This window comes from Microcebus murinus, unplaced genomic scaffold, assembly GCF_040939455.1.
Source record: "Microcebus murinus isolate Inina unplaced genomic scaffold, M.murinus_Inina_mat1.0 scaf022_hap2_Mmur4.0, whole genome shotgun sequence".
Taxonomy (NCBI): Eukaryota; Metazoa; Chordata; class Mammalia; order Primates; family Cheirogaleidae; genus Microcebus; species Microcebus murinus.
Genome location: NW_027438968.1, coordinates 148,525 through 206,146, shown reverse-complemented (window position 1 = coordinate 206,146; position 57,622 = coordinate 148,525). Strand labels below are relative to the sequence as shown.

Below are 57,622 nucleotides of genomic sequence, written 5' to 3'. Positions count from 1 at the left end.
GAGCGAGTGTATGGGGCGTCTCTCTCTCTCTCTCTCTCCGGATGTGTCCCATGGGTGGGGTGGGGTGGCGTGGTTTGTGGGGCGCTGAAGAAATCAGTCCCCTCCATCTCCTCCCTCTGGAAAACACCCAAGCCCTTGGAGAACTGCCCGCACCGCTACCGTGGGGGCCGGGACCCTCCTCTGTGTCCTCCTGTGGCCCAGTCCAAGGGGCCTGGGCCTGGCCGGGGCTGCATTGGACCCCAACCACCCTGGCGTGTGGACTCGCTAAAAATCGGCGATTAGATATTGGATTCCAGCGTCATTGAGGTCATTTCACTAATGAGTGCACCGCAAAGAGTTTCCTAATCCATCTGTGAGGGTGGCAACCGAAGGGAATTTGAAAGCTGACAGAATAGGCGAGGAAAGGCATAGGAGATTTCCACACCCAGTAAGGAAGCCTTTCCCGAAATGGAAGAAAGAAACGAGCAAACAGAGACACCGGTAGCCCGCCCGGATGAGAGTCTGCCCCTGAGAGAAAGTACCCTGACCAGGTTCTCCCGTGGGTGGGTGGCGAGCTAGCGGCATTCAGAAGAGCGAGGCCCGCAGTCTGTGCGGAAGACACCTGCACTCGGGTGTGTGTGGCGGCACAATTCACAAGCAGCTCCAGATGTTAATCCAAGGAGAAGCCAGGGAGTTCCCAACGCCCCAGGTGTCCTCAGCCCACGACTGGCTGCTGTGGGAATGCGAAGCCCGGCTCCTTGTCTCAGAGCGGGGCAACCAGGAGGTGTGATGTCCACCCCGGGGTTCCCAGGAGGATCAGGCTGAAGCTGGGACTTGGCCTGAAAGTGTCCTCTCGCATGGCCACCCCCTTCCCCTTCCTGCTCCTCTACTCCTGGTGCCCCTCCATCCAGGGGCCAGACCTTAAAGAGTCACCCGCAAGAGAATCCTGGTCCCAAAGGAGCCTTCTGGGGGACCTGTGCTGAGAGAGGTTGTGGGCATGGCCCGCTGGGGCTCTGCCCGACCCAGGGCTGAGAGATGCAACCTCCCAGCTCTGGGTCCCTGCAGGAAGTGTTGGCAAGCACAGGGCCAGTCCTCCAAAGTCCCAGGTGCAGGGAGCCCAGGCCAAGCAGCCTGTGGAAGAAGCCACATGCTGTGCCACCCCGGGGAACACGACTGCAGGCCATGGCCCTTCCCACCTCCTCCTCCTCCTCCTCCTCCTCCCACCCCGCCCCCGCCCCCGCCCCCACATGGCACAGGGCCCAGAGACACCTCAGACACTTGCTACCCAAAGTGCAAAGGGCATCAGTTGCTCCTCCAAACCCCCCCCCACAGCCCAGCAGACCGCGTTGTCCAGCCAGCCCCCGGGCCTCCCTGGGGTGCCCAGCACAAAAGTGCAGACACCCACCGGACCCTCAATCTCAGTTTTCGGATGTTTTTGCCACTCTAAGGACCCGCAGGCCAGCTGGGCCTTCTGGCAGGACAGAGAGCCCCGGAATCCGACGTGGAGAGCTGGGTGTACGTCCCCATGAGGAGGCGGTCCCCACCTCCGCGGCTATCCCCTTGCGGGGAGCGGCAGCCGCGGGGCCTCAGAGAAGACACCAGGCTGGGCCCCCACGGCACAGCGGGAGCAAGTCCCCCGCAGGCCACTTAGCGACGGCGGCCAGCCGGCGGACGGTTGGGTTGCGCGAGAGACGCTGCGGCCGCCCTGCTACCGGGTTCCTGGGAGGGCGTCCTGGAACCAGCGTCCACACCAAGCCCTTGGAAGGCCCAGGCGACGGAGGAGCCCCGTCAGGCAGGGGCCGAGGACGGTGACGGCCCGGGCGGGGAGGAGCGTGTCAGGCAGGGGCAGAGGACGGTGACAGGTGACAGGCCGGGCGGGAAGGAGTCAGTCAGGCAGGGGCCGTGGAGGAGACGGGCTGGGTAAGGGTTAGGGTTAGAGTCAGGGCACAAGTCACAATCGCAAAGACCTGGAAGCCACCCGAGTGCCCATCGACCCACGAGTGGGTAAATAAAATGTGGCGCGTGGACACCACGGAGTGCTATTCGGCTATGAGGAGCAGCGGTGAGGGGGCACCTCTCGTGGTTCTCCTGGCCAGAGCTGGAACCCGTTCCAGTAAGCCAAGTATCCCAAGAATGGACACACGAGCACCACGTGCTCGCGCTCACCAGCAAATGGGTACGAACCGATGGATACCTAAGTGGACACAGAGGAATCACCTTCATCGGGTGGGTGTCGGGCGGGTGGGGGGAGGGGATGGGCATACACATCCATTAGGAATGGGGTGGGTGCGCACCGACTGGGGGATGGGCGCACTTGAAGCTCTGACCCGAGGGGGGAGGCTGGGAGAGGGCAACGCACCCGACCTTAACATTGGTGCCCCCACAATATGCTGGAACAACATGAGAGGTAAATGAATAAGAACACGGGGGGGGGGAGGGGGGCACGGGCAACACATGTCACCTTAATATTGGACTCCCATCATCTGCTTGAAAAGAGAGAGAAAAGAAAATGCAATAATAGAGATAAGAGACACTTTTTAAAAATAATGAATCCGGCCGGGCGCTGTGGCTCACGCCTGTAATCCTAGCTCTTGGGAGGCCTAGGCGGGCGGATTGCTCAAGGTCAGGCGTTCAAAACCAGCCTGAGCAAGAGCGAGACCCCGTCTCTACTATAAATAGAAAGAAATTAATTGGCCAACTAATATATATATAAAAAATTAGCGGGGCATGGTGGCGCATGCCTGCAGTCCCAGCTACCCGGGAGGCTGAGGCAGAAGGATCACTCGAGCCCAGGAGTTTGAAGTTGCTGTGAGCTAGGCTGACGCCACGGCACTCACTCTAGCCTGGGCAACAAACCGAGACTCTGTCTCAAAAAAAAAAAAAAAAAATGAATCCGAAGAGAAAAGTAAAAGGAGGCCTGTGGAGCAGGTCTGGGTGTGACTCCGGATCCCCCAACATCAGGTGCCACCACCAAAGATTCCTACGTGTAGCCCATAGAACCCCAAAAGCAACGGGACGAGTTCTGGTCACATACTCCCTCAAAATGACATCCTGGCCTTCTTCTGGAACTCCCTCCCCTCTCAGACTCTCAAGGTTTCCTCCAGCGTGTCGGTTCCCACAGAGCAGACCTTTGGTCTGAGACCTGACAGTCCAGAAGCCACGCATGCTGCCGCTTGGCGGCGGTTTCGCGGCTCGGGACAAGAGGAGGCCCCACGGTGCGGTCTGGGGCGCCAGGCACCGCGGCGGGCGCTGAGGGTGGGGGTCACCCCCACCCCGGGCCGCCCCCCGCACTCCCAGAAACGCGACAGAACCAGAGGCAAAAAAAAAAAAAAAAAAAAAGAAGAAGAAGCCTAAGGCACCCGGTATTCCCGGGCGGTCTCCCATCCAAGTTCTAACCAGGCCCGACCCTGCTTAGCTTCCGAGACCAGACGGGATCGGGCGCGTTCGGGGTGGTGTGGCCGTGGACGGCGGAGGGCGCCCCTGCCCCGCTCAAGAAGCCGAGCCTCTCTGCGCTTCCCCGCCGCCTCCTCCCGCCCCAGGCCCCGCGCCGGGCCCGGCCTGTGAGTTCGCCGGCCGGGTCCGGCGGGCTCCGAGGGACGGGGGTGACAGGCGGGGCGGGCAGGGAGCGGCGGGCCGGGGTTGGGGGCTGTCTCTCTATACACACACACTCACACTCACACTCACTCACTCACTCACACTCACACAAGATGCGCCTCCACGGCTGGACCCGCCAAGGTGGAGACCTTCCAGCCCCCCTCCTCCTCTCCTCGCCTGGCCTCCTTCACCTCCCCGCCCCCCACCCCCAGCGCGCCGGGGCCGCTGACTGCGCACGGGCGGGCGGGTCGCTCGCCCTTTGACCCCAGCCAGGGGCCGCCCTCCCCCACAACCCCTTTCAGCTGCTCCCCCCACCCTGTGGCCCGGCAGCCGCCTATTCCCCCGGGCCAGGTCTGGGGCACAGCGCACGGGGGAGCGGAGCGAGTGTATGGGGCCTCTCTCTCTCTCTCTCTCTCCGGATGTGTCCCATGGGTGGGGTGGGGTGGCGTGGTTTGTGGGGCGCTGAAGAAATCAGTCCCCTCCATCTCCTCCCTCTGGAAAACACCCAAGCCCTTGGAGAACTGCCCGCACCGCTACCGTGGGGGCCGGGACCCTCCTCTGTGTCCTCCTGTGGCCCAGTCCAAGGGGCCTGGGCCTGGCCGGGGCTGCATTGGACCCCAACCACCCTGGCGTGTGGACTCGCTAAAAATCGGCGATTAGATATTGGATTCCAGCGTCATTGAGGTCATTTCACTAATGAGTGCACCGCAAAGAGTTTCCTAATCCATCTGTGAGGGTGGCAACCGAAGGGAATTTGAAAGCTGACAGAATAGGCGAGGAAAGGCATAGGAGATTTCCACACCCAGTAAGGAAGCCTTTCCCGAAATGGAAGAAAGAAACGAGCAAACAGAGACACCGGTAGCCCGCCCGGATGAGAGTCTGCCCCTGAGAGAAAGTACCCTGACCAGGTTCTCCCGTGGGTGGGTGGCGAGCTAGCGGCATTCAGAAGAGCGAGGCCCGCAGTCTGTGCGGAAGACACCTGCACTCGGGTGTGTGTGGCGGCACAATTCACAAGCAGCTCCAGATGTTAATCCAAGGAGAAGCCAGGGAGTTCCCAACGCCCCAGGTGTCCTCAGCCCACGACTGGCTGCTGTGGGAATGCGAAGCCCGGCTCCTTGTCTCAGAGCGGGGCAACCAGGAGGTGTGATGTCCACCCCGGGGTTCCCAGGAGGATCAGGCTGAAGCTGGGACTTGGCCTGAAAGTGTCCTCTCGCATGGCCACCCCCTTCCCCTTCCTGCTCCTCTACTCCTGGTGCCCCTCCATCCAGGGGCCAGACCTTAAAGAGTCACCCGCAAGAGAATCCTGGTCCCAAAGGAGCCTTCTGGGGGACCCGTGCTGAGAGAGGTTGTGGGCATGGCCCGCTGGGGCTCTGCCCGACCCAGGGCTGAGAGATGCAACCTCCCAGCTCTGGGTCCCTGCAGGAAGTGTTGGCAAGCACAGGGCCAGTCCTCCAAAGTCCCAGGTGCAGGGAGCCCAGGCCAAGCAGCCTGTGGAAGAAGCCACATGCTGTGCCACCCCGGGGAACACGACTGCAGGCCATGGCCCTTCCCACCTCCTCCTCCTCCTCCTCCTCCTCCTCCCACCCCGCCCCCGCCCCCGCCCCCACATGGCACAGGGCCCAGAGACACCTCAGACACTTGCTACCCAAAGTGCAAAGGGCATCAGTTGCTCCTCCAAACCCCCCCCCACAGCCCAGCAGACCGCGTTGTCCAGCCAGCCCCCGGGCCTCCCTGGGGTGCCCAGCACAAAAGTGCAGACACCCACCGGACCCTCAATCTCAGTTTTCGGATGTTTTTGCCACTCTAAGGACCCGCAGGCCAGCTGGGCCTTCTGGCAGGACAGAGAGCCCCGGAATCCGACGTGGAGAGCTGGGTGTACGTCCCCATGAGGAGGCGGTCCCCACCTCCGCGGCTATCCCCTTGCGGGGAGCGGCAGCCGCGGGGCCTCAGAGAAGACACCAGGCTGGGCCCCCACGGCACAGCGGGAGCAAGTCCCCCGCAGGCCACTTAGCGACGGCGGCCAGCCGGCGGACGGTTGGGTTGCGCGAGAGACGCTGCGGCCGCCCTGCTACCGGGTTCCTGGGAGGGCGTCCTGGAACCAGCGTCCACACCAAGCCCTTGGAAGGCCCAGGCGACGGAGGAGCCCCGTCAGGCAGGGGCCGAGGACGGTGACGGCCCGGGCGGGGAGGAGCGTGTCAGGCAGGGGCAGAGGACGGTGACAGGTGACAGGCCGGGCGGGAAGGAGTCAGTCAGGCAGGGGCCGTGGAGGAGACGGGCTGGGTAAGGGTTAGGGTTAGAGTCAGGGCACAAGTCACAATCGCAAAGACCTGGAAGCCACCCGAGTGCCCATCGACCCACGAGTGGGTAAATAAAATGTGGCGCGTGGACACCACGGAGTGCTATTCGGCTATGAGGAACAGCGGTGAGGGGGCACCTCTCGTGGTTCTCCTGGCCAGAGCTGGAACCCGTTCCAGTAAGCCAAGTATCCCAAGAATGGACACACGAGCACCACGTGCTCGCGCTCACCAGCAAATGGGTACGAACCGATGGATACCTAAGTGGACACAGAGGAATCACCTTCATCGGGTGGGTGTCGGGCGGGTGGGGGGAGGGGATGGGCATACACATCCATTAGGAATGGGGTGGGTGCGCACCGACTGGGGGATGGGCGCACTTGAAGCTCTGACCCGAGGGGGGAGGCTGGGAGAGGGCAACGCACCCGACCTTAACATTGGTGCCCCCACAGTATGCTGGAACAACATGAGAGGTAAATGAATAAGAACACGGGGGTGGGAGGGGGGCACGGGCAACACATGTCACCTTAATATTGGACTCCCATCATCTGCTTGAAAAGAGAGAGAAAAGAAAATGCAATAATAGAGATAAGAGACACTTTTTAAAAATAATGAATCCGGCCGGGCGCTGTGGCTCACGCCTGTAATCCTAGCTCTTGGGAGGCCTAGGCGGGCGGATTGCTCAAGGTCAGGCGTTCAAAACCAGCCTGAGCAAGAGCGAGACCCCGTCTCTACTATAAATAGAAAGAAATTAATTGGCCAACTAATATATATATAAAAAATTAGCGGGGCATGGTGGCGCATGCCTGCAGTCCCAGCTACCCGGGAGGCTGAGGCAGAAGGATCACTCGAGCCCAGGAGTTTGAAGTTGCTGTGAGCTAGGCTGACGCCACGGCACTCACTCTAGCCTGGGCAACAAACCGAGACTCTGTCTCAAAAAAAAAAAAAAAAAATGAATCCGAAGAGAAAAGTAAAAGGAGGCCTGTGGAGCAGGTCTGGGTGTGACTCCGGATCCCCCAACATCAGGTGCCACCACCAAAGATTCCTACGTGTAGCCCATAGAACCCCAAAAGCAACGGGACGAGTTCTGGTCACATAGTCCCTCAAAATGACATCCTGGCCTTCTTCTGGAACTCCCTCCCCTCTCAGACTCTCAAGGTTTCCTCCAGCGTGTCGGTTCCCACAGAGCAGACCTTTGGTCTGAGACCTGACAGTCCAGAAGCCACGCATGCTGCCGCTTGGCGGCGGTTTCGCGGCTCGGGACAAGAGGAGGCCCCACGGTGCGGTCTGGGGCGCCAGGCACCGCGGCGGGCGCTGAGGGTGGGGGTCACCCCCACCCCGGGCCGCCCCCCGCACTCCCAGAAACGCGACAGAACCAGAGGCAAAAAAAAAAAAAAAAAAAGAAGAAGAAGCCTAAGGCACCCGGTATTCCCGGGCGGTCTCCCATCCAAGTTCTAACCAGGCCCGACCCTGCTTAGCTTCCGAGACCAGACGGGATCGGGCGCGTTCGGGGTGGTGTGGCCCTAGACGGCGGAGGGCGCCCCTGCCCCGCTCAAGAAGCCGAGCCTCTCTGCGCTTCCCCGCCGCCTCCTCCCGCCCCAGGCCCCGCGCCGGGCCCGGCCTGTTGAGTTCGCCGGCCGGGTCCGGCGGGCTCCGAGGGACGGGGGTGACAGGCGGGGCGGGCAGGGAGCGGCGGGCCGGGGTTGGGGGCTGTCTCTCTATACACACACACTCACACTCACACTCACTCACTCACACTCACACAAGATGCGCCTCCACGGCTGGACCCGCCAAGGTGGAGACCTTCCAGCCCCCCTCCTCCTCTCCTCGCCTGGCCTCCTTCACCTCCCCGCCCCCCACCCCCAGCGCGCCGGGGCCGCTGACTGCGCACGGGCGGGCGGGTCGCTCGCCCTTTGACCCCAGCCAGGGGCCGCCCTCCCCCACAACCCCTTTCAGCTGCTCCCCCCACCCTGTGGCCCGGCAGCCGCCTATTCCCCCGGGCCAGGTCTGGGGCACAGCGCACGGGGGAGCGGAGCGAGTGTATGGGGCGTCTCTCTCTCTCTCTCTCTCCGGATGTGTCCCATGGGTGGGGTGGGGTGGCGTGGTTTGTGGGGCGCTGAAGAAATCAGTCCCCTCCATCTCCTCCCTCTGGAAAACACCCAAGCCCTTGGAGAACTGCCCGCACCGCTACCGTGGGGGCCGGGACCCTCCTCTGTGTCCTCCTGTGGCCCAGTCCAAGGGGCCTGGGCCTGGCCGGGGCTGCATTGGACCCCAACCACCCTGGCGTGTGGACTCGCTAAAAATCGGCGATTAGATATTGGATTCCAGCGTCATTGAGGTCATTTCACTAATGAGTGCACCGCAAAGAGTTTCCTAATCCATCTGTGAGGGTGGCAACCGAAGGGAATTTGAAAGCTGACAGAATAGGCGAGGAAAGGCATAGGAGATTTCCACACCCAGTAAGGAAGCCTTTCCCGAAATGGAAGAAAGAAACGAGCAAACAGAGACACCGGTAGCCCGCCCGGATGAGAGTCTGCCCCTGAGAGAAAGTACCCTGACCAGGTTCTCCCGTGGGTGGGTGGCGAGCTAGCGGCATTCAGAAGAGCGAGGCCCGCAGTCTGTGCGGAAGACACCTGCACTCGGGTGTGTGTGGCGGCACAATTCACAAGCAGCTCCAGATGTTAATCCAAGGAGAAGCCAGGGAGTTCCCAACGCCCCAGGTGTCCTCAGCCCACGACTGGCTGCTGTGGGAATGCGAAGCCCGGCTCCTTGTCTCAGAGCGGGGCAACCAGGAGGTGTGATGTCCACCCCGGGGTTCCCAGGAGGATCAGGCTGAAGCTGGGACTTGGCCTGAAAGTGTCCTCTCGCATGGCCACCCCCTTCCCCTTCCTGCTCCTCTACTCCTGGTGCCCCTCCATCCAGGGGCCAGACCTTAAAGAGTCACCCGCAAGAGAATCCTGGTCCCAAAGGAGCCTTCTGGGGGACCCGTGCTGAGAGAGGTTGTGGGCATGGCCCGCTGGGGCTCTGCCCGACCCAGGGCTGAGAGATGCAACCTCCCAGCTCTGGGTCCCTGCAGGAAGTGTTGGCAAGCACAGGGCCAGTCCTCCAAAGTCCCAGGTGCAGGGAGCCCAGGCCAAGCAGCCTGTGGAAGAAGCCACATGCTGTGCCACCCCGGGGAACACGACTGCAGGCCATGGCCCTTCCCACCTCCTCCTCCTCCTCCTCCTCCTCCTCCCACCCCGCCCCCGCCCCCGCCCCCACATGGCACAGGGCCCAGAGACACCTCAGACACTTGCTACCCAAAGTGCAAAGGGCATCAGTTGCTCCTCCAAACCCCCCCCCACAGCCCAGCAGACCGCGTTGTCCAGCCAGCCCCCGGGCCTCCCTGGGGTGCCCAGCACAAAAGTGCAGACACCCACCGGACCCTCAATCTCAGTTTTCGGATGTTTTTGCCACTCTAAGGACCCGCAGGCCAGCTGGGCCTTCTGGCAGGACAGAGAGCCCCGGAATCCGACGTGGAGAGCTGGGTGTACGTCCCCATGAGGAGGCGGTCCCCACCTCCGCGGCTATCCCCTTGCGGGGAGCGGCAGCCGCGGGGCCTCAGAGAAGACACCAGGCTGGGCCCCCACGGCACAGCGGGAGCAAGTCCCCCGCAGGCCACTTAGCGACGGCGGCCAGCCGGCGGACGGTTGGGTTGCGCGAGAGACGCTGCGGCCGCCCTGCTACCGGGTTCCTGGGAGGGCGTCCTGGAACCAGCGTCCACACCAAGCCCTTGGAAGGCCCAGGCGACGGAGGAGCCCCGTCAGGCAGGGGCCGAGGACGGTGACGGCCCGGGCGGGGAGGAGCGTGTCAGGCAGGGGCAGAGGACGGTGACAGGTGACAGGCCGGGCGGGAAGGAGTCAGTCAGGCAGGGGCCGTGGAGGAGACGGGCTGGGTAAGGGTTAGGGTTAGAGTCAGGGCACAAGTCACAATCGCAAAGACCTGGAAGCCACCCGAGTGCCCATCGACCCACGAGTGGGTAAATAAAATGTGGCGCGTGGACACCACGGAGTGCTATTCGGCTATGAGGAACAGCGGTGAGGGGGCACCTCTCGTGGTTCTCCTGGCCAGAGCTGGAACCCGTTCCAGTAAGCCAAGTATCCCAAGAATGGACACACGAGCACCACGTGCTCGCGCTCACCAGCAAATGGGTACGAACCGATGGATACCTAAGTGGACACAGAGGAATCACCTTCATCGGGTGGGTGTCGGGCGGGTGGGGGGAGGGGATGGGCATACACATCCATTAGGAATGGGGTGGGTGCGCACCGACTGGGGGATGGGCGCACTTGAAGCTCTGACCCGAGGGGGGAGGCTGGGAGAGGGCAACGCACCCGACCTTAACATTGGTGCCCCCACAATATGCTGGAACAACATGAGAGGTAAATGAATAAGAACACGGGGGGGGGGAGGGGGGCACGGGCAACACATGTCACCTTAATATTGGACTCCCATCATCTGCTTGAAAAGAGAGAGAAAAGAAAATGCAATAATAGAGATAAGAGACACTTTTTAAAAATAATGAATCCGGCCGGGCGCTGTGGCTCACGCCTGTAATCCTAGCTCTTGGGAGGCCTAGGCGGGCGGATTGCTCAAGGTCAGGCGTTCAAAACCAGCCTGAGCAAGAGCGAGACCCCGTCTCTACTATAAATAGAAAGAAATTAATTGGCCAACTAATATATATATAAAAAATTAGCGGGGCATGGTGGCGCATGCCTGCAGTCCCAGCTACCCGGGAGGCTGAGGCAGAAGGATCACTCGAGCCCAGGAGTTTGAAGTTGCTGTGAGCTAGGCTGACGCCACGGCACTCACTCTAGCCTGGGCAACAAACCGAGACTCTGTCTCAAAAAAAAAAAAAAAAAAATGAATCCGAAGAGAAAAGTAAAAGGAGGCCTGTGGAGCAGGTCTGGGTGTGACTCCGGATCCCCCAACATCAGGTGCCACCACCAAAGATTCCTACGTGTAGCCCATAGAACCCCAAAAGCAACGGGACGAGTTCTGGTCACATAGTCCCTCAAAATGACATCCTGGCCTTCTTCTGGAACTCCCTCCCCTCTCAGACTCTCAAGGTTTCCTCCAGCGTGTCGGTTCCCACAGAACAGACCTTTGGTCTGAGACCTGACAGTCCAGAAGCCACGCATGCTGCCGCTTGGCGGCGGTTTCGCGGCTCGGGACAAGAGGAGGCCCCACGGTGCGGTCTGGGGCGCCAGGCACCGCGGCGGGCGCTGAGGGTGGGGGTCACCCCCACCCCGGGCCGCCCCCCGCACTCCCAGAAACGCGACAGAACCAGAGGCAAAAAAAAAAAAAAAAAAAGAAGAAGAAGCCTAAGGCACCCGGTATTCCCGGGCGGTCTCCCATCCAAGTTCTAACCAGGCCCGACCCTGCTTAGCTTCCGAGACCAGACGGGATCGGGCGCGTTCGGGGTGGTGTGGCCGTGGACGGCGGAGGGCGCCCCTGCCCCGCTCAAGAAGCCGAGCCTCTCTGCGCTTCCCCGCCGCCTCCTCCCGCCCCAGGCCCCGCGCCGGGCCCGGCCTGTTGAGTTCGCCGGCCGGGTCCGGCGGGCTCCGAGGGACGGGGGTGACAGGCGGGGCGGGCAGGGAGCGGCGGGCCGGGGTTGGGGGCTGTCTCTCTATACACACACACTCACACTCACACTCACTCACTCACTCACACTCACACAAGATGCGCCTCCACGGCTGGACCCGCCAAGGTGGAGACCTTCCAGCCCCCCTCCTCCTCTCCTCGCCTGGCCTCCTTCACCTCCCCGCCCCCCACCCCCAGCGCGCCGGGGCCGCTGACTGCGCACGGGCGGGCGGGTCGCTCGCCCTTTGACCCCAGCCAGGGGCCGCCCTCCCCCACAACCCCTTTCAGCTGCTCCCCCCACCCTGTGGCCCGGCAGCCGCCTATTCCCCCGGGCCAGGTCTGGGGCACAGCGCACGGGGGAGCGGAGCGAGTGTATGGGGCGTCTCTCTCTCTCTCTCTCTCCGGATGTGTCCCATGGGTGGGGTGGGGTGGCGTGGTTTGTGGGGCGCTGAAGAAATCAGTCCCCTCCATCTCCTCCCTCTGGAAAACACCCAAGCCCTTGGAGAACTGCCCGCACCGCTACCGTGGGGGCCGGGACCCTCCTCTGTGTCCTCCTGTGGCCCAGTCCAAGGGGCCTGGGCCTGGCCGGGGCTGCATTGGACCCCAACCACCCTGGCGTGTGGACTCGCTAAAAATCGGCGATTAGATATTGGATTCCAGCGTCATTGAGGTCATTTCACTAATGAGTGCACCGCAAAGAGTTTCCTAATCCATCTGTGAGGGTGGCAACCGAAGGGAATTTGAAAGCTGACAGAATAGGCGAGGAAAGGCATAGGAGATTTCCACACCCAGTAAGGAAGCCTTTCCCGAAATGGAAGAAAGAAACGAGCAAACAGAGACACCGGTAGCCCGCCCGGATGAGAGTCTGCCCCTGAGAGAAAGTACCCTGACCAGGTTCTCCCGTGGGTGGGTGGCGAGCTAGCGGCATTCAGAAGAGCGAGGCCCGCAGTCTGTGCGGAAGACACCTGCACTCGGGTGTGTGTGGCGGCACAATTCACAAGCAGCTCCAGATGTTAATCCAAGGAGAAGCCAGGGAGTTCCCAACGCCCCAGGTGTCCTCAGCCCACGACTGGCTGCTGTGGGAATGCGAAGCCCGGCTCCTTGTCTCAGAGCGGGGCAACCAGGAGGTGTGATGTCCACCCCGGGGTTCCCAGGAGGATCAGGCTGAAGCTGGGACTTGGCCTGAAAGTGTCCTCTCGCATGGCCACCCCCTTCCCCTTCCTGCTCCTCTACTCCTGGTGCCCCTCCATCCAGGGGCCAGACCTTAAAGAGTCACCCGCAAGAGAATCCTGGTCCCAAAGGAGCCTTCTGGGGGACCCGTGCTGAGAGAGGTTGTGGGCATGGCCCGCTGGGGCTCTGCCCGACCCAGGGCTGAGAGATGCAACCTCCCAGCTCTGGGTCCCTGCAGGAAGTGTTGGCAAGCACAGGGCCAGTCCTCCAAAGTCCCAGGTGCAGGGAGCCCAGGCCAAGCAGCCTGTGGAAGAAGCCACATGCTGTGCCACCCCGGGGAACACGGGGAACACGACTGCAGGCCACGGCCCTTCCCACCTCCTCCTCCTCCTCCTCCTCCTCCCACCCCGCCCCCGCCCCCGCCCCCACATGGCACAGGGCCCAGAGACACCTCAGACACTTGCTACCCAAAGTGCAAAGGGCATCAGTTGCTCCTCCAAACCCCCCCCCACAGCCCAGCAGACCGCGTTGTCCAGCCAGCCCCCGGGCCTCCCTGGGGTGCCCAGCACAAAAGTGCAGACACCCACCGGACCCTCAATCTCAGTTTTCGGATGTTTTTGCCACTCTAAGGACCCGCAGGCCAGCTGGGCCTTCTGGCAGGACAGAGAGCCCCGGAATCCGACGTGGAGAGCTGGGTGTACGTCCCCATGAGGAGGCGGTCCCCACCTCCGCGGCTATCCCCTTGCGGGGAGCGGCAGCCGCGGGGCCTCAGAGAAGACACCAGGCTGGGCCCCCACGGCACAGCGGGAGCAAGTCCCCCGCAGGCCACTTAGCGACGGCGGCCAGCCGGCGGACGGTTGGGTTGCGCGAGAGACGCTGCGGCCGCCCTGCTACCGGGTTCCTGGGAGGGCGTCCTGGAACCAGCGTCCACACCAAGCCCTTGGAAGGCCCAGGCGACGGAGGAGCCCCGTCAGGCAGGGGCCGAGGACGGTGACGGCCCGGGCGGGGAGGAGCGTGTCAGGCAGGGGCAGAGGACGGTGACAGGTGACAGGCCGGGCGGGAAGGAGTCAGTCAGGCAGGGGCCGTGGAGGAGACGGGCTGGGTAAGGGTTAGGGTTAGAGTCAGGGCACAAGTCACAATCGCAAAGACCTGGAAGCCACCCGAGTGCCCATCGACCCACGAGTGGGTAAATAAAATGTGGCGCGTGGACACCACGGAGTGCTATTCGGCTATGAGGAGCAGCGGTGAGGGGGCACCTCTCGTGGTTCTCCTGGCCAGAGCTGGAACCCGTTCCAGTAAGCCAAGTATCCCAAGAATGGACACACGAGCACCACGTGCTCGCGCTCACCAGCAAATGGGTACGAACCGATGGATACCTAAGTGGACACAGAGGAATCACCTTCATCGGGTGGGTGTCGGGCGGGTGGGGGGAGGGGATGGGCATACACATCCATTAGGAATGGGGTGGGTGCGCACCGACTGGGGGATGGGCGCACTTGAAGCTCTGACCCGAGGGGGGAGGCTGGGAGAGGGCAACGCACCCGACCTTAACATTGGTGCCCCCACAATATGCTGGAACAACATGAGAGGTAAATGAATAAGAACACGGGGGGGGGGGAGGGGGGCACGGGCAACACATGTCACCTTAATATTGGACTCCCATCATCTGCTTGAAAAGAGAGAGAAAAGAAAATGCAATAATAGAGATAAGAGACACTTTTTAAAAATAATGAATCCGGCCGGGCGCTGTGGCTCACGCCTGTAATCCTAGCTCTTGGGAGGCCTAGGCGGGCGGATTGCTCAAGGTCAGGCGTTCAAAACCAGCCTGAGCAAGAGCGAGACCCCGTCTCTACTATAAATAGAAAGAAATTAATTGGCCAACTGATATATATATAAAAAATTAGCGGGGCATGGTGGCGCATGCCTGCAGTCCCAGCTACCCGGGAGGCTGAGGCAGAAGGATCACTCGAGCCCAGGAGTTTGAAGTTGCTGTGAGCTAGGCTGACGCCACGGCACTCACTCTAGCCTGGGCAACAAACCGAGACTCTGTCTCAAAAAAAAAAAAAAAAAATGAATCCGAAGAGAAAAGTAAAAGGAGGCCTGTGGAGCAGGTCTGGGTGTGACTCCGGATCCCCCAACATCAGGTGCCACCACCAAAGATTCCTACGTGTAGCCCATAGAACCCCAAAAGCAACGGGACGAGTTCTGGTCACATAGTCCCTCAAAATGACATCCTGGCCTTCTTCTGGAACTCCCTCCCCTCTCAGACTCTCAAGGTTTCCTCCAGCGTGTCGGTTCCCACAGAGCAGACCTTTGGTCTGAGACCTGACAGTCCAGAAGCCACGCATGCTGCCGCTTGGCGGCGGTTTCGCGGCTCGGGACAAGAGGAGGCCCCACGGTGCGGTCTGGGGCGCCAGGCACCGCGGCGGGCGCTGAGGGTGGGGGTCACCCCCACCCCGGGCCGCCCCCCGCACTCCCAGAAACGCGACAGAACCAGAGGCAAAAAAAAAAAAAAAAAAAAAAGAAGAAGAAGCCTAAGGCACCCGGTATTCCCGGGCGGTCTCCCATCCAAGTTCTAACCAGGCCCGACCCTGCTTAGCTTCCGAGACCAGACGGGATCGGGCGCGTTCGGGGTGGTGTGGCCGTGGACGGCGGAGGGCGCCCCTGCCCCGCTCAAGAAGCCGAGCCTCTCTGCGCTTCCCCGCCGCCTCCTCCCGCCCCAGGCCCCGCGCCGGGCCCGGCCTGTGAGTTCGCCGGCCGGGTCCGGCGGGCTCCGAGGGACGGGGGTGACAGGCGGGGCGGGCAGGGAGCGGCGGGCCGGGGTTGGGGGCTGTCTCTCTATACACACACACTCACACTCACACTCACTCACTCACTCACACTCACACAAGATGCGCCTCCACGGCTGGACCCGCCAAGGTGGAGACCTTCCAGCCCCCCTCCTCCTCTCCTCGCCTGGCCTCCTTCACCTCCCCGCCCCCCACCCCCAGCGCGCCGGGGCCGCTGACTGCGCACGGGCGGGCGGGTCGCTCGCCCTTTGACCCCAGCCAGGGGCCGCCCTCCCCCACAACCCCTTTCAGCTGCTCCCCCCACCCTGTGGCCCGGCAGCCGCCTATTCCCCCGGGCCAGGTCTGGGGCACAGCGCACGGGGGAGCGGAGCGAGTGTATGGGGCGTCTCTCTCTCTCTCTCTCTCCGGATGTGTCCCATGGGTGGGGTGGGGTGGCGTGGTTTGTGGGGCGCTGAAGAAATCAGTCCCCTCCATCTCCTCCCTCTGGAAAACACCCAAGCCCTTGGAGAACTGCCCGCACCGCTACCGTGGGGGCCGGGACCCTCCTCTGTGTCCTCCTGTGGCCCAGTCCAAGGGGCCTGGGCCTGGCCGGGGCTGCATTGGACCCCAACCACCCTGGCGTGTGGACTCGCTAAAAATCGGCGATTAGATATTGGATTCCAGCGTCATTGAGGTCATTTCACTAATGAGTGCACCGCAAAGAGTTTCCTAATCCATCTGTGAGGGTGGCAACCGAAGGGAATTTGAAAGCTGACAGAATAGGCGAGGAAAGGCATAGGAGATTTCCACACCCAGTAAGGAAGCCTTTCCCGAAATGGAAGAAAGAAACGAGCAAACAGAGACACCGGTAGCCCGCCCGGATGAGAGTCTGCCCCTGAGAGAAAGTACCCTGACCAGGTTCTCCCGTGGGTGGGTGGCGAGCTAGCGGCATTCAGAAGAGCGAGGCCCGCAGTCTGTGCGGAAGACACCTGCACTCGGGTGTGTGTGGCGGCACAATTCACAAGCAGCTCCAGATGTTAATCCAAGGAGAAGCCAGGGAGTTCCCAACGCCCCAGGTGTCCTCAGCCCACGACTGGCTGCTGTGGGAATGCGAAGCCCGGCTCCTTGTCTCAGAGCGGGGCAACCAGGAGGTGTGATGTCCACCCCGGGGTTCCCAGGAGGATCAGGCTGAAGCTGGGACTTGGCCTGAAAGTGTCCTCTCGCATGGCCACCCCCTTCCCCTTCCTGCTCCTCTACTCCTGGTGCCCCTCCATCCAGGGGCCAGACCTTAAAGAGTCACCCGCAAGAGAATCCTGGTCCCAAAGGAGCCTTCTGGGGGACCCGTGCTGAGAGAGGTTGTGGGCATGGCCCGCTGGGGCTCTGCCCGACCCAGGGCTGAGAGATGCAACCTCCCAGCTCTGGGTCCCTGCAGGAAGTGTTGGCAAGCACAGGGCCAGTCCTCCAAAGTCCCAGGTGCAGGGAGCCCAGGCCAAGCAGCCTGTGGAAGAAGCCACATGCTGTGCCACCCCGGGGAACACGGGGAACACGACTGCAGGCCACGGCCCTTCCCACCTCCTCCTCCTCCTCCTCCTCCTCCCACCCCGCCCCCGCCCCCGCCCCCACATGGCACAGGGCCCAGAGACACCTCAGACACTTGCTACCCAAAGTGCAAAGGGCATCAGTTGCTCCTCCAAACCCCCCCCCACAGCCCAGCAGACCGCGTTGTCCAGCCAGCCCCCGGGCCTCCCTGGGGTGCCCAGCACAAAAGTGCAGACACCCACCGGACCCTCAATCTCAGTTTTCGGATGTTTTTGCCACTCTAAGGACCCGCAGGCCAGCTGGGCCTTCTGGCAGGACAGAGAGCCCCGGAATCCGACGTGGAGAGCTGGGTGTACGTCCCCATGAGGAGGCGGTCCCCACCTCCGCGGCTATCCCCTTGCGGGGAGCGGCAGCCGCGGGGCCTCAGAGAAGACACCAGGCTGGGCCCCCACGGCACAGCGGGAGCAAGTCCCCCGCAGGCCACTTAGCGACGGCGGCCAGCCGGCGGACGGTTGGGTTGCGCGAGAGACGCTGCGGCCGCCCTGCTACCGGGTTCCTGGGAGGGCGTCCTGGAACCAGCGTCCACACCAAGCCCTTGGAAGGCCCAGGCGACGGAGGAGCCCCGTCAGGCAGGGGCCGAGGACGGTGACGGCCCGGGCGGGGAGGAGCGTGTCAGGCAGGGGCAGAGGACGGTGACAGGTGACAGGCCGGGCGGGAAGGAGTCAGTCAGGCAGGGGCCGTGGAGGAGACGGGCTGGGTAAGGGTTAGGGTTAGAGTCAGGGCACAAGTCACAATCGCAAAGACCTGGAAGCCACCCGAGTGCCCATCGACCCACGAGTGGGTAAATAAAATGTGGCGCGTGGACACCACGGAGTGCTATTCGGCTATGAGGAGCAGCGGTGAGGGGGCACCTCTCGTGGTTCTCCTGGCCAGAGCTGGAACCCGTTCCAGTAAGCCAAGTATCCCAAGAATGGACACACGAGCACCACGTGCTCGCGCTCACCAGCAAATGGGTACGAACCGATGGATACCTAAGTGGACACAGAGGAATCACCTTCATCGGGTGGGTGTCGGGCGGGTGGGGGGAGGGGATGGGCATACACATCCATTAGGAATGGGGTGGGTGCGCACCGACTGGGGGATGGGCGCACTTGAAGCTCTGACCCGAGGGGGGAGGCTGGGAGAGGGCAACGCACCCGACCTTAACATTGGTGCCCCCACAATATGCTGGAACAACATGAGAGGTAAATGAATAAGAACACGGGGGGGGGAGGGGGGCACGGGCAACACATGTCACCTTAATATTGGACTCCCATCATCTGCTTGAAAAGAGAGAGAAAAGAAAATGCAATAATAGAGATAAGAGACACTTTTTAAAAATAATGAATCCGGCCGGGCGCTGTGGCTCACGCCTGTAATCCTAGCTCTTGGGAGGCCTAGGCGGGCGGATTGCTCAAGGTCAGGCGTTCAAAACCAGCCTGAGCAAGAGCGAGACCCCGTCTCTACTATAAATAGAAAGAAATTAATTGGCCAACTAATATATATATAAAAAATTAGCGGGGCATGGTGGCGCATGCCTGCAGTCCCAGCTACCCGGGAGGCTGAGGCAGAAGGATCACTCGAGCCCAGGAGTTTGAAGTTGCTGTGAGCTAGGCTGACGCCACGGCACTCACTCTAGCCTGGGCAACAAACCGAGACTCTGTCTCAAAAAAAAAAAAAAAAAATGAATCCGAAGAGAAAAGTAAAAGGAGGCCTGTGGAGCAGGTCTGGGTGTGACTCCGGATCCCCCAACATCAGGTGCCACCACCAAAGATTCCTACGTGTAGCCCATAGAACCCCAAAAGCAACGGGACGAGTTCTGGTCACATAGTCCCTCAAAATGACATCCTGGCCTTCTTCTGGAACTCCCTCCCCTCTCAGACTCTCAAGGTTTCCTCCAGCGTGTCGGTTCCCACAGAGCAGACCTTTGGTCTGAGACCTGACAGTCCAGAAGCCACGCATGCTGCCGCTTGGCGGCGGTTTCGCGGCTCGGGACAAGAGGAGGCCCCACGGTGCGGTCTGGGGCGCCAGGCACCGCGGCGGGCGCTGAGGGTGGGGGTCACCCCCACCCCGGGCCGCCCCCCGCACTCCCAGAAACGCGACAGAACCAGAGGCAAAAAAAAAAAAAAAAAAAAGAAGAAGAAGCCTAAGGCACCCGGTATTCCCGGGCGGTCTCCCATCCAAGTTCTAACCAGGCCCGACCCTGCTTAGCTTCCGAGACCAGACGGGATCGGGCGCGTTCGGGGTGGTGTGGCCGTGGACGGCGGAGGGCGCCCCTGCCCCGCTCAAGAAGCCGAGCCTCTCTGCGCTTCCCCGCCGCCTCCTCCCGCCCCAGGCCCCGCGCCGGGCCCGGCCTGTGAGTTCGCCGGCCGGGTCCGGCGGGCTCCGAGGGACGGGGGTGACAGGCGGGGCGGGCAGGGAGCGGCGGGCCGGGGTTGGGGGCTGTCTCTCTATACACACACACTCACACTCACACTCACTCACTCACACTCACACAAGATGCGCCTCCACGGCTGGACCCGCCAAGGTGGAGACCTTCCAGCCCCCCTCCTCCTCTCCTCGCCTGGCCTCCTTCACCTCCCCGCCCCCCACCCCCAGCGCGCCGGGGCCGCTGACTGCGCACGGGCGGGCGGGTCGCTCGCCCTTTGACCCCAGCCAGGGGCCGCCCTCCCCCACAACCCCTTTCAGCTGCTCCCCCCACCCTGTGGCCCGGCAGCCGCCTATTCCCCCGGGCCAGGTCTGGGGCACAGCGCACGGGGGAGCGGAGCGAGTGTATGGGGCGTCTCTCTCTCTCTCTCTCTCCGGATGTGTCCCATGGGTGGGGTGGGGTGGCGTGGTTTGTGGGGCGCTGAAGAAATCAGTCCCCTCCATCTCCTCCCTCTGGAAAACACCCAAGCCCTTGGAGAACTGCCCGCACCGCTACCGTGGGGGCCGGGACCCTCCTCTGTGTCCTCCTGTGGCCCAGTCCAAGGGGCCTGGGCCTGGCCGGGGCTGCATTGGACCCCAACCACCCTGGCGTGTGGACTCGCTAAAAATCGGCGATTAGATATTGGATTCCAGCGTCATTGAGGTCATTTCACTAATGAGTGCACCGCAAAGAGTTTCCTAATCCATCTGTGAGGGTGGCAACCGAAGGGAATTTGAAAGCTGACAGAATAGGCGAGGAAAGGCATAGGAGATTTCCACACCCAGTAAGGAAGCCTTTCCCGAAATGGAAGAAAGAAACGAGCAAACAGAGACACCGGTAGCCCGCCCGGATGAGAGTCTGCCCCTGAGAGAAAGTACCCTGACCAGGTTCTCCCGTGGGTGGGTGGCGAGCTAGCGGCATTCAGAAGAGCGAGGCCCGCAGTCTGTGCGGAAGACACCTGCACTCGGGTGTGTGTGGCGGCACAATTCACAAGCAGCTCCAGATGTTAATCCAAGGAGAAGCCAGGGAGTTCCCAACGCCCCAGGTGTCCTCAGCCCACGACTGGCTGCTGTGGGAATGCGAAGCCCGGCTCCTTGTCTCAGAGCGGGGCAACCAGGAGGTGTGATGTCCACCCCGGGGTTCCCAGGAGGATCAGGCTGAAGCTGGGACTTGGCCTGAAAGTGTCCTCTCGCATGGCCACCCCCTTCCCCTTCCTGCTCCTCTACTCCTGGTGCCCCTCCATCCAGGGGCCAGACCTTAAAGAGTCACCCGCAAGAGAATCCTGGTCCCAAAGGAGCCTTCTGGGGGACCCGTGCTGAGAGAGGTTGTGGGCATGGCCCGCTGGGGCTCTGCCCGACCCAGGGCTGAGAGATGCAACCTCCCAGCTCTGGGTCCCTGCAGGAAGTGTTGGCAAGCACAGGGCCAGTCCTCCAAAGTCCCAGGTGCAGGGAGCCCAGGCCAAGCAGCCTGTGGAAGAAGCCACATGCTGTGCCACCCCGGGGAACACGACTGCAGGCCATGGCCCTTCCCACCTCCTCCTCCTCCTCCTCCTCCTCCTCCCACCCCGCCCCCGCCCCCGCCCCCACATGGCACAGGGCCCAGAGACACCTCAGACACTTGCTACCCAAAGTGCAAAGGGCATCAGTTGCTCCTCCAAACCCCCCCCCACAGCCCAGCAGACCGCGTTGTCCAGCCAGCCCCCGGGCCTCCCTGGGGTGCCCAGCACAAAAGTGCAGACACCCACCGGACCCTCAATCTCAGTTTTCGGATGTTTTTGCCACTCTAAGGACCCGCAGGCCAGCTGGGCCTTCTGGCAGGACAGAGAGCCCCGGAATCCGACGTGGAGAGCTGGGTGTACATCCCCATGAGGAGGCGGTCCCCACCTCCGCGGCTATCCCCTTGCGGGGAGCGGCAGCCGCGGGGCCTCAGAGAAGACACCAGGCTGGGCCCCCACGGCACAGCGGGAGCAAGTCCCCCGCAGGCCACTTAGCGACGGCGGCCAGCCGGCGGACGGTTGGGTTGCGCGAGAGACGCTGCGGCCGCCCTGCTACCGGGTTCCTGGGAGGGCGTCCTGGAACCAGCGTCCACACCAAGCCCTTGGAAGGCCCAGGCGACGGAGGAGCCCCGTCAGGCAGGGGCCGAGGACGGTGACGGCCCGGGCGGGGAGGAGCGTGTCAGGCAGGGGCAGAGGACGGTGACAGGTGACAGGCCGGGCGGGAAGGAGTCAGTCAGGCAGGGGCCGTGGAGGAGACGGGCTGGGTAAGGGTTAGGGTTAGAGTCAGGGCACAAGTCACAATCGCAAAGACCTGGAAGCCACCCGAGTGCCCATCGACCCACGAGTGGGTAAATAAAATGTGGCGCGTGGACACCACGGAGTGCTATTCGGCTATGAGGAGCAGCGGTGAGGGGGCACCTCTCGTGGTTCTCCTGGCCAGAGCTGGAACCCGTTCCAGTAAGCCAAGTATCCCAAGAATGGACACACGAGCACCACGTGCTCGCGCTCACCAGCAAATGGGTACGAACCGATGGATACCTAAGTGGACACAGAGGAATCACCTTCATCGGGTGGGTGTCGGGCGGGTGGGGGGAGGGGATGGGCATACACATCCATTAGGAATGGGGTGGGTGCGCACCGACTGGGGGATGGGCGCACTTGAAGCTCTGACCCGAGGGGGGAGGCTGGGAGAGGGCAACGCACCCGACCTTAACATTGGTGCCCCCACAATATGCTGGAACAACATGAGAGGTAAATGAATAAGAACACGGGGGGGGGGAGGGGGGCACGGGCAACACATGTCACCTTAATATTGGACTCCCATCATCTGCTTGAAAAGAGAGAGAAAAGAAAATGCAATAATAGAGATAAGAGACACTTTTTAAAAATAATGAATCCGGCCGGGCGCTGTGGCTCACGCCTGTAATCCTAGCTCTTGGGAGGCCTAGGCGGGCGGATTGCTCAAGGTCAGGCGTTCAAAACCAGCCTGAGCAAGAGCGAGACCCCGTCTCTACTATAAATAGAAAGAAATTAATTGGCCAACTAATATATATATAAAAAATTAGCGGGGCATGGTGGCGCATGCCTGCAGTCCCAGCTACCCGGGAGGCTGAGGCAGAAGGATCACTCGAGCCCAGGAGTTTGAAGTTGCTGTGAGCTAGGCTGACGCCACGGCACTCACTCTAGCCTGGGCAACAAACCGAGACTCTGTCTCAAAAAAAAAAAAAAAAAAATGAATCCGAAGAGAAAAGTAAAAGGAGGCCTGTGGAGCAGGTCTGGGTGTGACTCCGGATCCCCCAACATCAGGTGCCACCACCAAAGATTCCTACGTGTAGCCCATAGAACCCCAAAAGCAACGGGACGAGTTCTGGTCACATAGTCCCTCAAAATGACATCCTGGCCTTCTTCTGGAACTCCCTCCCCTCTCAGACTCTCAAGGTTTCCTCCAGCGTGTCGGTTCCCACAGAACAGACCTTTGGTCTGAGACCTGACAGTCCAGAAGCCACGCATGCTGCCGCTTGGCGGCGGTTTCGCGGCTCGGGACAAGAGGAGGCCCCACGGTGCGGTCTGGGGCGCCAGGCACCGCGGCGGGCGCTGAGGGTGGGGGTCACCCCCACCCCGGGCCGCCCCCCGCACTCCCAGAAACGCGACAGAACCAGAGGCAAAAAAAAAAAAAAAAAAAGAAGAAGAAGCCTAAGGCACCCGGTATTCCCGGGCGGTCTCCCATCCAAGTTCTAACCAGGCCCGACCCTGCTTAGCTTCCGAGACCAGACGGGATCGGGCGCGTTCGGGGTGGTGTGGCCGTGGACGGCGGAGGGCGCCCCTGCCCCGCTCAAGAAGCCGAGCCTCTCTGCGCTTCCCCGCCGCCTCCTCCCGCCCCAGGCCCCGCGCCGGGCCCGGCCTGTTGAGTTCGCCGGCCGGGTCCGGCGGGCTCCGAGGGACGGGGGTGACAGGCGGGGCGGGCAGGGAGCGGCGGGCCGGGGTTGGGGGCTGTCTCTCTATACACACACACTCACACTCACACTCACTCACTCACTCACACTCACACAAGATGCGCCTCCACGGCTGGACCCGCCAAGGTGGAGACCTTCCAGCCCCCCTCCTCCTCTCCTCGCCTGGCCTCCTTCACCTCCCCGCCCCCCACCCCCAGCGCGCCGGGGCCGCTGACTGCGCACGGGCGGGCGGGTCGCTCGCCCTTTGACCCCAGCCAGGGGCCGCCCTCCCCCACAACCCCTTTCAGCTGCTCCCCCCACCCTGTGGCCCGGCAGCCGCCTATTCCCCCGGGCCAGGTCTGGGGCACAGCGCACGGGGGAGCGGAGCGAGTGTATGGGGCGTCTCTCTCTCTCTCTCTCTCCGGATGTGTCCCATGGGTGGGGTGGGGTGGCGTGGTTTGTGGGGCGCTGAAGAAATCAGTCCCCTCCATCTCCTCCCTCTGGAAAACACCCAAGCCCTTGGAGAACTGCCCGCACCGCTACCGTGGGGGCCGGGACCCTCCTCTGTGTCCTCCTGTGGCCCAGTCCAAGGGGCCTGGGCCTGGCCGGGGCTGCATTGGACCCCAACCACCCTGGCGTGTGGACTCGCTAAAAATCGGCGATTAGATATTGGATTCCAGCGTCATTGAGGTCATTTCACTAATGAGTGCACCGCAAAGAGTTTCCTAATCCATCTGTGAGGGTGGCAACCGAAGGGAATTTGAAAGCTGACAGAATAGGCGAGGAAAGGCATAGGAGATTTCCACACCCAGTAAGGAAGCCTTTCCCGAAATGGAAGAAAGAAACGAGCAAACAGAGACACCGGTAGCCCGCCCGGATGAGAGTCTGCCCCTGAGAGAAAGTACCCTGACCAGGTTCTCCCGTGGGTGGGTGGCGAGCTAGCGGCATTCAGAAGAGCGAGGCCCGCAGTCTGTGCGGAAGACACCTGCACTCGGGTGTGTGTGGCGGCACAATTCACAAGCAGCTCCAGATGTTAATCCAAGGAGAAGCCAGGGAGTTCCCAACGCCCCAGGTGTCCTCAGCCCACGACTGGCTGCTGTGGGAATGCGAAGCCCGGCTCCTTGTCTCAGAGCGGGGCAACCAGGAGGTGTGATGTCCACCCCGGGGTTCCCAGGAGGATCAGGCTGAAGCTGGGACTTGGCCTGAAAGTGTCCTCTCGCATGGCCACCCCCTTCCCCTTCCTGCTCCTCTACTCCTGGTGCCCCTCCATCCAGGGGCCAGACCTTAAAGAGTCACCCGCAAGAGAATCCTGGTCCCAAAGGAGCCTTCTGGGGGACCCGTGCTGAGAGAGGTTGTGGGCATGGCCCGCTGGGGCTCTGCCCGACCCAGGGCTGAGAGATGCAACCTCCCAGCTCTGGGTCCCTGCAGGAAGTGTTGGCAAGCACAGGGCCAGTCCTCCAAAGTCCCAGGTGCAGGGAGCCCAGGCCAAGCAGCCTGTGGAAGAAGCCACATGCTGTGCCACCCCGGGGAACACGACTGCAGGCCATGGCCCTTCCCACCTCCTCCTCCTCCTCCTCCTCCTCCTCCCACCCCGCCCCCGCCCCCGCCCCCACATGGCACAGGGCCCAGAGACACCTCAGACACTTGCTACCCAAAGTGCAAAGGGCATCAGTTGCTCCTCCAAACCCCCCCCCACAGCCCAGCAGACCGCGTTGTCCAGCCAGCCCCCGGGCCTCCCTGGGGTGCCCAGCACAAAAGTGCAGACACCCACCGGACCCTCAATCTCAGTTTTCGGATGTTTTTGCCACTCTAAGGACCCGCAGGCCAGCTGGGCCTTCTGGCAGGACAGAGAGCCCCGGAATCCGACGTGGAGAGCTGGGTGTACGTCCCCATGAGGAGGCGGTCCCCACCTCCGCGGCTATCCCCTTGCGGGGAGCGGCAGCCGCGGGGCCTCAGAGAAGACACCAGGCTGGGCCCCCACGGCACAGCGGGAGCAAGTCCCCCGCAGGCCACTTAGCGACGGCGGCCAGCCGGCGGACGGTTGGGTTGCGCGAGAGACGCTGCGGCCGCCCTGCTACCGGGTTCCTGGGAGGGCGTCCTGGAACCAGCGTCCACACCAAGCCCTTGGAAGGCCCAGGCGACGGAGGAGCCCCGTCAGGCAGGGGCCGAGGACGGTGACGGCCCGGGCGGGGAGGAGCGTGTCAGGCAGGGGCAGAGGACGGTGACAGGTGACAGGCCGGGCGGGAAGGAGTCAGTCAGGCAGGGGCCGTGGAGGAGACGGGCTGGGTAAGGGTTAGGGTTAGAGTCAGGGCACAAGTCACAATCGCAAAGACCTGGAAGCCACCCGAGTGCCCATCGACCCACGAGTGGGTAAATAAAATGTGGCGCGTGGACACCACGGAGTGCTATTCGGCTATGAGGAGCAGCGGTGAGGGGGCACCTCTCGTGGTTCTCCTGGCCAGAGCTGGAACCCGTTCCAGTAAGCCAAGTATCCCAAGAATGGACACACGAGCACCACGTGCTCGCGCTCACCAGCAAATGGGTACGAACCGATGGATACCTAAGTGGACACAGAGGAATCACCTTCATCGGGTGGGTGTCGGGCGGGTGGGGGGAGGGGATGGGCATACACATCCATTAGGAATGGGGTGGGTGCGCACCGACTGGGGGATGGGCGCACTTGAAGCTCTGACCCGAGGGGGGAGGCTGGGAGAGGGCAACGCACCCGACCTTAACATTGGTGCCCCCACAATATGCTGGAACAACATGAGAGGTAAATGAATAAGAACACGGGGGGGGGAGGGGGGCACGGGCAACACATGTCACCTTAATATTGGACTCCCATCATCTGCTTGAAAAGAGAGAGAAAAGAAAATGCAATAATAGAGATAAGAGACACTTTTTAAAAATAATGAATCCGGCCGGGCGCTGTGGCTCACGCCTGTAATCCTAGCTCTTGGGAGGCCTAGGCGGGCGGATTGCTCAAGGTCAGGCGTTCAAAACCAGCCTGAGCAAGAGCGAGACCCCGTCTCTACTATAAATAGAAAGAAATTAATTGGCCAACTGATATATATATAAAAAATTAGCGGGGCATGGTGGCGCATGCCTGCAGTCCCAGCTACCCGGGAGGCTGAGGCAGAAGGATCACTCGAGCCCAGGAGTTTGAAGTTGCTGTGAGCTAGGCTGACGCCACGGCACTCACTCTAGCCTGGGCAACAAACCGAGACTCTGTCTCAAAAAAAAAAAAAAAAAATGAATCCGAAGAGAAAAGTAAAAGGAGGCCTGTGGAGCAGGTCTGGGTGTGACTCCGGATCCCCCAACATCAGGTGCCACCACCAAAGATTCCTACGTGTAGCCCATAGAACCCCAAAAGCAACGGGACGATTTCTGGTCACATACTCCCTCAAAATGACATCCTGGCCTTCTTCTGGAACTCCCTCCCCTCTCAGACTCTGAAGGTTTCCTCCAGCGTGTCGGTTCCCACAGAGCAGACCTTTGGTCTGAGACCTGACAGTCCAGAAGCCACGCATGCTGCCGCTTGGTGGCGGTTTCGCGGCTCGGGACAAGAGGAGGCCCCACGGTGCGGTCTGGGGCGCCAGGCACCGCGGCGGGCGCTGAGGGTGGGGGTCACCCCCACCCCGGGCCGCCCCCGCACTCCCAGAAACGCGACAGAACCAGAGGCAAAAAAAAAAAAAAAAAAAAGAAGAAGAAGCCTACGGCACCCGGTATTCCCGGGCGGTCTCCCATCCAAGTTCTAACCAGGCCCGACCCTGCTTAGCTTCCGAGACCAGACGGGATCGGGCGCGTTCGGGGTGGTGTGGCCGTGGACGGCGGAGGGCGCCCCTGCCCCGCTCAAGAAGCCGAGCCTCTCTGCGCTTCCCCGCCGCCTCCTCCCGCCCCAGGCCCCGCGCCGGGCCCGGCCTGTTGAGTTCGCCGGCCGGGTCCGGCGGGCTCCGAGGGACGGGGGTGACAGGCGGGGCGGGCAGGGAGCGGCGGGCCGGGGTTGGGGGCTGTCTCTCTATACACACACACTCACACTCACACTCACTCACTCACTCACACTCACACAAGATGCGCCTCCACGGCTGGACCCGCCAAGGTGGAGACCTTCCAGCCCCCCTCCTCCTCTCCTCGCCTGGCCTCCTTCACCTCCCCGCCCCCCACCCCCAGCGCGCCGGGGCCGCTGACTGCGCACGGGCGGGCGGGTCGCTCGCCCTTTGACCCCAGCCAGGGGCCGCCCTCCCCCACAACCCCTTTCAGCTGCTCCCCCCACCCTGTGGCCCGGCAGCCGCCTATTCCCCCGGGCCAGGTCTGGGGCACAGCGCACGGGGGAGCGGAGCGAGTGTATGGGGCGTCTCTCTCTCTCTCTCTCTCCCCCCGGATGTGTCCCATGGGTGGGGTGGGGTGGCGTGGTTTGTGGGGCGCTGAAGAAATCAGTCCCCTCCATCTCCTCCCTCTGGAAAACACCCAAGCCCTTGGAGAACTGCCCGCACCGCTACCGTGGGGGCCGGGACCCTCCTCTGTGTCCTCCTGTGGCCCAGTCCAAGGGGCCTGGGCCTGGCCGGGGCTGCATTGGACCCCAACCACCCTGGCGTGTGGACTCGCTAAAAATCGGTGATTAGATATTGGATTCCAGCGTCATTGAGGTCATTTCACTAATGAGTGCACCGCAAAGAGTTTCCTAATCCATCTGTGAGGGTGGCAACCGAAAGAGAATTTGAAAGCTGACAGAATAGGCGAGGAAAGGCATAGGAGATTTCCACACCCAGTAAGGAAGCCTTTCCCGAAATGGAAGAAAGAAACGAGCAAACAGAGACACCGGTAGCCCGCCCGGATGAGAGTCTGCCCCTGAGAGAAAGTACCCTGACCAGGTTCTCCCGTGGGTGGGTGGCGAGCTAGCGGCATTCAGAAGAGCGAGGCCCGCAGTCTGTGCGGAAGACACCTGCACTCGGGTGTGTGTGGCGGCACAATTCACAAGCAGCTCCAGATGTTAATCCAAGGAGAAGCCAGGGAGTTCCCAACGCCCCAGGTGTCCTCAGCCCACGACTGGCTGCTGTGGGAATGCGAAGCCCGGCTCCTTGTCTCAGAGCGGGGCAACCAGGAGGTGTGATGTCCACCCCGGGGTTCCCAGGAGGATCAGGCTGAAGCTGGGACTTGGCCTGAAAGTGTCCTCTCGCATGGCCACCCCCTTCCCCTTCCTGCTCCTCTACTCCTGGTGCCCCTCCATCCAGGGGCCAGACCTTAAAGAGTCACCCGCAAGAGAATCCTGGTCCCAAAGGAGCCTTCTGGGGGACCCGTGCTGAGAGAGGTTGTGGGCATGGCCCGCTGGGGCTCTGCCCGACCCAGGGCTGAGAGATGCAACCTCCCAGCTCTGGGTCCCTGCAGGAAGTGTTGGCAAGCACAGGGCCAGTCCTCCAAAGGCCCAGGTGCAGGGAGCCCAGGCCAAGCAGCCTGTGGAAGAAGCCACATGCTGTGCCACCCCGGGGAACACGACTGCAGGCCACTGCAGGCCACGGCCCTTCCCACCTCCTCCTCCTCCTCCTCCTCCTCCTCCTCCCACCCCGCCCCCGCCCCCGCCCCCACATGGCACAGGGCCCAGAGACACCTCAGACACTTGCTACCCAAAGTGCAAAGGGCATCAGTTGCTCCTCCAAACCCCCCCCCCAGCCCAGCAGACCGCGTTGTCCAGCCAGCCCCCGGGCCTCCCTGGGGTGCCCAGCACAAAAGTGCAGACACCCACCGGACCCTCAATCTCAGTTTTCGGATGTTTTTGCCACTCTAAGGACCCGCAGGCCAGCTGGGCCTTCTGGCAGGACAGAGAGCCCCGGAATCCGACGTGGAGAGCTGGGTGTACGTCCCCATGAGGAGGCGGTCCCCACCTCCGCGGCTATCCCCTTGCGGGGAGCGGCAGCCGCGGGGCCTCAGAGAAGACACCAGGCTGGGCCCCCACGGCACAGCGGGAGCACGTCCCCCGCAGGCCACTTAGCGAGGGCGGCCAGCCGGCGGACGGTTCGGTGGCGCGAGACGCTGCGGCCGCCCTGCTACCGGGTTCCTGGGAGGGCGTCCTGGAACCAGCGTCCACACCAAGCCCTTGGAAGGCCCAGGCGACGGAGGAGCCCCGTCAGGCAGGGGCCGAGGACGGTGACGGCCCGGGCGGGGAGGAGCGTGTCAGGCAGGGGCAGAGGACGGTGACAGGTGACAGGCCGGGCGGGAAGGAGTCAGTCAGGCAGGGGCCGTGGAGGAGACGGGCTGGGTAAGGGTTAGGGTTAGAGTCAGGGCACAAGTCACAATCGCAAAGACCTGGAAGCCACCCGAGTGCCCATCGACCCACGAGTGGGTAAATAAAATGTGGCGCGTGGACACCACGGAGTGCTATTCGGCTATGAGGAGCAGCGGTGAGGGGGCACCTCTCGTGGTTCCCCTGGCCAGAGCTGGAACCCGTTCCAGTAAGCCAAGTATCCCAAGAATGGACACGCGAGCACCACGTGCTCGCGCTCACCAGCAAATGGGTACGAACCGATGGACACCTAAGTGGACACAGAGGAATCACCTTCATCGGGTGGGTGTCGGGCGGGTGGGGGGAGGGGATGGGCATACACATCCATTAGGAATGGGGTGGGTGCGCACCGACTGGGGGATGGGCGCACTTGAAGCTCTGACCCGAGGGGGGAGGCTGGGAGAGGGCAACGCACCCGACCTTAACATTGGTGCCCCCACAATATGCTGGAACAACATGAGAGGTAAATGAATAAGAACACGGGGGGGGGGGAGGGGGGCACGGGCAACACATGTCACCTTAATATTGGACTCCCATCATCTGCTTGAAAAGAGAGAGAAAAGAAAATGCAATAATAGAGATAAGAGACACTTTTTAAAAATAATGAATCCGGCCGGGCGCTGTGGCTCACGCCTGTAATCCTAGCTCTTGGGAGGCCTAGGCGGGCGGATTGCTCAAGGTCAGGCGTTCAAAACCAGCCTGAGCAAGAGCGAGACCCCGTCTCTACTATAAATAGAAAGAAATTAATTGGCCAACTGATATATATATAAAAAATTAGCGGGGCATGGTGGCGCATGCCTGCAGTCCCAGCTACCCGGGAGGCTGAGGCAGAAGGATCACTCGAGCCCAGGAGTTTGAAGTTGCTGTGAGCTAGGCTGACGCCACGGCACTCACTCTAGCCTGGGCAACAAACCGAGACTCTGTCTCAAAAAAAAAAAAAAAAAAATGAATCCGAAGAGAAAAGTAAAAGGAGGCCTGTGGAGCAGGTCTGGGTGTGACTCCGGATCCCCCAACATCAGGTGCCACCACCAAAGATTCCTACGTGTAGCCCATAGAACCCCAAAAGCAACGGGACGAGTTCTGGTCACATACTCCCTCAAAATGACATCCTGGCCTTCTTCTGGAACTCCCTCCCCTCTCAGACTCTCAAGGTTTCCTCCAGCGTGTCGGTTCCCACAGAGCAGACCTTTGGTCTGAGACCTGACAGTCCAGAAGCCACGCATGCTGCCGCTTGGCGGCGGTTTCGCGGCTCGGGACAAGAGGAGGCCCCACGGTGCGGTCTGGGGCGCCAGGCACCGCGGCGGGCGCTGAGGGTGGGGGTCACCCCCACCCCGGGCCGCCCCCGCACTCCCAGAAACGCGACAGAACCAGAGGCAAAAAAAAAAAAAAAAAAAGAAGAAGAAGCCTACGGCACCCGGTATTCCCGGGCGGTCTCCCATCCAAGTTCTAACCAGGCCCGACCCTGCTTAGCTTCCGAGACCAGACGGGATCGGGCGCGTTCGGGGTGGTGTGGCCGTGGACGGCGGAGGGCGCCCCTGCCCCGCTCAAGAAGCCGAGCCTCTCTGCGCTTCCCCGCCGCCTCCTCCCGCCCCAGGCCCCGCGCCGGGCCCGGCCTGTTGAGTTCGCCGGCCGGGTCCGGCGGGCTCCGAGGGACGGGGGTGACAGGCGGGGCGGGCAGGGAGCGGCGGGCCGGGGTTGGGGGCTGTCTCTCTATACACACACACTCACACTCACACTCACTCACTCACTCACACTCACACAAGATGCGCCTCCACGGCTGGACCCGCCAAGGTGGAGACCTTCCAGCCCCCCTCCTCCTCTCCTCGCCTGGCCTCCTTCACCTCCCCGCCCCCCACCCCCAGCGCGCCGGGGCCGCTGACTGCGCACGGGCGGGCGGGTCGCTCGCCCTTTGACCCCAGCCAGGGGCCGCCCTCCCCCACAACCCCTTTCAGCTGCTCCCCCCACCCTGTGGCCCGGCAGCCGCCTATTCCCCCGGGCCAGGTCTGGGGCACAGCGCACGGGGGAGCGGAGCGAGTGTATGGGGCGTCTCTCTCTCTCTCTCTCTCCCCCCCCGGATGTGTCCCATGGGTGGGGTGGGGTGGCGTGGTTTGTGGGGCGCTGAAGAAATCAGTCCCCTCCATCTCCTCCCTCTGGAAAACACCCAAGCCCTTGGAGAACTGCCCGCACCGCTACCGTGGGGGCCGGGACCCTCCTCTGTGTCCTCCTGTGGCCCAGTCCAAGGGGCCTGGGCCTGGCCGGGGCTGCATTGGACCCCAACCACCCTGGCGTGTGGACTCGCTAAAAATCGGTGATTAGATATTGGATTCCAGCGTCATTGAGGTCATTTCACTAATGAGTGCACCGCAAAGAGTTTCCTAATCCATCTGTGAGGGTGGCAACCGAAAGAGAATTTGAAAGCTGACAGAATAGGCGAGGAAAGGCATAGGAGATTTCCACACCCAGTAAGGAAGCCTTTCCCGAAATGGAAGAAAGAAACGAGCAAACAGAGACACCGGTAGCCCGCCCGGATGAGAGTCTGCCCCTGAGAGAAAGTACCCTGACCAGGTTCTCCCGTGGGTGGGTGGCGAGCTAGCGGCATTCAGAAGAGCGAGGCCCGCAGTCTGTGCGGAAGACACCTGCACTCGGGTGTGTGTGGCGGCACAATTCACAAGCAGCTCCAGATGTTAATCCAAGGAGAAGCCAGGGAGTTCCCAACGCCCCAGGTGTCCTCAGCCCACGACTGGCTGCTGTGGGAATGCGAAGCCCGGCTCCTTGTCTCAGAGCGGGGCAACCAGGAGGTGTGATGTCCACCCCGGGGTTCCCAGGAGGATCAGGCTGAAGCTGGGACTTGGCCTGAAAGTGTCCTCTCGCATGGCCACCCCCTTCCCCTTCCTGCTCCTCTACTCCTGGTGCCCCTCCATCCAGGGGCCAGACCTTAAAGAGTCACCCGCAAGAGAATCCTGGTCCCAAAGGAGCCTTCTGGGGGACCCGTGCTGAGAGAGGTTGTGGGCATGGCCCGCTGGGGCTCTGCCCGACCCAGGGCTGAGAGATGCAACCTCCCAGCTCTGGGTCCCTGCAGGAAGTGTTGGCAAGCACAGGGCCAGTCCTCCAAAGGCCCAGGTGCAGGGAGCCCAGGCCAAGCAGCCTGTGGAAGAAGCCACATGCTGTGCCACCCCGGGGAACACGACTGCAGGCCACTGCAGGCCACGGCCCTTCCCACCTCCTCCTCCTCCTCCTCCTCCTCCTCCTCCCACCCCGCCCCCGCCCCCGCCCCCACATGGCACAGGGCCCAGAGACACCTCAGACACTTGCTACCCAAAGTGCAAAGGGCATCAGTTGCTCCTCCAAACCCCCCCCCCAGCCCAGCAGACCACGTTGTCCAGCCAGCCCCCGGGCCTCCCTGGGGTGCCCAGCACAAAAGTGCAGACACCCACCGGACCCTCAATCTCAGTTTTCGGATGTTTTTGCCACTCTAAGGACCCGCAGGCCAGCTGGGCCTTCTGGCAGGACAGAGAGCCCCGGAATCCGACGTGGAGAGCTGGGTGTACGTCCCCATGAGGAGGCGGTCCCCACCTCCGCGGCTATCCCCTTGCGGGGAGCGGCAGCCGCGGGGCCTCAGAGAAGACACCAGGCTGGGCCCCCACGGCACAGCGGGAGCACGTCCCCCGCAGGCCACTTAGCGAGGGCGGCCAGCCGGCGGACGGTTCGGTGGCGCGAGACGCTGCGGCCGCCCTGCTACCGGGTTCCTGGGAGGGCGTCCTGGAACCAGCGTCCACACCAAGCCCTTGGAAGGCCCAGGCGACGGAGGAGCCCCGTCAGGCAGGGGCCGAGGACGGTGACGGCCCGGGCGGGGAGGAGCGTGTCAGGCAGGGGCAGAGGACGGTGACAGGTGACAGGCCGGGCGGGAAGGAGTCAGTCAGGCAGGGGCCGTGGAGGAGACGGGCTGGGTAAGGGTTAGGGTTAGAGTCAGGGCACAAGTCACAATCGCAAAGACCTGGAAGCCACCCGAGTGCCCATCGACCCACGAGTGGGTAAATAAAATGTGGCGCGTGGACACCACGGAGTGCTATTCGGCTATGAGGAGCAGCGGTGAGGGGGCACCTCTCGTGGTTCCCCTGGCCAGAGCTGGAACCCGTTCCAGTAAGCCAAGTATCCCAAGAATGGACACGCGAGCACCACGTGCTCGCGCTCACCAGCAAATGGGTACGAACCGATGGACACCTAAGTGGACACAGAGGAATCACCTTCATCGGGTGGGTGTCGGGCGGGTGGGGGGAGGGGATGGGCATACACATCCATTAGGAATGGGGTGGGTGCGCACCGACTGGGGGATGGGCGCACTTGAAGCTCTGACCCGAGGGGGGAGGCTGGGAGAGGGCAACGCACCCGACCTTAACATTGGTGCCCCCACAATATGCTGGAACAACATGAGAGGTAAATGAATAAGAACACGGGGGGGGGGGGGGGGAGGGGGGCACGGGCAACACATGTCACCTTAATATTGGACTCCCATCATCTGCTTGAAAAGAGAGAGAAAAGAAAATGCAATAATAGAGATAAGAGACACTTTTTAAAAATAATGAATCCGGCCGGGCGCTGTGGCTCACGCCTGTAATCCTAGCTCTTGGGAGGCCTAGGCGGGCGGATTGCTCAAGGTCAGGCGTTCAAAACCAGCCTGAGCAAGAGCGAGACCCCGTCTCTACTATAAATAGAAAGAAATTAATTGGCCAACTGATATATATATAAAAAATTAGCGGGGCATGGTGGCGCATGCCTGCAGTCCCAGCTACCCGGGAGGCTGAGGCAGAAGGATCACTCGAGCCCAGGAGTTTGAAGTTGCTGTGAGCTAGGCTGACGCCACGGCACTCACTCTAGCCTGGGCAACAAACCGAGACTCTGTCTCAAAAAAAAAAAAAAAAAATGAATCCGAAGAGAAAAGTAAAAGGAGGCCTGTGGAGCAGGTCTGGGTGTGACTCCGGATCCCCCAACATCAGGTGCCACCACCAAAGATTCCTACGTGTAGCCCATAGAACCCCAAAAGCAACGGGACGAGTTCTGGTCACATACTCCCTCAAAATGACATCCTGGCCTTCTTCTGGAACTCCCTCCCCTCTCAGACTCTCAAGGTTTCCTCCAGCGTGTCGGTTCCCACAGAGCAGACCTTTGGTCTGAGACCTGACAGTCCAGAAGCCACGCATGCTGCCGCTTGGCGGCGGTTTCGCGGCTCGGGACAAGAGGAGGCCCCACGGTGCGGTCTGGGGCGCCAGGCACCGCGGCGGGCGCTGAGGGTGGGGGTCACCCCCACCCCGGGCCGCCCCCGCACTCCCAGAAACGCGACAGAACCAGAGGCAAAAAAAAAAAAAAAAAAAAGAAGAAGAAGCCTACGGCACCCGGTATTCCCGGGCGGTCTCCCATCCAAGTTCTAACCAGGCCCGACCCTGCTTAGCTTCCGAGACCAGACGGGATCGGGCGCGTTCGGGGTGGTGTGGCCGTGGACGGCGGAGGGCGCCCCTGCCCCGCTCAAGAAGCCGAGCCTCTCTGCGCTTCCCCGCCGCCTCCTCCCGCCCCAGGCCCCGCGCCGGGCCCGGCCTGTTGAGTTCGCCGGCCGGGTCCGGCGGGCTCCGAGGGACGGGGGTGACAGGCGGGGCGGGCAGGGAGCGGCGGGCCGGGGTTGGGGGCTGTCTCTCTATACACACACACTCACACTCACACTCACTCACTCACTCACACTCACACAAGATGCGCCTCCACGGCTGGACCCGCCAAGGTGGAGACCTTCCAGCCCCCCTCCTCCTCTCCTCGCCTGGCCTCCTTCACCTCCCCGCCCCCCACCCCCAGCGCGCCGGGGCCGCTGACTGCGCACGGGCGGGCGGGTCGCTCGCCCTTTGACCCCAGCCAGGGGCCGCCCTCCCCCACAACCCCTTTCAGCTGCTCCCCCCACCCTGTGGCCCGGCAGCCGCCTATTCCCCCGGGCCAGGTCTGGGGCACAGCGCACGGGGGAGCGGAGCGAGTGTATGGGGCGTCTCTCTCTCTCTCTCTCTCCCCCCGGATGTGTCCCATGGGTGGGGTGGGGTGGCGTGGTTTGTGGGGCGCTGAAGAAATCAGTCCCCTCCATCTCCTCCCTCTGGAAAACACCCAAGCCCTTGGAGAACTGCCCGCACCGCTACCGTGGGGGCCGGGACCCTCCTCTGTGTCCTCCTGTGGCCCAGTCCAAGGGGCCTGGGCCTGGCCGGGGCTGCATTGGACCCCAACCACCCTGGCGTGTGGACTCGCTAAAAATCGGTGATTAGATATTGGATTCCAGCGTCATTGAGGTCATTTCACTAATGAGTGCACCGCAAAGAGTTTCCTAATCCATCTGTGAGGGTGGCAACCGAAAGAGAATTTGAAAGCTGACAGAATAGGCGAGGAAAGGCATAGGAGATTTCCACACCCAGTAAGGAAGCCTTTCCCGAAATGGAAGAAAGAAACGAGCAAACAGAGACACCGGTAGCCCGCCCGGATGAGAGTCTGCCCCTGAGAGAAAGTACCCTGACCAGGTTCTCCCGTGGGTGGGTGGCGAGCTAGCGGCATTCAGAAGAGCGAGGCCCGCAGTCTGTGCGGAAGACACCTGCACTCGGGTGTGTGTGGCGGCACAATTCACAAGCAGCTCCAGATGTTAATCCAAGGAGAAGCCAGGGAGTTCCCAACGCCCCAGGTGTCCTCAGCCCACGACTGGCTGCTGTGGGAATGCGAAGCCCGGCTCCTTGTCTCAGAGCGGGGCAACCAGGAGGTGTGATGTCCACCCCGGGGTTCCCAGGAGGATCAGGCTGAAGCTGGGACTTGGCCTGAAAGTGTCCTCTCGCATGGCCACCCCCTTCCCCTTCCTGCTCCTCTACTCCTGGTGCCCCTCCATCCAGGGGCCAGACCTTAAAGAGTCACCCGCAAGAGAATCCTGGTCCCAAAGGAGCCTTCTGGGGGACCCGTGCTGAGAGAGGTTGTGGGCATGGCCCGCTGGGGCTCTGCCCGACCCAGGGCTGAGAGATGCAACCTCCCAGCTCTGGGTCCCTGCAGGAAGTGTTGGCAAGCACAGGGCCAGTCCTCCAAAGGCCCAGGTGCAGGGAGCCCAGGCCAAGCAGCCTGTGGAAGAAGCCACATGCTGTGCCACCCCGGGGAACACGACTGCAGGCCACTGCAGGCCACGGCCCTTCCCACCTCCTCCTCCTCCTCCTCCTCCTCCCACCCCGCCCCCGCCCCCGCCCCCACATGGCACAGGGCCCAGAGACACCTCAGACACTTGCTACCCAAAGTGCAAAGGGCATCAGTTGCTCCTCCAAACCCCCCCCCCAGCCCAGCAGACCGCGTTGTCCAGCCAGCCCCCGGGCCTCCCTGGGGTGCCCAGTCCAAAAGTGCAGACACCCACCGGACCCTCAATCTCAGTTTTCGGATGTTTTTGCCACTCTAAGGACCCGCAGGCCAGCTGGGCCTTCTGGCAGGACAGAGAGCCCCGGAATCCGACGTGGAGAGCTGGGTGTAAGTCCCCATGAGGAGGCGGTCCCCACCTCCGCGGCTATCCCCTTGCGGGGAGCGGCAGCCGCGGGGCCTCAGAGAAGACACCAGGCTGGGCCCCTAGGGCACAGCGGGAGCACGTCCCCCGCAGGCCACTTAGCGAGGGCGGCCAGCCGGCGGACGGTTGGGTTGCGCGAGACGCTGCGGCCCCCCTGCTACCGGGTTCCTGGGAGGGCGTCCTGGAACCAGCGTCCACACCAAGCCCTTGGAAGGCCCAGGCGACGGAGGAGCCCCGTCAGGCAGGGGCCGAGGACGGTGACGGCCCGGGCGGGGAGGAGCCTGTCAGGCAGGAGCAGAGGACGGTGACAGGTGACAGGCCGGGCGGGAAGGAGTCAGTCAGGCAGGGGCCGTGGAGGAGACGGGCTGGGTAAGGGTTAGGGTTAGAGTCAGGGCACAAGTCACAATCGCAAAGACCTGGAAGCCACCCGAGTGCCCATCGACCCACGAGTGGGTAAATAAAATGTGGCGCGTGGACACCACGGAGTGCTATTCGGCTATGAGGAGCAGCGGTGAGGGGGCACCTCTCGTGGTTCTCCTGGCCAGAGCTGGAACCCGTTCCAGTAAGCCAAGTATCCCAAGAATGGACACACGAGCACCACGTGCTCGCGCTCACCAGCAAATGGGTACGAACCGATGGACACCTAAGTGGACACAGAGGAATCACCTTCATCGGGTGGGTGTCGGGCGGGTGGGGGGAGGGTATGGGCATACACATCCATTAGGAATGGGGTGGGTGCGCACCGACTGGGGGATGGGCGCACTTGAAGCTCTGACCCGAGGGGGGAGGCTGGGAGAGGGCAACGCACCCGACCTTAACATTGGTGCCCCCACAATATGCTGGAACAACATGAGAGGTAAATGAATAAGAACACGGGGGGGGGAGGGGGGCACGGGCAACACATGTCACCTTAATATTGGACTCCCATCATCTGCTTGAAAAGAGAGAGAAAAGAAAATGCAATAATAGAGATAAGAGACACTTTTTAAAAATAATGAATCCGGCCGGGCGCTGTGGCTCACGCCTGTAATCCTAGCTCTTGGGAGGCCTAGGCGGGCGGATTGCTCAAGGTCAGGCGTTCAAAACCAGCCTGAGCAAGAGCGAGACCCCGTCTCTACTATAAATAGAAAGAAATTAATTGGCCAACTGATATATATATAAAAAATTAGCGGGGCATGGTGGCGCATGCCTGCAGTCCCAGCTACCCGGGAGGCTGAGGCAGAAGGATCACTCGAGCCCAGGAGTTTGAAGTTGCTGTGAGCTAGGCTGACGCCACGGCACTCACTCTAGCCTGGGCAACAAACCGAGACTCTGTCTCAAAAAAAAAAAAAAAAAATGAATCCGAAGAGAAAAGTAAAAGGAGGCCTGTGGAGCAGTTCTGGGTGTGACTCCGGATCCCCCAACATCAGGTGCCACCACCAAAGATTCCTACGTGTAGCCCATAGAACCCCAAAAGCAACGGGACGAGTTCTGGTCACATACTCCCTCAAAATGACATCCTGGCCTTCTTCTGGAACTCCCTCCCCTCTCAGCCTCTCAAGGTTTCCTCCAGCGTGTCGGTTCCCACAGAGCAGACCTTTGGTCTGAGACCTGACAGTCCAGAAGCCACGCATGCTGCCGCTTGGCGGCGGTTTCGCGGCTCGGGACAAGAGGAGGCCCCACGGTGCGGGCTGGGGCGCCAGGCACCGCGGCGGGCGCTGAGGGTGGGGGTCACCCCCACCCCGGGCCGCCCCCGCACTCCCAGAAACGCGACAGAACCAGAGGCAAAAAAAAAAAAAAAAGAAGAAGAAGAAGCCTACGGCACCCGGTATTCCCGGGCGGTCTCCCATCCAAGTTCTAACCAGGCCCGACCCTGCTTAGCTTCCGAGACCAGACGGGATCGGGCGCGTTCGGGGTGGTGTGGCCGTGGACGGCGGAGGGCGCCCCTGCCCCGCTCAAGAAGCCGAGCCTCTCTGCGCTTCCCCGCCGCCTCCTCCCGCCCCAGGCCCCGCGCCGGGCCCGGCCTGTTGAGTTCGCCGGCCGGGTCCGGCGGGCTCCGAGGGACGGGGGTGACAGGCGGGGCGGGCAGGGAGCGGCGGGCCGGGGTTGGGGGCTGTCTCTCTATACACACACACTCACACTCACACTCACTCACTCACTCACACTCACACAAGATGCGCCTCCACGGCTGGACCCGCCAAGGTGGAGACCTTCCAGCCCCCCTCCTCCTCTCCTCGCCTGGCCTCCTTCACCTCCCCGCCCCCCACCCCCAGCGCGCCGGGGCCGCTGACTGCGCACGGGCGGGCGGGTCGCTCGCCCTTTGACCCCAGCCAGGGGCCGCCCTCCCCCACAACCCCTTTCAGCTGCTCCCCCCACCCTGTGGCCCGGCAGCCGCCTATTCCCCCGGGCCAGGTCTGGGGCACAGCGCACGGGGGAGGGGAGCGAGTGTATGGGGCGTCTCTCTCTCTCTCTCTCTCCCTCCGGATGTGTCCCATGGGTGGGGTGGGGTGGCGTGGTTTGTGGGGCGCTGAAGAAATCAGTCCCCTCCATCTCCTCCCTCTGGAAAACACCCAAGCCCTTGGAGAACTGCCCGCACCGCTACCGTGGGGGCCGGGACCCTCCTCTGTGTCCTCCTGTGGCCCAGTCCAAGGGGCCTGGGCCTGGCCGGGGCTGCATTGGACCCCGACCCCCCTGGCGTGTGGACTCGCTAAAAATCGGCGATTAGATATTGGATTCCAGCTTCATTGAGGTCATTTCACTAATGAGTGCACCGGAAAGAGTTTCCTAATCCATCTGTGAGGGTGGCAACTGAAAGAGAATTTTAAAGCTGACAAAATAGGCGAGGAAAGGCATAGGAGATTTCCACACCCAGTAAGGAAGCCTTTCCCGAAATGGAAGAAAGAAACGAGCAAACAGAGACACCGGTAGCCCGCCAGGATCAGAGTCTGCCCCCGAGAGAAAGTACCCTGACCAGGTTCACCCGTGGGTGGGTGGCGAGCTAGCGGCATTCAGAAGAGCGAGGCCCGCAGTCTGTGCGGAAGACACCTGCACTCGGGTGTGTGTGGCGGCACGATTCACAAGCAGCTCCAGATGTTAAGCCAAGGAGAAGCCAGGGAGTTCCCAACGCCCCAGGTGTCCTCAGCCCACGACTGGCTGCTGTGGGAATGCGAAGCCCGGCTCCTTGTCTCAGAGCGAACAACCAGGAGGTGTGATGTCCACCCCGGGGTTCCCAGGAGGATCAGGCTGAAGCTGAGACTTGGCCTGAAAGTGTCCCCTCGCATGGCCACCCCCTTCCCCTTCCTGCTCCTCTACTCCTGGTGCCCCTCCATCCAGGGGCCAGACCTTAAAGAGTCACCCGCAAGAGAATCCTGGTCCCAAAGTAGCCTTCTGGGGGACCCATGGTGAGAGAGGTTGTGGGCATGGCCCGCTGGGACTCTGCCCGACCCAGGGCTGAGAGATGCAACCTCCCAGCTCTGGGTCCCTGCAGGAAGTGTTGGCAAGCACAGGGCCAGTCCTCCAAAGGCCCAGGTGCAGGGAGCCCAGGCCAAGCAGCCCGTGGAAGAAGCCACATGCCGTGCCACCCCGGGAACACGACTGCAGGTCACGGCCCCCCCCTCCTCCTCCTCCTCCTCCTCCTCCTGCCCCCCCCCCGGACATGGTGCAGGGATCAGAGACACCTCAGACACTTGCTACCCAAAGTGCAAAGGGCATCAGTTGCTCCTCCAAACCCCCCCCCTGCCCAGCAGACCGCGTTGTCCAGCCAGCCCCGCGCCTCCCTGGGGTGCCCAGCACAAAAGTGCAGACACCCACCGGACCCTCAATCTCAGTTTTCGGATGTTTTTGCCACTCTAAGGACCCGCAGGCTGCTGGGCCTTCTGGCAGGACAGAGAGCCCCGGAATCCGACGTGGAGAGCTGGGTGTACGTCCCCATGAGGAGGCGGTCCCCACCTCCGCGGCTCTCCCCTTGCGGGGAGTGGCAGCCGCGGGGCCTCAGAGAAGACACCAGGCTGGGCCCCCGCGGCACAGCGGGAGCACGTCCCCCGCAGGCCGCTTAGCGAGGGCGGCAGGCGGACGGTTGGGTTGCGCGAGACCCTGCGGCCGCCCTGCTACCGGGTTCCTGGGAGGGCGTCCTGGAACCAGCGTCCACACCAAGCCCTTGGAAGGCCCAGGCGACGGAGGAGCCCCGTCAGCGAGGGGCCGAGGACGGTGACAGGTGACAGGTGACAGGCCGGGCGGGAAGGAGTCAGTCAGGCAGGGGCCGAGGAGGAGACGGGCTGGGTAAGGGTTAGGGTTAGAGTCAGGGCACAAGTCACAATCGCAAAGACCTGGAAGCGACCCGAGTGCCCATCGACCCACGAGTGCGTAAATAAAATGTGGCGCGTGGACACCACGGAGTGCTATTCGGCTATGAGGAACAGCGGTGAGAGGGCACCTCTCGTGGTTCTCCTGGCCAGAGCTGGAACCCGTTCCAGTAAGCCAAGTATCCCAAGAATGGACACACGAGCACCACGTGCTCGCGCTCACCAGCAAATTGGTACGAACCGATGGACACCTAAGTGGACACAGAGGACTCACCTTCATCGGGTGGGTGTCGGGCGGACGTGGGGAGGGGATGGGCATACACATCCATTAGGAATGGGGTGGGTGCGCACCCAATGGGGGATGGGCGCACTTGAAGCCTTGACCCGAGGGGGGAGGCGGGGAGGGGGCGATGTACCCGACCTTAACATTGGTGCCCCCACAATACGCTGGAACCACATGAGAGGTAAATGAATAAGAACACAGGGGGGAGGGGGGCACGGGCAACACATGTCACCTTAATACTTGGACTCCCATCATCTGCTTGAAGAGAGAGAGAAAAGAAAATGCACTAATAGAGATAAGAGACACTTTTTAAAAATAATGAATCCGAAGAGAAAAGTCAAAGGAGGCCTGTGGAGCAGGTCTGGGTGTGACTCCGGATGCCCCAACATCAGGTGCCACCACCAAAGATTCCTACGTGTAGCCCATAGAACCCCAAAAGCAACGGGACGAGTTCTGGTCACATACTCCCTCAAAATGACATCCTGGCCTTCTTCTGCAACTCCCTCCCCTCTCAGCCTCTCAAGGTTTCCTCCAGCGTGTCGGCTCCCACAGAGCAGACTTTTGGTCTGAGACCTGACAGTCCAGATGCCACGCATGCTGCCGCGTGGCGGCGGTGTCGCGGCTCGGGACAAGAGGAGGCCCCACGGTGCGGGCTGGGGCGCCAGGCACCGCGGCGGGCGCTGAGGGTGGGGGGTGACCCCCAGCCCGGGCCTCCGCGGCGCTCCCAGAAAGGGGACAGAACAAGAGGCCAAAAAAAAAAGAAGAAGCCTACGGCACCCGGTATTCCCAGGCCCGACCCTGCTTAGCTTCCGAGATCAGACGAGATGGGGCGCGTTCGGGGTGGTGTGGCCGTAGACGGCGGAGGGCGCCCCTGCCCCGCTCAAGAAGCCGAGCCTCTCTGCGCTTCCCCGCCGCCGCCTCCTCCCGCCCCAGGCCCCGCGGGGGCCGGGCCTGTTGAGTTTGCCGGCCGGGTCCGGCGGGCTCCGAGGGACGGGGGTGATGGGCGGGGCGGGGCGGGGCGGGCATGGAGGGGCGGGCCGTGGTGGGGGGCTGTCTCTCTACACACACAGACACACAGACACACAGACAACACACACACACCCACACACACACACTCACACTCACACTCACTCACTCACTCACACTCACACAAGATGCGCCTCCACGGCTGGACTCGCCAAGGTGGAGACCTTCCAGCCCCCCTCCTCTCCTCGCCTGGCCTCCTTCACCTCCCCGCCCCCCACCCCCAGCGCCGGTCGCCGCCGCCAATGACTGCGCACACATGCGGGGCGCTCGCCCTTTGACCCCAGCCAGGGGCCGCCCTCCCCCACAACCCCTTTCAGCTGTGCCCCCCCGCCCTGTGGGTGGGCGGCCGCCTCTTCCCCCGGGTCAGGGCTGGGGCACAGCGCATGGGGGAGGGGAGCCAGTGTATGGGGCGTCTCTCTCTCTCGGGATGTGTCCCATGGGTGGGGTGGGGTGGGGTGGCTTGGTCTGTGGGGCGCTGAAGAAATCAGTCCCCTCCATCTCCTCCCTCTGGAAAACGCCCAAGCCCTTGGGGAACTGCCCGCACCGCTACCGTGGGGGCCGGGACCCTCCTCTGTGTCCTCCTGTGGCCCAGTCCAAGGGGCCTAGGCCTGGCCGGGGCTGCATTGGACCCCAACCACCCTGGCGTGTGGACTCGCCAAAAATCGGCGATTAGATATTGGATTCCAGCTTCATTGAGGTCATTTCACTAATGAGTGCACCGGAAAGAGTTTCCTAATCCATCTGTGAGGGTGGCAACTGAAAGAGAATTTTTTTTTTTTTTTGAGACAGAGTCTCGCTTTGTTGCCTAGGCTAGAGTGAGTGCCGTGGCGTTAGCCTAGCTCACAGCAACCTCAAACTCCTGGGCTCAAGCAATCCTTCTGCCTCAGCCTCCCAAGTAGCTGGGACTACAGGCATGCGCCACCATGCCTGGCTCATTTTCCTATATATATTAGTTGGCCAATTAATTTCTTTCTATTTACAGTAGAGACCGGGTCTGGCTCTTGCTCAGGCTGGTTTCGAACTCCTGACCTCGAGCAATCCGCCCGCCTCGGCCTCCCAGAGAGCTAGGATTACAGGCTTGAGCCACCGCGCCCGCCCGGCCTGCAAGAGAATTTGAAAGCTGACAGAATAGGCGAGGAAAGGCATAGGAGATTTCCACACCCAGTAAGGAAGCCTTTCCCGAAATGGAAGAAAGAAAGGAGCAAACAGAGACACCGGTAGCCCGCCCGGATGAGAGTCTGCCCCTGAGAGAAAGTACCCTGACCAGGTTCACCCGTGGGTGGGTCGCGAGCTAGCGGCATTCAGAAGAGCGAGGCCCGCAGTCTGTGCGGAAGACACCTGCACTCGGGTGTGTGTGGCGGCAAAATTCACAAGCAGCTCCAGATGTTAAACCAAGGAGAAGCCAGGGAGTTCCCAACGCCCCAGGTGTCCTCAGCCCACGACGGGCTGCTGTGGGAATGCGAAGCCCGGCTCCTTGTCTCAGAGCGGGACAACCAGGAGGTGTGATGTCCACCCCGGGGTTCCCAGGAGGATCAGGCTGAAGCTGAGACTTGGCCTGAAAGTGTCCCCTCGCATGGCCACCCCCTTCCCCTTCCTGCTCCTCTACTCCTGGTGCCCCTCCATCCAGGGGCCAGACCTTAAAAAGTCACCCGCAAGAGAATCCTGGTCCCAAAGGAGCCTTCTGGGGGACCCGTGCTGAGAGAGGTTGTGGGCATGGCCCGCTGGGACTCTGCCCGACCCAGGGCTGAGAGATGCAACCTCCCAGCTCTGGGTCCCTGCAGGAAGTGTTGGCAAGCACAGGGCCAGTCCTCCAAAGGCCCAGGTGCAGGGAGCCCAGGCCAAGCAGCCCGTGGAAGAAGCCACATGCCGTGCCACCCCGGGAACACGACTGCAGGTCACGGCCCCCCCCCCCTCCTCCTCCTCCTCCTCCTCCTCCTGCCCCCCCCCCGGACATGGTGCAGGGATCAGAGACACCTCAGACACTTGCTACCCAAAGTGCAAAGGGCATCAGTTGCTCCTCCAAACCCCCCCCCTTGCCCAGCAGACCACGTTGTCCAGCCAGCCCCCGGGCCTCCCTGGGGTGCCCAGCACAAAAGTGCAGACACCCACCGGACCCTCAATCTCAGTTTTCGGATGTTTTTGCCACTCTAAGGACCCGCAGGCCAGCTGGGCCTTCTGGCAGGACAGAGAGCCCCGGAATCCGACGTGGAGAGCTGGGTGTACGTCCCCATGAGGAGGCGGTCCCCACCTCCGCGGCTCTCCCCTTGCGGGGAGTGGCAGCCGCGGGGCCTCAGAGAAGACACCAGGCTGGGCCCCCGCGGCACAGCGGGAGCACGTCCCCCGCAGGCCGCTTAGCGAGGGCGGCAGGCGGACGGTTGGGTTGCGCGAGACCCTGCGGCCGCCCTGCTACCGGGTTCCTGGGAGGGCGTCCTGGAACCAGCGTCCACACCAAGCCCTTGGAAGGCCCAGGCGACGGAGGAGCCCCGTCAGCGAGGGGCCGAGGACGGTGACAGGTGACAGGTGACAGGCCGGGCGGGAAGGAGTCAGTCAGGCAGGGGCCGAGGAGGAGACGGGCTGGGTAAGGGTTAGGGTTAGAGTCAGGGCACAAGTCACAATCGCAAAGACCTGGAAGCGACCCGAGTGCCCATCGACCCACGAGTGCGTAAATAAAATGTGGCGCGTGGACACCACGGAGTGCTATTCGGCTATGAGGAACAGCGGTGAGAGGGCACCTCTCGTGGTTCTCCTGGCCAGAGCTGGAACCCGTTCCAGTAAGCCAAGTATCCCAAGAATGGACACACGAGCACCACGTGCTCGCGCTCACCAGCAAATTGGTACGAACCGATGGACACCTAAGTGGACACAGAGGACTCACCTTCATCGGGTGGGTGTCGGGCGGGCGTGGGGAGGGGATGGGCATACACATCCATTAGGAATGGGGTGGGTGCGCACCCAATGGGGGATGGGCGCACTTGAAGCCTTGACCCGAGGGGGGAGGCGGGGAGGGGGCGATGTACCCGACCTTAACATTGGTGCCCCCACAATACGCTGGAACCACATGAGAGGTAAATGAATAAGAACACAGGGGGGAGGGGGGCACGGGCAACACATGTCACCTTAATACTTGGACTCCCATCATCTGCTTGAAGAGAGAGAGAAAAGAAAATGCACTAATAGAGATAAGAGACACTTTTTAAAAATAATGAATCCGAAGAGAAAAGTCAAAGGAGGCCTGTGGAGCAGGTCTGGGTGTGACTCCGGATGCCCCAACATCAGGTGCCACCACCAAAGATTCCTACGTGTAGCCCATAGAACCCCAAAAGCAACGGGACGAGTTCTGGTCACATACTCCCTCAAAATGACATCCTGGCCTTCTTCTGCAACTCCCTCCCCTCTCAGCCTCTCAAGGTTTCCTCCAGCGTGTCGGCTCCCACAGAGCAGACTTTTGGTCTGAGACCTGACAGTCCAGATGCCACGCATGCTGCCGCGTGGCGGCGGTGTCGCGGCTCGGGACAAGAGGAGGCCCCACGGTGCGGGCTGGGGCGCCAGGCACCGCGGCGGGCGCTGAGGGTGGGGGGTGACCCCCAGCCCGGGCCTCCGCGGCGCTCCCAGAAAGGGGACAGAACAAGAGGCCAAAAAAAAAAGAAGAAGCCTACGGCACCCGGTATTCCCAGGCCCGACCCTGCTTAGCTTCCGAGATCAGACGAGATGGGGCGCGTTCGGGGTGGTGTGGCCGTAGACGGCGGAGGGCGCCCCTGCCCCGCTCAAGAAGCCGAGCCTCTCTGCGCTTCCCCGCCGCCGCCTCCTCCCGCCCCAGGCCCCGCGGGGGCCGGGCCTGTTGAGTTTGCCGGCCGGGTCCGGCGGGCTCCGAGGGACGGGGGTGATGGGCGGGGCGGGGCGGGGCGGGCATGGAGGGGCGGGCCGTGGTGGGGGGCTGTCTCTCTACACACACAGACACACAGACACACAGACAACACACACACACCCACACACACACACTCACACTCACACTCACTCACTCACTCACACTCACACAAGATGCGCCTCCACGGCTGGACTCGCCAAGGTGGAGACCTTCCAGCCCCCCTCCTCTCCTCGCCTGGCCTCCTTCACCTCCCCGCCCCCCACCCCCAGCGCCGGTCGCCGCCGCCAATGACTGCGCACACACGCGGGGCGCTCGCCCTTTGACCCCAGCCAGGGGCCGCCCTCCCCCACAACCCCTTTCAGCTGTGCCCCCCCGCCCTGTGGGTGGGCGGCCGCCTCTTCCCCCGGGTCAGGGCTGGGGCACAGCGCATGGGGGAGGGGAGCCAGTGTATGGGGCGTCTCTCTCTCTCGGGATGTGTCCCATGGGTGGGGTGGGGTGGGGTGGCTTGGTCTGTGGGGCGCTGAAGAAATCAGTCCCCTCCATCTCCTCCCTCTGGAAAACGCCCAAGCCCTTGGGGAACTGCCCGCACCGCTACCGTGGGGGCCGGGACCCTCCTCTGTGTCCTCCTGTGGCCCAGTCCAAGGGGCCTAGGCCTGGCCGGGGCTGCATTGGACCCCAACCACCCTGGCGTGTGGACTCGCCAAAAATCGGCGATTAGATATTGGATTCCAGCTTCATTGAGGTCATTTCACTAATGAGTGCACCGGAAAGAGTTTCCTAATCCATCTGTGAGGGTGGCAACTGAAAGAGAATTTTTTTTTTTTTTTGAGACAGAGTCTCGCTTTGTTGCCTAGGCTAGAGTGAGTGCCGTGGCGTTAGCCTAGCTCACAGCAACCTCAAACTCCTGGGCTCAAGCAATCCTTCTGCCTCAGCCTCCCAAGTAGCTGGGACTACAGGCATGCGCCACCATGCCTGGCTCATTTTCCTATATATATTAGTTGGCCAATTAATTTCTTTCTATTTACAGTAGAGACCGGGTCTGGCTCTTGCTCAGGCTGGTTTCGAACTCCTGACCTCGAGCAATCCGCCCGCCTCGGCCTCCCAGAGAGCTAGGATTACAGGCTTGAGCCACCGCGCCCGCCCGGCCTGCAAGAGAATTTGAAAGCTGACAGAATAGGCGAGGAAAGGCATAGGAGATTTCCACACCCAGTAAGGAAGCCTTTCCCGAAATGGAAGAAAGAAAGGAGCAAACAGAGACACCGGTAGCCCGCCCGGATGAGAGTCTGCCCCTGAGAGAAAGTACCCTGACCAGGTTCACCCGTGGGTGGGTGGCGAGCTAGCGGCATTCAGAAGAGCGAGGCCCGCAGTCTGTGCGGAAGACACCTGCACTCGGGTGTGTGTGGCGGCAAAATTCACAAGCAGCTCCAGATGTTAAACCAAGGAGAAGCCAGGGAGTTCCCAACGCCCCAGGTGTCCTCAGCCCACGACGGGCTGCTGTGGGAATGCGAAGCCCGGCTCCTTGTCTCAGAGCGGGACAACCAGGAGGTGTGATGTCCACCCCGGGGTTCCCAGGAGGATCAGGCTGAAGCTGAGACTTGGCCTGAAAGTGTCCCCTCGCATGGCCACCCCCTTCCCCTTCCTGCTCCTCTACTCCTGGTGCCCCTCCATCCAGGGGCCAGACCTTAAAGAGTCACCCGCAAGAGAATCCTGGTCCCAAAGGAGCCTTCTGGGGGACCCGTGCTGAGAGAGGTTGTGGGCATGGCCCGCTGGGACTCTGCCCGACCCAGGGCTGAGAGATGCAACCTCCCAGCTCTGGGTCCCTGCAGGAAGTGTTGGCAAGCACAGGGCCAGTCCTCCAAAGGCCCAGGTGCAGGGAGCCCAGGCCAAGCAGCCCGTGGAAGAAGCCACATGCCGTGCCACCCCGGGAACACGACTGCAGGTCACGGCCCCCCCCTCCTCCTCCTCCTCCTCCTCCTCCTCCTGCCCCCCCCCCCGGACATGGTGCAGGGATCAGAGACACCTCAGACACTTGCTACCCAAAGTGCAAAGGGCATCAGTTGCTCCTCCAAACCCCCCCCCTTGCCCAGCAGACCGCGTTGTCCAGCCAGCCCCCGGGCCTCCCTGGGGTGCCCAGCACAAAAGTGCAGACACCCACCGGACCCTCAATCTCAGTTTTCGGATGTTTTTGCCACTCTAAGGACCCGCAGGCCAGCTGGGCCTTCTGGCAGGACAGAGAGCCCCGGAATCCGACGTGGAGAGCTGGGTGTACGTCCCCATGAGGAGGCGGTCCCCACCTCCGCGGCTCTCCCCTTGCGGGGAGTGGCAGCCGCGGGGCCTCAGAGAAGACACCAGGCTGGGCCCCCGCGGCACAGCGGGAGCACGTCCCCCGCAGGCCGCTTAGCGAGGGCGGCAGGCGGACGGTTGGGTTGCGCGAGACCCTGCGGCCGCCCTGCTACCGGGTTCCTGGGAGGGCGTCCTGGAACCAGCGTCCACACCAAGCCCTTGGAAGGCCCAGGCGACGGAGGAGCCCCGTCAGCGAGGGGCCGAGGACGGTGACAGGTGACAGGTGACAGGCCGGGCGGGAAGGAGTCAGTCAGGCAGGGGCCGAGGAGGAGACGGGCTGGGTAAGGGTTAGGGTTAGAGTCAGGGCACAAGTCACAATCGCAAAGACCTGGAAGCGACCCGAGTGCCCATCGACCCACGAGTGCGTAAATAAAATGTGGCGCGTGGACACCACGGAGTGCTATTCGGCTATGAGGAACAGCGGTGAGAGGGCACCTCTCGTGGTTCTCCTGGCCAGAGCTGGAACCCGTTCCAGTAAGCCAAGTATCCCAAGAATGGACACACGAGCACCACGTGCTCGCGCTCACCAGCAAATTGGTACGAACCGATGGACACCTAAGTGGACACAGAGGACTCACCTTCATCGGGTGGGTGTCGGGCGGGCGTGGGGAGGGGATGGGCATACACATCCATTAGGAATGGGGTGGGTGCGCACCCAATGGGGGATGGGCGCACTTGAAGCCTTGACCCGAGGGGGGAGGCGGGGAGGGGGCGATGTACCCGACCTTAACATTGGTGCCCCCACAATACGCTGGAACCACATGAGAGGTAAATGAATAAGAACACAGGGGGGAGGGGGGCACGGGCAACACATGTCACCTTAATACTTGGACTCCCATCATCTGCTTGAAGAGAGAGAGAAAAGAAAATGCACTAATAGAGATAAGAGACACTTTTTAAAAATAATGAATCCGAAGAGAAAAGTCAAAGGAGGCCTGTGGAGCAGGTCTGGGTGTGACTCCGGATGCCCCAACATCAGGTGCCACCACCAAAGATTCCTACGTGTAGCCCATAGAACCCCAAAAGCAACGGGACGAGTTCTGGTCACATACTCCCTCAAAATGACATCCTGGCCTTCTTCTGCAACTCCCTCCCCTCTCAGCCTCTCAAGGTTTCCTCCAGCGTGTCGGCTCCCACAGAGCAGACTTTTGGTCTGAGACCTGACAGTCCAGATGCCACGCATGCTGCCGCGTGGCGGCGGTGTCGCGGCTCGGGACAAGAGGAGGCCCCACGGTGCGGGCTGGGGCGCCAGGCACCGCGGCGGGCGCTGAGGGTGGGGGGTGACCCCCAGCCCGGGCCTCCGCGGCGCTCCCAGAAAGGGGACAGAACAAGAGGCCAAAAAAAAAAGAAGAAGCCTACGGCACCCGGTATTCCCAGGCCCGACCCTGCTTAGCTTCCGAGATCAGACGAGATGGGGCGCGTTCGGGGTGGTGTGGCCGTAGACGGCGGAGGGCGCCCCTGCCCCGCTCAAGAAGCCGAGCCTCTCTGCGCTTCCCCGCCGCCGCCTCCTCCCGCCCCAGGCCCCGCGGGGGCCGGGCCTGTTGAGTTTGCCGGCCGGGTCCGGCGGGCTCCGAGGGACGGGGGTGATGGGCGGGGCGGGGCGGGGCGGGCATGGAGGGGCGGGCCGTGGTGGGGGGCTGTCTCTCTACACACACAGACACACAGACACACAGACAACACACACACACCCACACACACACACTCACACTCACACTCACTCACTCACTCACACTCACACAAGATGCGCCTCCACGGCTGGACTCGCCAAGGTGGAGACCTTCCAGCCCCCCTCCTCTCCTCGCCTGGCCTCCTTCACCTCCCCGCCCCCCACCCCCAGCGCCGGTCGCCGCCGCCAATGACTGCGCACACACGCGGGGCGCTCGCCCTTTGACCCCAGCCAGGGGCCGCCCTCCCCCACAACCCCTTTCAGCTGTGCCCCCCCGCCCTGTGGGTGGGCGGCCGCCTCTTCCCCCGGGTCAGGGCTGGGGCACAGCGCATGGGGGAGGGGAGCCAGTGTATGGGGCGTCTCTCTCTCTCGGGATGTGTCCCATGGGTGGGGTGGGGTGGGGTGGCTTGGTCTGTGGGGCGCTGAAGAAATCAGTCCCCTCCATCTCCTACCTCTGGAAAACGCCCAAGCCCTTGGGGAACTGCCCGCACCGCTACCGTGGGGGCCGGGACCCTCCTCTGTGTCCTCCTGTGGCCCAGTCCAAGGGGCCTAGGCCTGGCCGGGGCTGCATTGGACCCCAACCACCCTGGCGTGTGGACTCGCCAAAAATCGGCGATTAGATATTGGATTCCAGCTTCATTGAGGTCATTTCACTAATGAGTGCACCGGAAAGAGTTTCCTAATCCATCTGTGAGGGTGGCAACTGAAAGAGAATTTTTTTTTTTTTTTGAGACAGAGTCTCGCTTTGTTGCCTAGGCTAGAGTGAGTGCCGTGGCGTTAGCCTAGCTCACAGCAACCTCAAACTCCTGGGCTCAAGCAATCCTTCTGCCTCAGCCTCCCAAGTAGCTGGGACTACAGGCATGCGCCACCATGCCTGGCTCATTTTCCTATATATATTAGTTGGCCAATTAATTTCTTTCTATTTACAGTAGAGACCGGGTCTGGCTCTTGCTCAGGCTGGTTTCGAACTCCTGACCTCGAGCAATCCGCCCGCCTCGGCCTCCAGAGAGCTAGGATTACAGGCTTGAGCCACCGCGCCCGCCCGGCCTGCAAGAGAATTTGAAAGCTGACAGAATAGGCGAGGAAAGGCATAGGAGATTTCCACACCCAGTAAGGAAGCCTTTCCCGAAATGGAAGAAAGAAAGGAGCAAACAGAGACACCGGTAGCCCGCCCGGATGAGAGTCTGCCCCTGAGAGAAAGTACCCTGACCAGGTTCACCCGTGGGTGGGTGGCGAGCTAGCGGCATTCAGAAGAGCGAGGCCCGCAGTCTGTGCGGAAGACACCTGCACTCGGGTGTGTGTGGCGGCAAAATTCACAAGCAGCTCCAGATGTTAAACCAAGGAGAAGCCAGGGAGTTCCCAACGCCCCAGGTGTCCTCAGCCCACGACGGGCTGCTGTGGGAATGCGAAGCCCGGCTCCTTGTCTCAGAGCGGGACAACCAGGAGGTGTGATGTCCACCCCGCGGTTCTCAGGAGGATCAGGCTGAAGCTGCGACTTGGCCTGAAAGTGTCCCCTCGCATGGCCACCCCCTTCCCCTTCCTGCTCCTCTACTCCTGGTGCCCCTCCATCCAGGGGCCAGACCTTAAAGAGTCACCCGCAAGAGAATCCTGGTCCCAAAGGAGCCTTCTGGGGGACCCGTGCTGAGAGAGGTTGTGGGCATGGCCCGCTGGGACTCTGCCCGACCCAGGGCTGAGAGATGCAACCTCCCAGCTCTGGGTCCCTGCAGGAAGTGTTGGCAAGCACAGGGCCAGTCCTCCAAAGGCCCAGGTGCAGGGAGCCCAGGCCAAGCAGCCCGTGGAAGAAGCCACATGCCGTGCCACCCCGGGAACACGACTGCAGGTCACGGCCCCCCCCCTCCTCCTCCTCCTCCTCCTCCTCCTCCTGCCCCCCCCCCCGGACATGGTGCAGGGATCAGAGACACCTCAGACACTTGCTACCCAAAGTGCAAAGGGCATCAGTTGCTCCTCCAAACCCCCCCCCTTGCCCAGCAGACCGCGTTGTCCAGCCAGCCCCCGGGCCTCCCTGGGGTGCCCAGCACAAAAGTGCAGACACCCACCGGACCCTCAATCTCAGTTTTCGGATGTTTTTGCCACTCTAAGGACCCGCAGGCCAGCTGGGCCTTCTGGCAGGACAGAGAGCCCCGGAATCCGACGTGGAGAGCTGGGTGTACGTCCCCATGAGGAGGCGGTCCCCACCTCCGCGGCTCTCCCCTTGCGGGGAGTGGCAGCCGCGGGGCCTCAGAGAAGACACCAGGCTGGGCCCCCGCGGCACAGCGGGAGCACGTCCCCCGCAGGCCGCTTAGCGAGGGCGGCAGGCGGACGGTTGGGTTGCGCGAGACCCTGCGGCCGCCCTGCTACCGGGTTCCTGGGAGGGCGTCCTGGAACCAGCGTCCACACCAAGCCCTTGGAAGGCCCAGGCGACGGAGGAGCCCCGTCAGCGAGGGGCCGAGGACGGTGACAGGTGACAGGTGACAGGCCGGGCGGGAAGGAGTCAGTCAGGCAGGGGCCGAGGAGGAGACGGGCTGGGTAAGGGTTAGGGTTAGAGTCAGGGCACAAGTCACAATCGCAAAGACCTGGAAGCGACCCGAGTGCCCATCGACCCACGAGTGCGTAAATAAAATGTGGCGCGTGGACACCACGGAGTGCTATTCGGCTATGAGGAACAGCGGTGAGAGGGCACCTCTCGTGGTTCTCCTGGCCAGAGCTGGAACCCGTTCCAGTAAGCCAAGTATCCCAAGAATGGACACACGAGCACCACGTGCTCGCGCTCACCAGCAAATTGGTACGAACCGATGGACACCTAAGTGGACACAGAGGACTCACCTTCATCGGGTGGGTGTCGGGCGGGCGTGGGGAGGGGATGGGCATACACATCCATTAGGAATGGGGTGGGTGCGCACCCAATGGGGGATGGGCGCACTTGAAGCCTTGACCCGAGGGGGGAGGCGGGGAGGGGGCGATGTACCCGACCTTAACATTGGTGCCCCCACAATACGCTGGAACCACATGAGAGGTAAATGAATAAGAACACAGGGGGGAGGGGGGCACGGGCAACACATGTCACCTTAATACTTGGACTCCCATCATCTGCTTGAAGAGAGAGAGAAAAGAAAATGCACTAATAGAGATAAGAGACACTTTTTAAAAATAATGAATCCGAAGAGAAAAGTCAAAGGAGGCCTGTGGAGCAGGTCTGGGTGTGACTCCGGATGCCCCAACATCAGGTGCCACCACCAAAGATTCCTACGTGTAGCCCATAGAACCCCAAAAGCAACGGGACGAGTTCTGGTCACATACTCCCTCAAAATGACATCCTGGCCTTCTTCTGCAACTCCCTCCCCTCTCAGCCTCTCAAGGTTTCCTCCAGCGTGTCGGCTCCCACAGAGCAGACTTTTGGTCTGAGACCTGACAGTCCAGATGCCACGCATGCTGCCGCGTGGCGGCGGTGTCGCGGCTCGGGACAAGAGGAGGCCCCACGGTGCGGGCTGGGGCGCCAGGCACCGCGGCGGGCGCTGAGGGTGGGGGGTGACCCCCAGCCCGGGCCTCCGCGGCGCTCCCAGAAAGGGGACAGAACAAGAGGCCAAAAAAAAAAGAAGAAGCCTACGGCACCCGGTATTCCCAGGCCCGACCCTGCTTAGCTTCCGAGATCAGACGAGATGGGGCGCGTTCAGGGTGGTGTGGCCGTAGACGGCGGAGGGCGCCCCTGCCCCGCTCAAGAAGCCGAGCCTCTCTGCGCTTCCCCGCCGCCGCCTCCTCCCGCCCCAGGCCCCGCGGGGGCCGGGCCTGTTGAGTTTGCCGGCCGGGTCCGGCGGGCTCCGAGGGACGGGGGTGATGGGCGGGGCGGGGCGGGGCGGGCATGGAGGGGCGGGCCGTGGTGGGGGGCTGTCTCTCTACACACACAGACACACAGACACACAGACAACACACACACACCCACACACACACACTCACACTCACACTCACTCACTCACTCACACTCACACAAGATGCGCCTCCACGGCTGGACTCGCCAAGGTGGAGACCTTCCAGCCCCCCTCCTCTCCTCGCCTGGCCTCCTTCACCTCCCCGCCCCCCACCCCCAGCGCCCGTCGCCGCCGCCAATGACTGCGCACGCTCGCGGGGCGCTCGCCCTTTGACCCCAGCCAGGGGCCGCCCTCCCCCACAACCCCTTTCAGCTGTGCCCCCCGCCCTGTGGGTGGGCGGCCGCCTCTTCCCCCGAGTCAGGGCTGGGGCACAGCGCATGGGGGAGGGGAGCCAGTGTATGGGGCGTCTCTCTCTCTCGGGATGTGTCCCATGGGTGGGGTGGGGTGGGGTGGCTTGGTCTGTGGGGCGCTGAAGAAATCAGTCCCCTCCATCTCCTACCTCTGGAAAACGCCCAAGCCCTTGGGGAACTGCCCGCACCGCTACCGTGGGGGCCGGGACCCTCCTCTGTGTCCTCCTGTGGCCCAGTCCAAGGGGCCTAGGCCTGGCCGGGGCTGCATTGGACCCCAACCACCCTGGCGTGTGGACTCGCCAAAAATCGGCGATTAGATATTGGATTCCAGCTTCATTGAGGTCATTTCACTAATGAGTGCACCGGAAAGAGTTTCCTAATCCATCTGTGAAGGTGGCAACTGAAAGAGAATTTTTTTTTTTTTTTTGAGACAGAGTCTCGCTTTGTTGCCTAGGCTAGAGTGAGTGCCGTGGCGTTAGCCTAGCTCACAGCAACCTCAAACTCCTGGGCTCAAGCAATCCTTCTGCCTCAGCCTCCCAAGTAGCTGGGACTACAGGCATGCGCCACCATGCCTGGCTCATTTTCCTATATATATTAGTTGGCCAATTAATTTCTTTCTATTTACAGTAGAGACCGGGTCTGGCTCTTGCTCAGGCTGGTTTCGAACTCCTGACCTCGAGCAATCCGCCCGCCTCGGCCTCCCAGAGAGCTAGGATTACAGGCTTGAGCCACCGCGCCCGCCCGGCCTGCAAGAGAATTTGAAAGCTGACAGAATAGGCGAGGAAAGGCATAGGAGATTTCCACACCCAGTAAGGAAGCCTTTCCCGAAATGGAAGAAAGAAAGGAGCAAACAGAGACACCGGTAGCCCGCCCGGATGAGAGTCTGCCCCTGAGAGAAAGTACCCTGACCAGGTTCACCCGTGGGTGGGTCGCGAGCTAGCGGCATTCAGAAGAGCGAGGCCCGCAGTCTGTGCAGAAGACACCTGCACTCGGGTGTGTGTGGCGGCACAATTCACAAGCAGCTCCAGATGTTAAACCAAGGAGAAGCCAGGGAGTTCCCAACGCCCCAGGTGTCCTCAGCCCACGACTGGCTGCTGTGGGAATGCGAAGCCCGGCTCCTTGTCTCAGAGCGAACAACCAGGAGGTGTGATGTCCACCCCGGGGTTCCCAGGAGGATCAGGCTGAAGCTGAGACTTGGCCTGAAAGTGTCCCCTCGCATGGCCACCCCCTTCCCCTTCCTGCTCCTCTACTCCTGGTGCCCCTCCATCCAGGGGCCAGACCTTAAAGAGTCACCCGCAAGAGAATCCTGGTCCCAAAGGAGCCTTCTGGGGGACCCGTGCTGAGAGAGGTTGTGGGCATGGCCCGCTGGGACTCTGCCCGACCCAGGGCTGAGAGATGCAACCTCCCAGCTCTGGGTCCCTGCAGGAAGTGTTGGCAAGCACAGGGCCAGTCCTCCAAAGGCCCAGGTGCAGGGAGCCCAGGCCAAGCAGCCCGTGGATGAAGCCACATGCCGTGCCACCCCGGGAACACGACTGCAGGTCACGGCCCCCCCCCCCCCTCCTCCTCCTCCTCCTCCTCCTCCTGCCCCCCCCCCCGGACATGGTGCAGGGATCAGAGACACCTCAGACACTTGCTACCCAAAGTGCAAAGGGCATCAGTTGCTCCTCCAAACCCCCCCCCTGCCCAGCAGACCGCGTTGTCCAGCCAGCCCCCGGGCCTCCCTGGGGTGCCCACCACAAAAGTGCAGACACCCACCGGACCCTCAATCTCAGTTTTCGGATGTTTTTGCCACTCTAAGGACCCGCAGGCCAGCTGGACCTTCTGGCAGGACAGAGAGCCCCGGAATCCGACGTGGAGAGCTGGGTGTACGTCCCCATGAGGAGGCGGTCCCCACCTCCGCGGCTCTCCCCTTGCGGGGAGTGGCAGCCGCGGGGCCTCAGAGAAGACACCAGGCTGGGCCCCCGCGGCACAGCGGGAGCACGTCCCCCGCAGGCCGCTTAGCGAGGGCGGCAGGCGCAGACGGTTGGGTTGCGCGAGACCCTGCGGCCGCCCTGCTACCGGGTTCCTGGGAGGGCGTCCTGGAACCAGCGTCCACACCAAGCCCTTGGAAGGCCCAGGCGACGGAGGAGCCCCGTCAGCGAGGGGCCGAGGACGGTGACAGGTGACAGGTGACAGGCCGGGCGGGAAGGAGTCAGTCAGGCAGGGGCCGAGGAGGAGACGGGCTGGGTAAGGGTTAGGGTTAGAGTCAGGGCACAAGTCACAATCGCAAAGACCTGGAAGCGACCCGAGTGCCCATCGACCCACGAGTGCGTAAATAAAATGTGGCGCGTGGACACCACGGAGTGCTATTCGGCTATGAGGAACAGCGGTGAGAGGGCACCTCTCGTGGTTCTCCTGGCCAGAGCTGGAACCCGTTCCAGTAAGCCAAGTATCCCAAGAATGGACACACGAGCACCACGTGCTCGCGCTCACCAGCAAATTGGTACGAACCGATGGACACCTAAGTGGACACAGAGGACTCACCTTCATCGGGTGGGTGTCGGGCGGGCGTGGGGAGGGGATGGGCATACACATCCATTAGGAATGGGGTGGGTGCGCACCCAATGGGGGATGGGCGCACTTGAAGCCTTGACCCGAGGGGGGAGGCGGGGAGGGGGCGATGTACCCGACCTTAACATTGGTGCCCCCACAATACGCTGGAACCACATGAGAGGTAAATGAATAAGAACACAGGGGGGAGGGGGGCACGGGCAACACATGTCACCTTAATACTTGGACTCCCAT

At 62.3% G+C, this 57,622-nt stretch overlaps 10 pseudogenes; all 10 read right to left on the bottom strand.

The window, feature by feature from the left end:
• Positions 1 to 3,326: 3,326 nt before the first annotated feature.
• Positions 3,327 to 3,445, bottom strand: LOC142867872 (uncharacterized; annotated as a pseudogene).
• Positions 3,446 to 7,277: 3,832 nt separating this feature from the next.
• LOC142867888 (uncharacterized) lies at positions 7,278 to 7,396 on the bottom strand (annotated as a pseudogene).
• A 3,831-nt stretch (positions 7,397 to 11,227) lies between these two features.
• On the bottom strand, positions 11,228 to 11,346 carry LOC142867871 (uncharacterized; annotated as a pseudogene).
• A 3,844-nt stretch (positions 11,347 to 15,190) lies between these two features.
• LOC142867870 (uncharacterized) lies at positions 15,191 to 15,309 on the bottom strand (annotated as a pseudogene).
• Positions 15,310 to 19,148: 3,839 nt separating this feature from the next.
• Positions 19,149 to 19,267, bottom strand: LOC142867869 (uncharacterized; annotated as a pseudogene).
• A 3,830-nt stretch (positions 19,268 to 23,097) lies between these two features.
• LOC142867868 (uncharacterized) lies at positions 23,098 to 23,216 on the bottom strand (annotated as a pseudogene).
• Positions 23,217 to 27,049: 3,833 nt separating this feature from the next.
• Positions 27,050 to 27,168, bottom strand: LOC142867887 (uncharacterized; annotated as a pseudogene).
• Positions 27,169 to 31,018: 3,850 nt separating this feature from the next.
• LOC142867885 (uncharacterized) lies at positions 31,019 to 31,137 on the bottom strand (annotated as a pseudogene).
• A 3,857-nt stretch (positions 31,138 to 34,994) lies between these two features.
• On the bottom strand, positions 34,995 to 35,113 carry LOC142867874 (uncharacterized; annotated as a pseudogene).
• A 3,841-nt stretch (positions 35,114 to 38,954) lies between these two features.
• Positions 38,955 to 39,073, bottom strand: LOC142867863 (uncharacterized; annotated as a pseudogene).
• Between the last annotated feature and the right edge of the window lie 18,549 nt (positions 39,074 to 57,622).